The 72089-nt window shown below is 34.1% G+C and overlaps 1 protein-coding gene across 3 annotated transcripts; it reads right to left on the bottom strand.

Annotated features, from left to right (window-relative positions):
* Positions 1–58793: 58793 nt before the first annotated feature.
* LOC147653854 (uncharacterized) lies at positions 58794–66498 on the bottom strand. 3 transcript variants are annotated; one of them, XM_086879457.1, is made up of 4 exons: positions 64603–66498; positions 63113–64078; positions 62718–62878; positions 58794–59353 (listed from the first exon to the last, which is right to left on the bottom strand). In XM_086879457.1, exons 2-3 carry the CDS (start codon positions 63279–63281, stop codon positions 62745–62747), a joined length of 303 nt encoding a protein of 100 aa, XP_086735583.1. In that variant the 5' UTR covers positions 63282–64078; positions 64603–66498; the 3' UTR covers positions 58794–59353; positions 62718–62744. The 3 variants fall into 3 exon arrangements, with proteins under 3 accessions (XP_086735583.1, XP_086735581.1, XP_086735582.1); XM_086879456.1 differs by lacking the exon at positions 58794–59353 and adding an exon at positions 60903–61137; XM_086879455.1 differs by lacking the exon at positions 58794–59353 and having other exon boundaries at positions 59987–62878.
* Positions 66499–72089: the final 5591 nt, after the last annotated feature.

Below are 72089 nucleotides of genomic sequence, written 5' to 3'. Positions count from 1 at the left end.
AATATCTGTTATGCATTGTGTCTGTGTGTACAAATATAAAAAATCAATATTATAGAAGTAGATATTAAAAACATGTAAAACAAGGGTTTAATTTTTTTTTATTTGGTTAGAGGCTTAGAGGCAGGGCTTTTAAATGATTAATATAGAAATGAAAATATACACATCTATAATAAAGAAACGTATATAGGGTGATGGAGAGATATATTGATAGGGAGATACATAGATAGATAGATAGATAGATAGATAGATAGATAGATAGATAGATAGATAGATAGATAGACAGAGAGATAGAGTGATAGAGAGATAGAGAGATATAGCCATAAATAAGAAATAAACACAAATTATCCATATCTAGACAAGCTGGTTAATATTCAATATGAAAAATATACGGATAGATGGTAATGTATTTTAATATCTGTTGTGCATTATATCTCTGTGTGTATAAATAAAGAAAATCAATATTATAGAAATAGATATTATAAATCTTTCAATCAAGGGAATTACTGTTTTTTATTTGGTTACAGGCATGGCATTTAAATGAATAATATAGAAATGAAAATATACACATCTATAATAAAGAAATAAATATAGGGAGATATATAGATAGATAGATAGATAGATAGAGCCATAAAAGAAGAAATGAATACCAGTAATCCAAATCTGGACAAGTAAATTAATGATCTGTATGAAAACTATAGGGATAGATGGTGATGTACTTTAATATCTGTTATGCATTGTGTCTGTGTGTACAAATATAAAAGATCAATATTATAGAAATAGATATTAAAAACATGTAAAACAAGGGTTTAATTGTTTTTTATTTGGTTAGAGGCTTAGAGGCAGGGCTTTTAAATGATTAATATAGAAATGAAAATATACACCTCTATAATAAAGAAATGTATATAGGGTGATAGATAGGGAGATATATAGATAGGGAGATATAGAGATAGGGAGATAGATAGGGGGATAAATAGATAGATAGATAGATAGATAGATAGATAGATAGATAGATAGATAGATAGATAGATAGATAGAGCCATAAAAGAAGAAATGAATACCAGTAATCCAAATCTGGACAAGTTAATTAATGATCAGTATGAAAACTATATAGATAGATGGTAATGTGCTTTAATATCTGTTATGCATTATATCTGTGTGTATAAATATAGAAGGTCAATATTATAGGAAAATATATTAATTTTTTTATACAAGGGGCTTTTCTTTTTTTATTTAATTAAAGGCATGGCATTTAAATGAATAATATAGAAATGAAAATATACACATCTATAAGAAAGAAATATATGTAGTGATATAGATAGATAGATAGATAGATAGATAGAGCCATAAAAGAAGAAATAAATACCAGTAATCCCAGTAATCCAAATCTGGACAAGTAAATTAATGATCAGTATGAAAACTATAGGGATAGATGGTGATCTACTTTAATATCTGTTATGCATTGTGTCTGTGTGTACAAATATAAAAAATCAATATTATAGAAATAGATATTAAAAACATGTAAAACAAGGGTTTAATTTTTTTTTATTTGGTTAGAGGCTTAGAGGCAGGGCTTTTAAATGATTAATATAGAAATGAAAATATACACATCTATAATAAAGAAACGTATATAGGGTGATGGAGAGATATATTGATAGGGAGATACATAGATAGATAGATAGATAGATAGATAGATAGATAGATAGATAGATAGATAGACAGAGAGATAGAGTGATAGAGAGATAGAGAGATATAGCCATAAATAAGAAATAAACACAAATTATCCATATCTAGACAAGCTGGTTAATATTCAATATGAAAAATATACGGATAGATGGTAATGTATTTTAATATCTGTTGTGCATTATATCTCTGTGTGTATAAATAAAGAAAATCAATATTATAGAAATAGATATTATAAATCTTTCAATCAAGGGAATTACTGTTTTTTATTTGGTTACAGGCATGGCATTTAAATGAATAATATAGAAATGAAAATATACACATCTATAATAAAGAAATAAATATAGGGAGATATATAGATAGATAGATAGATAGATAGAGCCATAAAAGAAGAAATGAATACCAGTAATCCAAATCTGGACAAGTAAATTAATGATCTGTATGAAAACTATAGGGATAGATGGTGATGTACTTTAATATCTGTTATGCATTGTGTCTGTGTGTACAAATATAAAAGATCAATATTATAGAAATAGATATTAAAAACATGTAAAACAAGGGTTTAATTGTTTTTTATTTGGTTAGAGGCTTAGAGGCAGGGCTTTTAAATGATTCATATAGAAATGAAAATATACACATCTATAATAAAGAAATGTATATAGGGTGATAGATAGGGAGATATATAGATAGGGAGATATAGAGATAGGGAGATAGATAGGGGGATAAATAGATAGATAGATAGATAGATAGATAGATAGATAGATAGATAGATAGATAGATAGATAGATAGAGCCATAAAAGAAGAAATGAATACCAGTAATCCAAATCTGGACAAGTTAATTAATGATCAGTATGAAAACTATATAGATAGATGGTAATGTGCTTTAATATCTGTTATGCATTATATCTGTGTGTATAAATATAGAAGGTCAATATTATAGGAAAATATATTAATTTTTTTATACAAGGGGCTTATCTTTTTTTATTTAATTAAAGGCATGGCATTTAAATGAATAATATAGAAATGAAAATATACACATCTATAAGAAAGAAATATATGTAGTGATATAGATAGATAGATAGATAGATAGATAGATAGAGCCATAAAAGAAGAAATAAATACCAGTAATCCCAGTAATCCAAATCTGGACAAGTAAATTAATGATCAGTATGAAAACTATAGGGATAGATGGTGATCTACTTTAATATCTGTTATGCATTGTGTCTGTGTGTACAAATATAAAAAATCAATATTATAGAAATAGATATTAAAAACATGTAAAACAAGGGTTTAATTTTTTTTTATTTGGTTAGAGGCTTAGAGGCAGGGCTTTTAAATGATTAATATAGAAATGAAAATATACACATCTATAATAAAGAAACGTATATAGGGTGATGGAGAGATATATTGATAGGGAGATACATAGATAGATAGATAGATAGATAGATAGATAGATAGATAGATAGATAGATAGATAGACAGAGAGATAGAGTGATAGAGAGATAGAGAGATATAGCCATAAATAAGAAATAAACACAAATTATCCATATCTAGACAAGCTGGTTAATATTCAATATGAAAAATATACGGATAGATGGTAATGTATTTTAATATCTGTTGTGCATTATATCTCTGTGTGTATAAATAAAGAAAATCAATATTATAGAAATAGATATTATAAATCTTTCAATCAAGGGAATTACTGTTTTTTATTTGGTTACAGGCATGGCATTTAAATGAATAATATAGAAATGAAAATATACACATCTATAATAAAGAAATAAATATAGGGAGATATATAGATAGATAGATAGATAGATAGAGCCATAAAAGAAGAAATGAATACCAGTAATCCAAATCTGGACAAGTAAATTAATGATCTGTATGAAAACTATAGGGATAGATGGTGATGTACTTTAATATCTGTTATGCATTGTGTCTGTGTGTACAAATATAAAAGATCAATATTATAGAAATAGATATTAAAAACATGTAAAACAAGGGTTTAATTGTTTTTTATTTGGTTAGAGGCTTAGAGGCAGGGCTTTTAAATGATTAATATAGAAATGAAAATATACACATCTATAATAAAGAAATGTATATAGGGTGATAGATAGGGAGATATATAGATAGGGAGATATAGAGATAGGGAGATAGATAGGGGGATAAATAGATAGATAGATAGATAGATAGATAGATAGATAGATAGATAGATAGATAGATAGATAGAGCCATAAAAGAAGAAATGAATACCAGTAATCCAAATCTGGACAAGTTAATTAATGATCAGTATGAAAACTATATAGATAGATGGTAATGTGCTTTAATATCTGTTATGCATTATATCTGTGTGTATAAATATAGAAGGTCAATATTATAGGAAAATATATTAATTTTTTTATACAAGGGGCTTTTCTTTTTTTATTTAATTAAAGGCATGGCATTTAAATGAATAATATAGAAATGAAAATATACACATCTATAAGAAAGAAATGTATGTAGTGATATAGATAGATAGATAGATAGATAGATAGATAGAGCCATAAAAGAAGAAATGAATTCCAGTAATCCAAATCTGGACAAGTAAATTAATGATCAGTATGAAAACTATAGGGATAGATGGTGATGTACTTTAATATCTGTTATGCATTGTGTCTGTGTGTACAAATATAAAAGATCAATATTATAGAAATAGATATTAAAAACATGTAAAACAAGGGTTTAATTGTTTTTTATTTGGTTAGAGGCTTAGAGGCAGGGCTTTTAAATGATTCATATAGAAATGAAAATATACACATCTATAATAAAGAAATGTATATAGGGTGATAGATAGGGAGATACATAGATAGGGAGATATATAGATAGGGAGATAGATAGGGGGATAAATAGATAGATAGATAGATAGATAGATAGATAGATAGATAGATAGATAGATAGATAGATAGATAGATAGATAGATAGAGCCATAAAAGAAGAAATGAATTCCAGTAATCCAAATCTGGACAAGTAAATTAATTATCAGTATGAAAACTATATAGATAGATGGTAATGTACTTTAATATCTGTTATGCATTATATCTGTGTGTATAAATATAGAAGATCAATATTATAGGAAAATATATTAATTTTTTTATACAAGGGGCTTTTCTTTTTTTATTTAATTAAAGGCAAGGCATTTAAATGAATAATATAGAAATGAAAATATACACATCTATAAGAAAGAAATGTATGTAGTGATATAGATAGATAGATAGATAGATAGATAGATAGAGCCATAAAAGAAGAAATAAATACCAGTAATCCAAATCTGGACAAGTAAATTAATGATCAGTATGAAAACTATAGGGATAGATGGTGATGTACTTTAATATCTGTTATGCATTGTGTCTGTGTGTACAAATATAAAAGATCAATATTATAGAAATAGATATTAAAAACATTTAAAACAAGGGTTTAATTGTTTTTTATTTGGTTAGAGGCTTAGAGGCAGGGCTTTTAAACGAGTAATATAGAAATGAAAATATACACATCTATAATAAAGAAATAAATAAAGGGAGATATATCTATGTATAAATTGAAATAAAAACCAAAAAAAACCCCAAGTTATCTAAAACTAGACAAGTAGATTAATATTCAATTTGAAAAATATATGGATAGACGTTCATATATTTTTATATTGATTATGCATTTTATCTATGTGTATAAATATAGCTCAATATGATAGAAATAAATATTAATTACATTTAAGTGAAGGTGTATTTTGTTTTTTATTTGGTTAGAGGCAGGGCTTGCTAAGTTTCGATGGGGGGTGGGTTTTGGGACGTACCTCGGAGAAGAATTTTTGGAAGGGGGTTGCACACGTGGTTTCTTGCCTCGCTTCTCTGCACGTGCAGGGGCGCCCCCCCGCCCGCCCCGGGCTGAGCTCTGCGGCAGTGCTGCCGCCTTGTGGGCAAAGAGCGGTACTGCAGCTGTGCGCCGAGCCGGGCGGGGCGGGGCCGAGCGGGGGCCGAGGAGGTTCGAGCCGAGCCGAAGCGGGCGATGCCGAACCGAGCCGAAGCGGGACGGAAAGAGCCGAGCCGAAACGGGCCGGAAAGAGCCGAACCGAGCCGAGCCGCGACGGCCCCCCCCCCCCTCCGGAGCCGGCCGGGAGGACCCCGGCAGAGGCGTTGACTCCAATGCCTGCCGCCGCAGGCGCGGCCGCCGCCCAGCTACGGAGCCGCTGAGCCCCGCCGCCATCGTCCTCGCCCCGGGAAAGGCGGCGGACAATCGGGCGGAGTGCTCGGAGTCGGTCAGCGTCGGCAGGTTTTTCGTTCAGGCAAGTAAGTTAGACAGACGCGCTGAGAGCAGCGGGGGCCTAAATTGTGCCACAACAAAGATGGCCGCTCTGCCGGAAGTGGCTTCAGCCACAACAAAGATGGCGGCGAGGAAGGGCGGAAGTGACGTCACGCCACGCACAACATGGCTGCCCGGTCGTGTCCGGCTTGACCTCCCAAGGATGGCGGCCAAAAAGGCGGGAAAATGGAAGGACCCCGGGCGGTGGGTGCGTGCGATTGACTGCCTGACAAACACTCCGGCGCCGACGCCGCTCCGGCGCAATTTTCCGCGGCTTTTCCGGCCGTGCGGACACGGGCTGTGCGCTCGGCGGCGCCGGGGCCGGGCGCCAGCAGGTCGGGCGCCGACAGGCAGCGGTGAAGACGCCTCACTCTGCCGGGGTCCTTACCGCGGCCGCGTTCTGGGGCTTCTGGCACTCGCGACGACCCGTACCTCGCCGCGGCTCCTTTCACTGGGCGCCCCTATTTACTTAAATGCTTGACATTTAAATCAATAACATAGAAATGGAAATATACACATCTACAATAAAGAAATGAATATAGGGAGATAGATAGATAGATAGATAGATAGATAGATAGATAGATAGATAGATAGAAAGATAGAGCCATAAAAGAAGAAATGAATTCCAGTAATCCAAATCTGGACAAGTAAATTAATGATCAGTATGAAAACTATAGGGATAGATGGTGATGTACTTAAATATCTGTTATGCATTGTGTCTGTGTGTACAAATATAAAAGATCAATATTATAGAAATAGATATTAAAAACATGTAAAACAAGGGTTTAATTGTTTTTTATTTGGTTAGTGGCTTAGAGGCAGGGCTTTTAAATGATTAATATAGAAATGAAAATATACACATCTATAATAAAGAAATGTATATAGGGTGATAGATAGGGAGATATAGAGATAGGGAGATATAGAGATAGGGAGATAGATAGGGGGATAAATAGATAGATAGATAGATAGATAGATAGATAGATAGATAGATAGATAGATAGAGCCATAAAAGAAGAAATGAATACCAGTAATCCAAATCTGGACAAGTAAATTAATTATCAGTATGAAAACTATATAGATAGATGGTAATGTACTTTAATATCTGTTATGCATTATATCTGTGTGTATAAATATAGAAGATCAATATTATAGGAAAATATATTAATTTTTTTATACAAGGGGCTTTTCTTTTTTTATTTAATTAAAGGCATGGCATTTAAATGAATAATATAGAAATGAAAATATACACATCTATAAGAAAGAAATGTATGTAGTGATATAGATAGATAGATAGATAGATAGATAGAGCCATAAAAGAAGAAATAAATACCAGTAATCCCAGTAATCCAAATCTGGACAAGTAAATTAATGATCAGTATGAAAACTATAGGGATAGATGGTGATGTACTTTAATATCTGTTATGCATTGTGTCTGTGTGTACAAATATAAAAGATCAATATTATAGAAATAGATATTAAAAACATTTAAAACAAGGGTTTAATTGTTTTTTATTTGGTTAGAGGCTTAGAGGCAGGGCTTTTAAATGATTAATATAGGAATGAAAATATACACATCTATAATAAAGAAACGTATATAGGGTGATAGATAGGGAGATATATAGATAGGGAGATACATAGATAGATAGATAGATAGATAGATAGATAGAGTGATAGAGAGATAGAGAGATATAGCCATAAATAAGAAATAAACACAAATTATCTATATCTAGACAAGCTGGTTAATATTCAATATGAAAAATATACGGATAGATGGTAATGTATTTTAATATCTGTTGTGCATTATATCTCTGTGTGTATAAATAAAGAAAATCAATATTCTAGAAATAGATATTATAAATCTTTCAATCAAGGGAATTACTGGTTTTTATTTGGTTACAGGCATGGCATTTAAATGAATAATATAGAAATGAAAATATACACATCTATAATAAAGAAATAAATATAGGGAGATATATAGATAGATAGATAGATAGATAGATAGATAGATAGATAGATAGATAGATAGAGCCATAAAAGAAATAATGAATACCAGTAATCCAAATCTGGACAAGTTAATTAATGATCAGTATGAAAACTATATTGATAGATGGTGATCTACTTTAATATCTGTTATGCATTCTGTCAGTGTGTACAAATATAGAAGATTAATATTATAGAAGTAGATATTAAAAACATGTAAAACAAGGGTTTAATTGTTTTTTATTTGGTTAGAGGCTTAGAGGCAGGGCTTTTAAATGATTAATATAGAAATGAAAATATACACATCTATAATAAAGAAATGTATATAGGGTGATAGATAGGGAGATATATAGATAGGGAGATATAGAGATAGGGAGATAGATAGGAGGATAAATAGATAGATAGATAGATAGATAGATAGATAGATAGATAGATAGATAGATAGATAGATAGATAGATAGAGCCATAAAAGAAGAAATGAATACCAGTAATCCAAATCTGGACAAGTTAATTAATGATCAGTATGAAAACTATATAGATAGATGGTAATGTGCTTTAATATCTGTTATGCATTATATCTGTGTGTATAAAGATAGAAGGTCAATATTATAGGAAAATATATTAATTTTTTTATACAAGGGGCTTTTCTCTTTTTATTTAATTAAAGGCATGGCATTTAAATGAATAATATAGAAATGAAAATATACACATCTATAAGAAAGAACTATATGTAGTGAGATAGATAGATAGATAGATAGATAGATAGATAGAGCCGTAAAAGAAGAAATAAATACCAGTAATCCAAATCTGGACAAGTAAATTAATGATCAGTATGAAAACTATAGGGATAGATGGTGATGTACTTTAATATCTGTTATGCATTGTGTCTGTGTGTACAAGTATAAAAGATCAATATTATAGAAATAGATATTAAAAACATTTAAAACAAGGGTTTAATTGTTTTTTATTTGGTTAGAGGCTTAGAGGCAGGGCTTTTAAATGATTAATATAGAAATGAAAATATACACTTCTATAATAAAGAAACGTATATAGGGTGATAGAGAGATATATAGATAGGGAGATACATAGATAGATAGATAGATAGATAGATAGATAGATAGATAGAGAGATAGATAGATAGATAGATAGATAGATAGATAGATAGATAGATAGATAGATAGATAGAGCCATAAAAGAAGAAATGAATTCCAGTAATCCAAATCTGGACAAGTAAATTAATGATCAGTATGAAAACTATAGGGATAGATGGTGATGTACTTTAATATCTGTTATGCATTGTGTCTGTGTGTACAAATATAAAAGATCAATATTATAGAAATAGATATTAAAAACATGTAAAACAAGGGTTTAATTGTTTTTTATTTGGTTAGAGGCTTAGAGGCAGGGCTTTTAAATGATTAATATAGAAATGAAAATATACACATCTATAATAAAGAAACGTATATAGGGTGATAGAGAGATATATAGATAGGGAGATACATAGATAGATAGATAGATAGATAGATAGATAGATAGATAGATAGATGATAGATAGATAGAGAGATAGAGAGATAGAGAGATAGAGAGATAGATAGATAGATAGATAGATAGATAGATAGATAGATAGATAGATAGATAGATAGATAAAGCCATAAAAGAAGAAATAAATACCAGTAATCCAAATCTGGACAAGTAAATTAATGATCAGTTTGAAAACTATAGGGATAGATGGTGATGTACTTTAATATCTGTTATGCATTGTATCTGTGTGTACAAATATAAAAGATCAATTTTATAGAAATAGATATTGAAAACATTTTAAACAAGGGTTTAATTGTTTTTTATTTGGTTAGAGGCTTAGAGGCAGGGCTTTTAAACGATTAATATAGAAATGAAAATATACACATCTATAATAAAGAAATAAATAAAGGGAGATATATCTATGTATAAATTGAAATAAAAACCAAAAAAAAACCCAAGTTATCTAAAACTAGACAAGTAGATTAATATTCAATTTGAAAAATATATGGATAGACGTTCATATATTTTTATATTGATTATGCATTTTATCTATGTGTATAAATATAGCTCAATATGATAGAAATAAATATTAATTACATTTAAGTGAAGGTGTATTTTGTTTTTTATTTGGTTAGAGGCAGGGCTTGCTAAGTTTCGATGGGGGGTGGGTTTTGGGACGTACCTCGGAGAAGAATTTTTGGAAGGGGGTTGCACACGTGGTTTCTTGCCTCGCTTCTCTGCACGTGCAGGGGCGCCCCCCCGCCCGCCCCGGGCTGAGCTCTGCGGCAGTGCTGCCGCCTTGTGGACACAGAGCGGTACTGCAGCTGTGATATATAGAATAATATAGAAATGAAAATATACACATCTATAAGAAAGAAATGTATATAGATAGATAGATAGATAGATAGATAGATAGATAGATAGATAGATAGATAGATAGATAGATAGATAGATAGATAGATAGATAGATAGATAGATAGATAGATAGATAGATAGATAGATAGATAGATAGAGAGACAGACAGACAGATAGATGGATAGATAGATAGATGGATAGATAGATAGATGGAGCCATAAAAGAAGAAATGAATTCCAGTAATCCAAATCTGGACAAGTTAATTAATGATCCGTATGAAAACTATAGGGATAGATGGTGATGTACTTTAATATCTGTTATGCATTGTGTCTGTGTGTACAAATATAAAAAATCAATATTATAGAAGTAGATATTAAAAACATGTAAAACAAGGGTTTAATTTTTTTTTATTTGGTTAGAGGCTTAGAGGCAGGGCTTTTAAATGATTAATATAGAAATGAAAATATACACATCTATAATAAAGAAACGTATATAGGGTGATGGAGAGATATATTGATAGGGAGATACATAGATAGATAGATAGATAGATAGATAGATAGATAGATAGATAGACAGAGAGATAGAGTGATAGAGAGATAGAGAGATATAGCCATAAATAAGAAATAAACACAAATTATCCATATCTAGACAAGCTGGTTAATATTCAATATGAAAAATATACGGATAGATGGTAATGTATTTTAATATCTGTTGTGCATTATATCTCTGTGTGTATAAATAAAGAAAATCAATATTATAGAAATAGATATTATAAATCTTTCAATCAAGGGAATTACTGTTTTTTATTTGGTTACAGGCATGGCATTTAAATGAATAATATAGAAATGAAAATATACACATCTATAATAAAGAAATAAATATAGGGAGATATATAGATAGATAGATAGATAGATAGAGCCATAAAAGAAGAAATGAATACCAGTAATCCAAATCTGGACAAGTAAATTAATGATCTGTATGAAAACTATAGGGATAGATGGTGATGTACTTTAATATCTGTTATGCATTGTGTCTGTGTGTACAAATATAAAAGATCAATATTATAGAAATAGATATTAAAAACATGTAAAACAAGGGTTTAATTGTTTTTTATTTGGTTAGAGGCTTAGAGGCAGGGCTTTTAAATGATTAATATAGAAATGAAAATATACACATCTATAATAAAGAAATGTATATAGGGTGATAGATAGGGAGATATATAGATAGGGAGATATAGAGATAGGGAGATAGATAGGAGGATAAATAGATAGATAGATAGATAGATAGATAGATAGATAGATAGATAGATAGATAGATAGATAGATAGATAGATAGAGCCATAAAAGAAGAAATGAATACCAGTAATCCAAATCTGGACAAGTTAATTAATGATCAGTATGAAAACTATATAGATAGATGGTAATGTGCTTTAATATCTGTTATGCATTATATCTGTGTGTATAAAGATAGAAGGTCAATATTATAGGAAAATATATTAATTTTTTTATACAAGGGGCTTTTCTTTTTTTATTTAATTAAAGGCATGGCATTTAAATGAATAATATAGAAATGAAAATATACACATCTATAAGAAAGAAATATATGTAGTGATATAGATAGATAGATAGATAGATAGATAGAGCCATAAAAGAAGAAATAAATACCAGTAATCCCAGTAATCCAAATCTGGACAAGTAAATTAATGATCAGTATGAAAACTATAGGGATAGATGGTGATCTACTTTAATATCTGTTATGCATTGTGTCTGTGTGTACAAATATAAAAAATCAATATTATAGAAATAGATATTAAAAACATGTAAAACAAGGGTTTAATTTTTTTTTATTTGGTTAGAGGCTTAGAGGCAGGGCTTTTAAATGATTAATATAGAAATGAAAATATACACATCTATAATAAAGAAACGTATATAGGGTGATAGAGAGATATATTGATAGGGAGATACATAGATAGATAGATAGATAGATAGATAGATAGATAGATAGATAGACAGAGAGATAGAGTGATAGAGAGATAGAGAGATATAGCCATAAATAAGAAATAAACACAAATTATCCATATCTAGACAAGCTGGTTAATATTCAATATGAAAAATATACGGATAGATGGTAATGTATTTTAATATCTGTTGTGCATTATATCTCTGTGTGTATAAATAAAGAAAATCAATATTATAGAAATAGATATTATAAATCTTTCAATCAAGGGAATTACTGTTTTTTATTTGGTTACAGGCATGGCATTTAAATGAATAATATAGAAATGAAAATATACACATCTATAATAAAGAAATAAATATAGGGAGATATATAGATAGATAGATAGATAGATAGATAGAGCCATAAAAGAAGAAATGAATACCAGTAATCCAAATCTGGACAAGTAAATTAATGATCTGTATGAAAACTATAGGGATAGATGGTGATGTACTTTAATATCTGTTATGCATTGTGTCTGTGTGTACAAATATAAAAGATCAATATTATAGAAATAGATATTAAAAACATGTAAAACAAGGGTTTAATTGTTTTTTATTTGGTTAGAGGCTTAGAGGCAGGGCTTTTAAATGATTAATATAGAAATGAAAATATACACATCTATAATAAAGAAATGTATATAGGGTGATAGATAGGGAGATATATAGATAGGGAGATATAGAGATAGGGAGATAGATAGGGGGATAAATAGATAGATAGATAGATAGATAGATAGATAGATAGATAGATAGATAGATAGATAGATAGATAGATAGATAGATAGATAGATAGAGCCATAAAAGAAGAAATGAATACCAGTAATCCAAATCTGGACAAGTTAATTAATGATCAGTATGAAAACTATATAGATAGATGGTAATGTGCTTTAATATCTGTTATGCATTATATCTGTGTGTATAAAGATAGAAGGTCAATATTATAGGAAAATATATTAATTTTTTTATACAAGGGGCTTTTCTTTTTTTATTTAATTAAAGGCATGGCATTTAAATGAATAATATAGAAATGAAAATATACACATCTATAAGAAAGAAATATATGTAGTGAGATAGATAGATAGATAGATAGATAGATAGATAGATAGATAGAGCCATAAAAGAAGAAATGAATACCAGTAATCCATATCTGGACAAGTAAATTAATTATCAGTATGAAAACTATATAGATAGATGGTAATGTACTTTAATATCTGTTATGCATTATATCTGTGTGTATAAATATAGAAGATCAATATTATAGAAAAATATATTAATTTTTTTATACAAGGGGCTTTTCTTTTTTTATTTAATTAAAGGCAAGGCATTTAAATGAATAATATAGAAATGAAAATATACACATCTATAAGAAAGAAATGTATGTAGTGATATAGATAGATAGATAGATAGATAGATAGATAGAGCCATAAAAGAAGAAATAAATACCAGTAATCCCAGTAATCCAAATCTGGACATGTAAATTAATGATCAGTATGAAAACTATAGGGATAGATGGTGATCTACTTTAATATCTGTTATGCATTGTGTCTGTGTGTACAAATATAAAAAATCAATATTATAGAAATAGATATTAAAAACATGTAAAACAAGGGTTTAATTTTTTTTTATTTGGTTAGAGGCTTAGAGGCAGGGCTTTTAAATGATTAATATAGAAATGAAAATATACACATCTATAATAAAGAAATGTATATAGGGTGATAGATAGGGAGATATATAGATAGGGAGATATAGAGATAGGGAGATAGATAGGGGGATAAATAGATAGATAGATAGATAGATAGATAGATAGATAGATAGATAGATAGAGAGATAGACAGAGAGATAGAGAGATAGAGAGATAGAGGGATATAGCCATAAATAAGAAATAAACACAAATTATCTATATCTAGACAAGCTGGTTAATATTCAATATGAAAAATATACAGATAGATGGTAATGTATTTTAATATCTGTTGTGCATTATATCTCTGTGTGTATAAATAAAGAAAATCAATATTATAGAAATAGATATTATAAATCTTTCAATCAAGGGAATTACTGGTTTTTATTTGCTTACAGGCATGGCATTTAAATGAATAATATAGAAATGAAAATATAAACATCTATAATAAAGAAATAAATATAGGGAGATAGAGAGATAGAGAGATAGAGAGATAGATAGATAGATAGATAGATAGATAGATAGATAGATAGAGCCATAAAAGAAGAAATGAATTCCAGTAATCCAAATCTGGACAAGTAAATTAATGATCAGTATGAAAACTATAGGGATAGATGGTGATGTACTTTAATATCTGTTATGCATTGTGTCTGTGTGTACAAATATAAAAGATCAATATTATAGAAATAGATATTAAAAACATGTAAAACAAGGGTTTAATTGTTTTTTATTTGGTTAGAGGCTTAGAGGCAGGGCTTTTAAATGATTCATATAGAAATGAAAATATACACATCTATAATAAAGAAATGTATATAGGGTGATAGATAGGGAGATACATAGATAGGGAGATATATAGATAGGGAGATAGATAGGGGGATAAATAGATAGATAGATAGATAGATAGATAGATAGATAGATAGATAGATAGATAGATAGATAGATAGATAGATAGAGCCATAAAAGAAGAAATGAATTCCAGTAATCCAAATCTGGACAAGTAAATTAATTATCAGTATGAAAACTATATAGATAGATGGTAATGTACTTTAATATCTGTTATGCATTATATCTGTGTGTATAAATATAGAAGATCAATATTATAGGAAAATATATTAATTTTTTTATACAAGGGGCTTTTCTTTTTTTATTTAATTAAAGGCAAGGCATTTAAATGAATAATATAGAAATGAAAATATACACATCTATAAGAAAGAAATGTATGTAGTGATATAGATAGATAGATAGATAGATAGATAGATAGAGCCATAAAAGAAGAAATAAATACCAGTAATCCAAATCTGGACAAGTAAATTAATGATCAGTATGAAAACTATAGGGATAGATGGTGATGTACTTTAATATCTGTTATGCATTGTGTCTGTGTGTACAAATATAAAAGATCAATATTATAGAAATAGATATTAAAAACATTTAAAACAAGGGTTTAATTGTTTTTTATTTGGTTAGAGGCTTAGAGGCAGGGCTTTTAAACGAGTAATATAGAAATGAAAATATACACATCTATAATAAAGAAATAAATAAAGGGAGATATATCTATGTATAAATTGAAATAAAAACCAAAAAAAACCCCAAGTTATCTAAAACTAGACAAGTAGATTAATATTCAATTTGAAAAATATATGGATAGACGTTCATATATTTTTATATTGATTATGCATTTTATCTATGTGTATAAATATAGCTCAATATGATAGAAATAAATATTAATTACATTTAAGTGAAGGTGTATTTTGTTTTTTATTTGGTTAGAGGCAGGGCTTGCTAAGTTTCGATGGGGGGTGGGTTTTGGGACGTACCTCGGAGAAGAATTTTTGGAAGGGGGTTGCACACGTGGTTTCTTGCCTCGCTTCTCTGCACGTGCAGGGGCGCCCCCCCGCCCGCCCCGGGCTGAGCTCTGCGGCAGTGCTGCCGCCTTGTGGGCAAAGAGCGGTACTGCAGCTGTGCGCCGAGCCGGGCGGGGCGGGGCCGAGCGGGGGCCGAGGAGGTTCGAGCCGAGCCGAAGCGGGCGATGCCGAACCGAGCCGAAGCGGGACGGAAAGAGCCGAGCCGAAACGGGCCGGAAAGAGCCGAACCGAGCCGAGCCGCGACGGCCCCCCCCCCCCTCCGGAGCCGGCCGGGAGGACCCCGGCAGAGGCGTTGACTCCAATGCCTGCCGCCGCAGGCGCGGCCGCCGCCCAGCTACGGAGCCGCTGAGCCCCGCCGCCATCGTCCTCGCCCCGGGAAAGGCGGCGGACAATCGGGCGGAGTGCTCGGAGTCGGTCAGCGTCGGCAGGTTTTTCGTTCAGGCAAGTAAGTTAGACAGACGCGCTGAGAGCAGCGGGGGCCTAAATTGTGCCACAACAAAGATGGCCGCTCTGCCGGAAGTGGCTTCAGCCACAACAAAGATGGCGGCGAGGAAGGGCGGAAGTGACGTCACGCCACGCACAACATGGCTGCCCGGTCGTGCCCGGCTTGACCTCCCAAGGATGGCGGCCAAAAAGGCGGGAAAATGGAAGGACCCCGGGCGGTGGGTGCGTGCGATTGACTGCCTGACAAACACTCCGGCGCCGACGCCGCTCCGGCGCAATTTTCCGCGGCTTTTCCGGCCGTGCGGACACGGGCTGTGCGCTCGGCGGCGCCGGGGCCGGGCGCCAGCAGGTCGGGCGCCGACAGGCAGCGGTGAAGACGCCTCACTCTGCCGGGGTCCTTACCGCGGCCGCGTTCTGGGGCTTCTGGCACTCGCGACGACCCGTACCTCGCCGCGGCTCCTTTCACTGGGCGCCCCTATTTACTTAAATGCTTGACATTTAAATCAATAACATAGAAATGGAAATATACACATCTACAATAAAGAAATGAATATAGGGAGATAGATAGATAGATAGATAGATAGATAGATAGATAGATAGACAGATAGATAGATAGATAGATAGATAGATAGATAGATAGATAGATAGATAGAAAGATAGAGCCATAAAAGAAGAAATGAATTCCAGTAATCCAAATCTGGACAAGTAAATTAATGATCAGTATGAAAACTATAGGGATAGATGGTGATGTACTTAAATATCTGTTATGCATTGTGTCTGTGTGTACAAATATAAAAGATCAATATTATAGAAATAGATATTAAAAACATGTAAAACAAGGGTTTAATTGTTTTTTATTTGGTTAGTGGCTTAGAGGCAGGGCTTTTAAATGATTAATATAGAAATGAAAATATACACATCTATAATAAAGAAATGTATATAGGGTGATAGATAGGGAGATATAGAGATAGGGAGATATAGAGATAGGGAGATAGATAGGGGGATAAATAGATAGATAGATAGATAGATAGATAGATAGATAGATAGATAGATAGATAGATAGAGCCATAAAAGAAGAAATGAATACCAGTAATCCAAATCTGGACAAGTAAATTAATTATCAGTATGAAAACTATATAGATAGATGGTAATGTACTTTAATATCTGTTATGCATTATATCTGTGTGTATAAATATAGAAGATCAATATTATAGGAAAATATATTAATTTTTTTATACAAGGGGCTTTTCTTTTTTTATTTAATTAAAGGCATGGCATTTAAATGAATAATATAGAAATGAAAATATACACATCTATAAGAAAGAAATGTATGTAGTGATATAGATAGATAGATAGATAGATAGATAGAGCCATAAAAGAAGAAATAAATACCAGTAATCCCAGTAATCCAAATCTGGACAAGTAAATTAATGATCAGTATGAAAACTATAGGGATAGATGGTGATGTACTTTAATATCTGTTATGCATTGTGTCTGTGTGTACAAATATAAAAGATCAATATTATAGAAATAGATATTAAAAACATTTAAAACAAGGGTTTAATTGTTTTTTATTTGGTTAGAGGCTTAGAGGCAGGGCTTTTAAATGATTAATATAGGAATGAAAATATACACATCTATAATAAAGAAACGTATATAGGGTGATAGATAGGGAGATATATAGATAGGGAGATACATAGATAGATAGATAGATAGATAGATAGATAGATAGATAGAGTGATAGAGAGATAGAGAGATATAGCCATAAATAAGAAATAAACACAAATTATCTATATCTAGACAAGCTGGTTAATATTCAATATGAAAAATATACGGATAGATGGTAATGTATTTTAATATCTGTTGTGCATTATATCTCTGTGTGTATAAATAAAGAAAATCAATATTCTAGAAATAGATATTATAAATCTTTCAATCAAGGGAATTACTGGTTTTTATTTGGTTACAGGCATGGCATTTAAATGAATAATATAGAAATGAAAATATACACATCTATAATAAAGAAATAAATATAGGGAGATATATAGATAGATAGATAGATAGATAGATAGATAGATAGATAGATAGATAGAGCCATAAAAGAAATAATGAATACCAGTAATCCAAATCTGGACAAGTTAATTAATGATCAGTATGAAAACTATATTGATAGATGGTGATCTACTTTAATATCTGTTATGCATTCTGTCAGTGTGTACAAATATAGAAGATTAATATTATAGAAGTAGATATTAAAAACATGTAAAACAAGGGTTTAATTGTTTTTTATTTGGTTAGAGGCTTAGAGGCAGGGCTTTTAAATGATTAATATAGAAATGAAAATATACACATCTATAATAAAGAAATGTATATAGGGTGATAGATAGGGAGATATATAGATAGGGAGATATAGAGATAGGGAGATAGATAGGGGGATAAATAGATAGATAGATAGATAGATAGATAGATAGATAGATAGATAGATAGATAGATAGATAGAGCCATAAAAGAAGAAATGAATACCAGTAATCCAAATCTGGACAAGTAAATTAATTCTCAGTATGAAAACTATATAGATAGATGGTAATGTGCTTTAATATCTGTTATGCATTATATCTGTGTGTATAAATATAAAAGATCAATATTATAGGAAAATATATTAATTTTTTTATACAAGGGGCTTTTCTATTTTTATTTAATTAAAGGCATGGCATTTAAATGAATAATATAGAAATGAAAATATACACATCTATACGAAAGAAATATATGTAGTGAGATAGATAGATAGATAGATAGATAGATAGATAGATAGAGCCATAAAAGAAGAAATGAATTCCAGTAATCCAAATCTGGACAAGTAAATTAATGATCAGTATGAAAACTATAGGGATAGATGGTGATCTAATTTAATATCTGTTATGCATTGTGTCTGTGTGTACAAATATAAAAAATCAATATTATAGAAATAGATATTAAAAACATGTAAAACAAGGGTTTAATTTTTTTTTATTTGGTTAGAGGCTTAGAGGCAGGGCTTTTAAATGATTAATATAGAAATGAAAATATACACATCTATAATAAAGAAACGTATATAGGGTGATAGAGAGATATATTGATAGGGAGATACATAGATAGATAGATAGATAGATAGATAGATAGATAGATAGACAGAGAGATAGAGAGATAGAGAGATATAGCCATAAATAAGAAATAAACACAAATTATCCATATCTAGACAAGCTGGTTAATATTCAATATGAAAAATATACGGATAGATGGTAATGTATTTTAATATCTGTTGTGCATTATATCTCTGTGTGTATAAATAAAGAAAATCAATATTATAGAAATAGATATTATAAATCTTTCAATCAAGGGAATTACTGTTTTTTATTTGGTTACAGGCATGGCATTTAAATGAATAATATAGAAATGAAAATATACACATCTATAATAAAGAAATAAATATAGGGAGATAGAGAGATAGATAGATAGATAGATAGAGCCATAAAAGAAGAAATGAATACCAGTAATCCAAATCTGGACAAGTTAATTAATGATCAGTATGAAAACTATATAGATAGATGGTAATGTGCTTTAATATCTGTTATGCATTATATCTGTGTGTATAAAGATAGAAGGTCAATATTATAGGAAAATATATTAATTTTTTTATACAAGGGGCTTTTCTCTTTTTATTTAATTAAAGGCATGGCATTTAAATGAATAATATAGAAATGAAAATATACACATCTATAAGAAAGAAATATATGTAGTGAGATAGATAGATAGATAGATAGATAGATAGAGCCATAAAAGAAGAAATAAATACCAGTAATCCAAATCTGGACAAGTAAATTAATGATCAGTATGAAAACTATAGGGATAGATGGTGATGTACTTTAATATCTGTTATGCATTGTGTCTGTGTGTACAAGTATAAAAGATCAATATTATAGAAATAGATATTAAAAACATTTAAAACAAGGGTTTAATTGTTTTTTATTTGGTTAGAGGCTTAGAGGCAGGGCTTTTAAATGATTAATATAGAAATGAAAATATACACATCTATAATAAAGAAACGTATATAGGGTGATAGAGAGATATATAGATAGGGAGATACATAGATAGATAGATAGATAGATAGATAGATAGATAGATAGATAGATGATAGATAGATAGAGAGATAGAGAGATAGAGAGATAGATAGATAGATAGATAGATAGATAGATAGATAGATAGATAGATAGATAGATAGATAAAGCCATAAAAGAAGAAATAAATACCAGTAATCCAAATCTGGACAAGTAAATTAATGATCAGTTTGAAAACTATAGGGATAGATGGTGATGTACTTTAATATCTGTTATGCATTGTATCTGTGTGTACAAATATAAAAGATCAATTTTATAGAAATAGATATTGAAAACATTTTAAACAAGGGTTTAATTGTTTTTTATTTGGTTAGAGGCTTAGAGGCAGGGCTTTTAAACGATTAATATAGAAATGAAAATATACACATCTATAATAAAGAAATAAATAAAGGGAGATATATCTATGTATAAATTGAAATAAAAACCAAAAAAAAACCCAAGTTATCTAAAACTAGACAAGTAGATTAATATTCAATTTGAAAAATATATGGATAGACGTTCATATATTTTTATATTGATTATGCATTTTGTCTATGTGTATAAATATAGCTCAATATGATAGAAATAAATATTAATTACATTTAAGTGAAGGTGTATTTTGTTTTTTATTTGGTTAGAGGCAGGGCTTGCTAAGTTTCGATGGGGGGTGGGTTTTGGGACGTACCTCGGAGAAGAATTTTTGGAAGGGGGTTGCACACGTGGTTTCTTGCCTCGCTTCTCTGCACGTGCAGGGGCGCCCCCCCGCCCGACCCGGGCTGAGCTCTGCGGCAGTGCTGCCGCCTTGTGGGCAAAGAGCGGTACTGCAGCTGTGATATATAGAATAATATAGAAATGAAAATATACACATCTATAAGAAAGAAATGTATATAGATAGATAGATAGATAGATAGATAGATAGATAGATAGATAGATAGATAGATAGATAGATAGATAGATAGATAGATAGATAGATAGATAGATAGATAGATAGATAGATAGATAGATAGATAGATAGATAGATAGATAGAGAGACAGACAGACAGATAGATGGATAGATAGATAGATGGATAGATAGATGGATAGATAGATAGATGGAGCCATAAAAGAAGAAATGAATTCCAGTAATCCAAATCTGGACAAGTTAATTAATGATCCGTATGAAAACTATAGGGATAGATGGTGATGTACTTTAATATCTGTTATGCATTGTGTCTGTGTGTACAAATATAAAAGATCAATATTATAGAAGTAGATATTAAAAACATTTAAAACAAGGGTTTAATTGTTTTTTATTTGGTTAGAGGCTTAGAGGCAGGGCTTTTAAATGATTAATATAGAAATGAAAATATACACATCTATAATAAAGAAACGTATATAGGGTGATAGAGAGATATATTGATAGGGAGATACATAGATAGATAGATAGATAGATAGATAGATAGATAGATAGATAGACAGATAGATAGATAGATAGACAGAGAGATAGAGTGATAGAGAGATAGAGAGATATAGCCATAAATAAGAAATAAACACAAATTATCCATATCTAGACAAGCTGGTTAATATTCAATATGAAAAATATACGGATAGATGGTAATGTATTTTAATATCTGTTGTGCATTATATCTCTGTGTGTATAAATAAAGAAAATCAATATTATAGAAATAGATATTATAAATCTTTCAATCAAGGGAATTACTGTTTTTTATTTGGTTACAGGCATGGCATTTAAATGAATAATATAGAAATGAAAATATACACATCTATAATAAAGAAATAAATATAGGGAGATATATAGATAGATAGATAGATAGATAGATAGAGCCATAAAAGAAGAAATGAATACCAGTAATCCAAATCTGGACAAGTAAATTAATGATCTGTATGAAAACTATAGGGATAGATGGTGATGTACTTTAATATCTGTTATGCATTGTGTCTGTGTGTACAAATATAAAAGATCAATATTATAGAAATAGATATTAAAAACATGTAAAACAAGGGTTTAATTGTTTTTTATTTGGTTAGAGGCTTAGAGGCAGGGCTTTTAAATGATTCATATAGAAATGAAAATATACACATCTATAATAAAGAAATGTATATAGGGTGATAGATAGGGAGATATATAGATAGGGAGATATAGAGATAGGGAGATAGATAGGGGGATAAATAGATAGATAGATAGATAGATAGATAGATAGATAGATAGATAGATAGATAGATAGAGCCATAAAAGAAGAAATGAATACCAGTAATCCAAATCTGGACAAGTTAATTAATGATCAGTATGAAAACTATATAGATAGATGGTAATGTGCTTTAATATCTGTTATGCATTATATCTGTGTGTATAAATATAGAAGGTCAATATTATAGGAAAATATATTAATTTTTTTATACAAGGGGCTTTTCTTTTTTTATTTAATTAAAGGCATGGCATTTAAATGAATAATATAGAAATGAAAATATACACATCTATAAGAAAGAAATATATGTAGTGATATAGATAGATAGATAGATAGATAGATAGAGCCATAAAAGAAGAAATAAATACCAGTAATCCCAGTAATCCAAATCTGGACAAGTAAATTAATGATCAGTATGAAAACTATAGGGATAGATGGTGATCTACTTTAATATCTGTTATGCATTGTGTCTGTGTGTACAAATATAAAAAATCAATATTATAGAAATAGATATTAAAAACATGTAAAACAAGGGTTTAATTTTTTTTTATTTGGTTAGAGGCTTAGAGGCAGGGCTTTTAAATGATTAATATAGAAATGAAAATATACACATCTATAATAAAGAAACGTATATAGGGTGATGGAGAGATATATTGATAGGGAGATACATAGATAGATAGATAGATAGATAGATAGATAGATAGATAGATAGATAGACAGAGAGATAGAGTGATAGAGAGATAGAGAGATATAGCCATAAATAAGAAATAAACACAAATTATCCATATCTAGACAAGCTGGTTAATATTCAATATGAAAAATATACGGATAGATGGTAATGTATTTTAATATCTGTTGTGCATTATATCTCTGTGTGTATAAATAAAGAAAATCAATATTATAGAAATAGATATTATAAATCTTTCAATCAAGGGAATTACTGTTTTTTATTTGGTTACAGGCATGGCATTTAAATGAATAATATAGAAATGAAAATATACACATCTATAATAAAGAAATAAATATAGGGAGATATATAGATAGATAGATAGATAGATAGAGCCATAAAAGAAGAAATGAATACCAGTAATCCAAATCTGGACAAGTAAATTAATGATCTGTATGAAAACTATAGGGATAGATGGTGATGTACTTTAATATCTGTTATGCATTGTGTCTGTGTGTACAAATATAAAAGATCAATATTATAGAAATAGATATTAAAAACATGTAAAACAAGGGTTTAATTGTTTTTTATTTGGTTAGAGGCTTAGAGGCAGGGCTTTTAAATGATTAATATAGAAATGAAAATATACACATCTATAATAAAGAAATGTATATAGGGTGATAGATAGGGAGATATATAGATAGGGAGATATAGAGATAGGGAGATAGATAGGGGGATAAATAGATAGATAGATAGATAGATAGATAGATAGATAGATAGATAGATAGATAGATAGATAGAGCCATAAAAGAAGAAATGAATACCAGTAATCCAAATCTGGACAAGTTAATTAATGATCAGTATGAAAACTATATAGATAGATGGTAATGTGCTTTAATATCTGTTATGCATTATATCTGTGTGTATAAAGATAGAAGGTCAATATTATAGGAAAATATATTAATTTTTTTATACAAGGGGCTTTTCTTTTTTTATTTAATTAAAGGCATGGCATTTAAATGAATAATATAGAAATGAAAATATACACATCTATAAGAAAGAAATATATGTAGTGATATAGATAGATAGATAGATAGATAGATAGATAGAGCCATAAAAGAAGAAATAAATACCAGTAATCCCAGTAATCCAAATCTGGACAAGTAAATTAATGATCAGTATGAAAACTATAGGGATAGATGGTGATCTACTTTAATATCTGTTATGCATTGTGTCTGTGTGTACAAATATAAAAAATCAATATTATAGAAATAGATATTAAAAACATGTAAAACAAGGGTTTAATTTTTTTTTATTTGGTTAGAGGCTTAGAGGCAGGGCTTTTAAATGATTAATATAGAAATGAAAATATACACATCTATAATAAAGAAACGTATATAGGGTGATAGAGAGATATATTGATAGGGAGATACATAGATAGATAGATAGATAGATAGATAGATAGATAGATAGATAGATAGATAGACAGAGAGATAGAGTGATAGAGAGATAGAGAGATATAGCCATAAATAAGAAATAAACACAAATTATCCATATCTAGACAAGCTGGTTAATATTCAATATGAAAAATATACGGATAGATGGTAATGTATTTTAATATCTGTTGTGCATTATATCTCTGTGTGTATAAATAAAGAAAATCAATATTATAGAAATAGATATTATAAATCTTTCAATCAAGGGAATTACTGTTTTTTATTTGGTTACAGGCATGGCATTTAAATGAATAATATAGAAATGAAAATATACACATCTATAATAAAGAAATAAATATAGGGAGATATATAGATAGATAGATAGATAGATAGATAGATAGATAGAGCCATAAAAGAAGAAATGAATACCAGTAATCCAAATCTGGACAAGTAAATTAATGATCTGTATGAAAACTATAGGGATAGATGGTGATGTACTTTAATATCTGTTATGCATTGTGTCTGTGTGTACAAATATAAAAGATCAATATTATAGAAATAGATATTAAAAACATGTAAAACAAGGGTTTAATTGTTTTTTATTTGGTTAGAGGCTTAGAGGCAGGGCTTTTAAATGATTAATATAGAAATGAAAATATACACATCTATAATAAAGAAATGTATATAGGGTGATAGATAGGGAGATATATAGATAGGGAGATATAGAGATAGGGAGATAGATAGGGGGATAAATAGATAGATAGATAGATAGATAGATAGATAGATAGATAGATAGATAGATAGATAGATAGAGCCATAAAAGAAGAAATGAATACCAGTAATCCAAATCTGGACAAGTTAATTAATGATCAGTATAAAAACTATATAGATAGATGGTAATGTGCTTTAATATCTGTTATGCATTATATCTGTGTGTATAAAGATAGAAGGTCAATATTATAGGAAAATATATTAATTTTTTTATACAAGGGGCTTTTCTTTTTTTATTTAATTAAAGGCATGGCATTTAAATGAATAATATAGAAATGAAAATATACACATCTATAAGAAAGAAATATATGTAGTGAGATAGATAGATAGATAGATAGATAGATAGATAGATAGATAGAGCCATAAAAGAAGAAATGAATACCAGTAATCCATATCTGGACAAGTAAATTAATTATCAGTATGAAAACTATATAGATAGATGGTAATGTACTTTAATATCTGTTATGCATTATATCTGTGTGTATAAATATAGAAGATCAATATTATAGAAAAATATATTAATTTTTTTATACAAGGGGCTTTTCTTTTTTTATTTAATTAAAGGCAAGGCATTTAAATGAATAATATAGAAATGAAAATATACACATCTATAAGAAAGAAATGTATGTAGTGATATAGATAGATAGATAGATAGATAGATAGATAGAGCCATAAAAGAAGAAATAAATACCAGTAATCCCAGTAATCCAAATCTGGACATGTAAATTAATGATCAGTATGAAAACTATAGGGATAGATGGTGATCTACTTTAATATCTGTTATGCATTGTGTCTGTGTGTACAAATATAAAAAATCAATATTATAGAAATAGATATTAAAAACATGTAAAACAAGGGTTTAATTTTTTTTTATTTGGTTAGAGGCTTAGAGGCAGGGCTTTTAAATGATTAATATAGAAATGAAAATATACACATCTATAATAAAGAAATGTATATAGGGTGATAGATAGGGAGATATATAGATAGGGAGATATAGAGATAGGGAGATAGATAGGGGGATAAATAGATAGATAGATAGATAGATAGATAGATAGATAGATAGATAGATAGAGAGATAGACAGAGAGATAGAGAGATAGAGAGATAGAGAGATATAGCCATAAATAAGAAATAAACACAAATTATCTATATCTAGACAAGCTGGTTAATATTCAATATGAAAAATATACAGATAGATGGTAATGTATTTTAATATCTGTTGTGCATTATATCTCTGTGTGTATAAATAAAGAAAATCAATATTATAGAAATAGATATTATAAATCTTTCAATCAAGGGAATTACTGGTTTTTATTTGCTTACAGGCATGGCATTTAAATGAATAATATAGAAATGAAAATATAAACATCTATAATAAAGAAATAAATATAGGGAGATAGAGAGATAGAGAGATAGATAGATAGATAGATAGATAGATAGATAGATAGATAGATAGAGCCATAAAAGAAGAAATGAATTCCAGTAATCCAAATCTGGACAAGTAAATTAATGATCAGTATGAAAACTATAGGGATAGATGGTGATGTACTTTAATATCTGTTATGCATTGTGTCTGTGTGTACAAATATAAAAGATCAATATTATAGAAATAGATATTAAAAACATGTAAAACAAGGGTTTAATTGTTTTTTATTTGGTTAGAGGCTTAGAGGCAGGGCTTTTAAATGATTCATATAGAAATGAAAATATACACATCTATAATAAAGAAATGTATATAGGGTGATAGATAGGGAGATACATAGATAGGGAGATATATAGATAGGGAGATAGATAGGGGGATAAATAGATAGATAGATAGATAGATAGATAGATAGATAGATAGATAGATAGATAGATAGATAGATAGATAGATAGAGCCATAAAAGAAGAAATGAATTCCAGTAATCCAAATCTGGACAAGTAAATTAATTATCAGTATGAAAACTATATAGATAGATGGTAATGTACTTTAATATCTGTTATGCATTATATCTGTGTGTATAAATATAGAAGATCAATATTATAGGAAAATATATTAATTTTTTTATACAAGGGGCTTTTCTTTTTTTATTTAATTAAAGGCAAGGCATTTAAATGAATAATATAGAAATGAAAATATACACATCTATAAGAAAGAAATGTATGTAGTGATATAGATAGATAGATAGGTAGATAGATAGATAGAGCCATAAAAGAAGAAATAAATACCAGTAATCCAAATCTGGACAAGTAAATTAATGATCAGTATGAAAACTATAGGGATAGATGGTGATGTACTTTAATATCTGTTATGCATTGTGTCTGTGTGTACAAATATAAAAGATCAATATTATAGAAATAGATATTAAAAACATTTAAAACAAGGGTTTAATTGTTTTTTATTTGGTTAGAGGCTTAGAGGCAGGGCTTTTAAACGAGTAATATAGAAATGAAAATATACACATCTATAATAAAGAAATAAATAAAGGGAGATATATCTATGTATAAATTGAAATAAAAACCAAAAAAAACCCCAAGTTATCTAAAACTAGACAAGTAGATTAATATTCAATTTGAAAAATATATGGATAGACGTTCATATATTTTTATATTGATTATGCATTTTATCTATGTGTATAAATATAGCTCAATATGATAGAAATAAATATTAATTACATTTAAGTGAAGGTGTATTTTGTTTTTTATTTGGTTAGAGGCAGGGCTTGCTAAGTTTCGATGGGGGGTGGGTTTTGGGACGTACCTCGGAGAAGAATTTTTGGAAGGGGGTTGCACACGTGGTTTCTTGCCTCGCTTCTCTGCACGTGCAGGGGCGCCCCCCCGCCCGCCCCGGGCTGAGCTCTGCGGCAGTGCTGCCGCCTTGTGGGCAAAGAGCGGTACTGCAGCTGTGCGCCGAGCCGGGCGGGGCGGGGCCGAGCGGGGGCCGAGGAGGTTCGAGCCGAGCCGAAGCGGGCGATGCCGAACCGAGCCGAAGCGGGACGGAAAGAGCCGAGCCGAAACGGGCCGGAAAGAGCCGAACCGAGCCGAGCCGCGACGGCCCCCCCCCCTCCGGAGCCGGCCGGGAGGACCCCGGCAGAGGCGTTGACTCCAATGCCTGCCGCCGCAGGCGCGGCCGCCGCCCAGCTACGGAGCCGCTGAGCCCCGCCGCCATCGTCCTCGCCCCGGGAAAGGCGGCGGACAATCGGGCGGAGTGCTCGGAGTCGGTCAGCGTCGGCAGGTTTTTCGTTCAGGCAAGTAAGTTAGACAGACGCGCTGAGAGCAGCGGGGGCCTAAATTGTGCCACAACAAAGATGGCCGCTCTGCCGGAAGTGGCTTCAGCCACAACAAAGATGGCGGCGAGGAAGGGCGGAAGTGACGTCACGCCACGCACAACATGGCTGCCCGGTCGTGCCCGGCTTGACCTCCCAAGGATGGCGGCCAAAAAGGCGGGAAAATGGAAGGACCCCGGGCGGTGGGTGCGTGCGATTGACTGCCTGACAAACACTCCGGCGCCGACGCCGCTCCGGCGCAATTTTCCGCGGCTTTTCCGGCCGTGCGGACACGGGCTGTGCGCTCGGCGGCGCCGGGGCCGGGCGCCAGCAGGTCGGGCGCCGACAGGCAGCGGTGAAGACGCCTCACTCTGCCGGGGTCCTTACCGCGGCCGCGTTCTGGGGCTTCTGGCACTCGCGACGACCCGTACCTCGCCGCGGCTCCTTTCACTGGGCGCCCCTATTTACTTAAATGCTTGACATTTAAATCAATAACATAGAAATGGAAATATACACATCTACAATAAAGAAATGAATATAGGGAGATAGATAGATAGATAGATAGATAGATAGATAGATAGATAGATAGATAGATAGAGCCATAAAAGAAGAAATGAATTCCAGTAATCCAAATCTGGACAAGTAAATTAATGATCTGTATGAAAACTATAGGGATAGATGGTGATGTACTTTAATATCTGTTATGCATTGTGTCTGTGTGTACAAATATAAAAGATCAATATTATAGAAATAGATATTAAAAACATGTAAAACAAGGGTTTAATTGTTTTTTATTTGGTTAGAGGCTTAGAGGCAGGGCTTTTAAATGATTAATATAGAAATGAAAATATACACATCTATAATAAAGAAATGTATATAGGCTGATAGATAGGGAGATATATAGATAGGGAGATACATAGATAGATAGATTGATAGATAGATAGATAGATAGATAGAGTGATAGAGAGATAGAGAGATATAGCCATAAATAAGAAATAAACACAAATTATCTATATCTAGACAAGCTGGTTAATATTCAATATGAAAAATATACGGATAGATGGTAATGTATTTTAATATCTGTTGTGCATTATATCTCTGTGTATATAAATAAAGAAAATCAATATTATAGAAATAGATATTATAAATCTTTCAATCAAGGGAATTACTGGTTTTTATTTGGTTACAGGCATGGCATTTAAATGAATAATATAGAAATGAAAATATACACATCTATAATAAAATAAATATAGGGAGATATATAGATAGATAGATAGATAGATAGATAGATAGATAGATAGATAGATAGAGCCATAAAAGAAGAAATGAATACCAGTAATCCAAATCTGGACAAGTTAATTAATGATCAGTATGAAAACTATATAGATAGATGGTAATGTGCTTTAATATCTGTTATGCATTATATCTGTGTGTATAAATATAGAAGGTCAATATTATAGGAAAATATATTAATTTTTTTATACAAGGGGCTTTTCTTTTTTTATTTAATTAAAGGCATGGCATTTAAATGAATAATATAGAAATGAAAATATACACATCTATAAGAAAGAAATGTATGTAGTGATATAGATAGATAGATAGATAGATAGATAGATAGAGCCATAAAAGAAGAAATAAATACCAGTAATCCCAGTAATCCAAATCTGGACAAGTAAATTAATGATCAGTATGAAAACTATAGGGATAGATGGTGATGTATTTTAATATCTGTTATGCATTGTGTCTGTGTGTACAAATATAAAAGATCAATATTATAGAAATAGATATTAAAAACATTTAAAACAAGGGTTTAATTGTTTTTTATTTGGTTAGAGGCTTAGAGGCAGGGCTTTTAAATGATTAATATAGGAATGAAAATATACACATCTATAATAAAGAAACGTATATAGGGTGATAGATAGGGAGATATATAGATAGGGAGATACATAGATAGATAGATAGATAGATAGATAGATAGATAGAGTGATAGAGAGATAGAGAGATATAGCCATAAATAAGAAATAAACACAAATTATCTATATCTAGACAAGCTGGTTAATATTCAATATGAAAAATATACGGATAGATGGTAATGTATTTTAATATCTGTTGTGCATTATATCTCTGTGTGTATAAATAAAGAAAATCAATATTATAGAAATAGATATTATAAATCTTTCAATCAAGGGAATTACTGGTTTTTATTTGGTTACAGGCATGGCATTTAAATGAATAATATAGAAATGAAAATATAAACATCTATAATAAAGAAATAAATATAGGGAGATAGATAGATAGATAGATAGGGGGATAGATAGATAGATAGAGCCATAAAAGAAGAAATGAATTCCAGTAATCCAAATCTGGACAAGTAAATTAATGATCAGTATGAAAACTATATTGATAGATGGTGATCTACTTTAATATCTGTTATGCATTGTGTCTGTGTGTACAAATATAAAAGATCAATATTATAGAAATAGATATTAAAAACATGTAAAACAAGGGTTTAATTGTTTTTTATTTGGTTAGAGGCTTAGAGGCAGGGCTTTTAAATGATTAATATAGAAATGAAAATATACACATCTATAATAAAGAAATGTATATAGGGTGATAGATAGGGAGATATATAGATAGGGAGATATATAGATAGGGAGATAGATAGGGGGATAAATAGATAGATAGATAGATAGATAGATAGATAGATAGATAGATAGATAGATAGATAGATAGATAGAAAGATAGAGCCATAAAAGAAAAAATGAATACCAGTAATCCAAATCTGGACAAGTTAATTAATGATCAGTATGAAAACTATATAGATAGATGGTAATGTGCTTTAATATCTGTCATGCATTATATCTGTGTGTATAAATATAGAAGGTCAATATTATAGGAAAATATATTAATTTTTTTATACAAGGGGCTTTTCTTTTTTTATTTAATTAAAGGCATGGCATTTAAATGAATAATATAGAAATGAAAATATACACATCTATAAGAAAGAAATATATGTAGTGAGATAGATAGATAGATAGATAGATAGATAGATAGAGCCATAAAAGAAGAAATAAATACCAGTAATCCCAGTAATCCAAATCTGGACAAGTAAATTAATGATCAGTATGAAAACTATATAGATAGATGGTAATGTACTTTAATATCTGTTATGCATTATATCTGTGTGTATAAATATAGAAGATCAATATTATAGAAAAATATATTAATTTTTTTATACAAGGGGCTTTTCTCTTTTTATTTAATTAAAGGCATGGCATTTAAATGAATAATATAGAAATGAAAATATACACATCTATAAGAAAGAAATGTATGTAGTGATATAGATAGATAGATAGATAGAGCCATAAAAGAAGAAATAAATACCAGTAATCCCAGTAATCCAAATCTGGACAAGTAAATTAATGATCAGTATGAAAACTATAGGGATAGATGGTGATCTACTTTAATATCTGTTATGCATTGTGTCTGTGTGTACAAATATAAAAAATCAATATTATAGAAATAGATATTAAAAACATGTAAAACAAGGGTTTAATTGTTTTTTATTTGGTTAGAGGCTTAGAGGCAGGGCTTTTAAATGATTAATATAGAAATGAAAATATACACATCTATAATAAAGAAACGTATATAGGGTGATAGAGAGATATATTGATAGGGAGATACATAGATAGATAGATAGATAGATAGATAGATAGATAGATAGATAGACAGAGAGATAGAGAGATAGAGAGATATAGCCATAAATAAGAAATAAACACAAATTATCCATATCTAGACAAGCTGGTTAATATTCAATATGAAAAATATACGGATAGATGGTAATGTATTTTAATATCTGTTGTGCATTATATCTCTGTGTGTATAAATAAAGAAAATCAATATTATAGAAATAGATATTATAAATCTTTCAATCAAGGGAATTACTGTTTTTTATTTGGTTACAGGCATGGCATTTAAATGAATAATATAGAAATGAAAATATACACATCTATAATAAAGAAATAAATATAGGGAGATATATAGATAGATAGATAGATAGATAGATAGAGCCATAAAAGAAGAAATGAATACCAGTAATCCAAATCTGGACAAGTAAATTAATGATCTGTATGAAAACTATAGGGATAGATGGTGATGTACTTTAATATCTGTTATGCATTGTGTCTGTGTGTACAAATATAAAAGATCAATATTATAGAAATAGATATTAAAAACATGTAAAAAAAGGGTTTAATTGTTTTTTATTTGGTTAGAGGCTTAGAGGCAGGGCTTTTAAATGATTAATATAGAAATGAAAATATACACATCTATAATAAAGAAATGTATATAGGGTGATAGATAGGGAGATATATAGATAGGGAGATATAGAGATAGGGAGATAGATAGGGGGATAAATAGATAGATAGATAGATAGATAGATAGATAGATAGATAGATAGATAGATAGATAGATAGATAGATAGATAGATAGAGCCATAAAAGAAGAAATGAATACCAGTAATCCAAATCTGGACAAGTTAATTAATGATCAGTATGAAAACTATATAGATAGATGGTAATGTGCTTTAATATCTGTTATGCATTATATCTGTGTGTATAAAGATAGAAGGTCAATATTATAGGAAAATATATTAATTTTTTTATACAAGGGGCTTTTCTTTTTTTATTTAATTAAAGGCATGGCATTTAAATGAATAATATAGAAATGAAAATATACACATCTATAAGAAAGAAATATATGTAGTGATATAGATAGATAGATAGATAGATAGATAGAGCCATAAAAGAAGAAATAAATACCAGTAATCCCAGTAATCCAAATCTGGACAAGTAAATTAATGATCAGTATGAAAACTATAGGGATAGATGGTGATCTACTTTAATATCTGTTATGCATTGTGTCTGTGTGTACAAATATAAAAAATCAATATTATAGAAATAGATATTAAAAACATGTAAAACAAGGGTTTAATTTTTTTTTATTTGGTTAGAGGCTTAGAGGCAGGGCTTTTAAATGATTAATATAGAAATGAAAATATACACATCTATAATAAAGAAACGTATATAGGGTGATAGAGAGATATATTGATAGGGAGATACATAGATAGATAGATAGATAGATAGATAGATAGATAGATAGACAGAGAGATAGAGTGATAGAGAGATAGAGAGATATAGCCATAAATAAGAAATAAACACAAATTATCCATATCTAGACAAGCTGGTTAATATTCAATATGAAAAATATACGGATAGATGGTAATGTATTTTAATATCTGTTGTGCATTATATCTCTGTGTGTATAAATAAAGAAAATCAATATTATAGAAATAGATATTATAAATCTTTCAATCAAGGGAATTACTGTTTTTTATTTGGTTACAGGCATGGCATTTAAATGAATAATATAGAAATGAAAATATACACATCTATAATAAAGAAATAAATATAGGGAGATATATAGATAGATAGATAGATAGATAGATAGAGCCATAAAAGAAGAAATGAATACCAGTAATCCAAATCTGGACAAGTAAATTAATGATCTGTATGAAAACTATAGGGATAGATGGTGATGTACTTTAATATCTGTTATGCATTGTGTCTGTGTGTACAAATATAAAAGATCAATATTATAGAAATAGATATTAAAAACATGTAAAACAAGGGTTTAATTGTTTTTTATTTGGTTAGAGGCTTAGAGGCAGGGCTTTTAAATGATTAATATAGAAATGAAAATATACACATCTATAATAAAGAAATGTATATAGGGTGATAGATAGGGAGATATATAGATAGGGAGATATAGAGATAGGGAGATAGATAGGGGGATAAATAGATAGATAGATAGATAGATAGATAGATAGATAGATAGATAGATAGATAGATAGATAGATAGATAGATAGATAGATAGAGCCATAAAAGAAGAAATGAATACCAGTAATCCAAATCTGGACAAGTAAATTAATGATCAGTATGAAAACTATATAGATAGATGGTAATGTACTTTAATATCTGTTATGCATTATATCTGTGTGTATAAATATAGAAGGTCAATATTATAGGAAAATATATTAATTTTTTTATACAAGGGGCTTTTCTTTTTTTATTTAATTAAAGGCATGGCATTTAAATGAATAATATAGAAATGAAAATATACACATCTATAAGAAAGAAATATATGTAGTGAGATAGATAGATAGATAGATAGATAGATAGATAGAGCCATAAAAGAAGAAATGAATACCAGTAATCCATATCTGGACAAGTAAATTAATTATCAGTATGAAAACTATATAGATAGATGGTAATGTACTTTAATATCTGTTATGCATTATATCTGTGTGTATAAATATAGAAGATCAATATTATAGGAAAATATATTAATTTTTTTATACAAGGGGCTTTTCTTTTTTTATTTAATTAAAGGCAAGGCATTTAAATGAATAATATAGAAATGAAAATATACACATCTATAAGAAAGAAATGTATGTAGTGATATAGATAGATAGATAGATAGATAGATAGATAGAGCCATAAAAGAAGAAATAAATACCAGTAATCCCAGTAATCCAAATCTGGACAAGTAAATTAATGATCAGTATGAAAACTATAGGGATAGATGGTGATGTACTTTAATATCTGTTATGCATTGTGTCTGTGTGTACAAATATAAAAGATCAATATTATAGAAATAGATATTAAAAACATTTAAAACAAGGGTTTAATTGTTTTTTATTTGGTTAGAGGCTTAGAGGCAGGGCTTTTAAATGATTAATATAGAAATGAAAATATACACATCTATAATAAAGAAACGTATATAGGGTGATAGATAGGGAGATATATAGATAGGGAGATATAGAGATAGGGAGATAGATAGGGGGATAAATAGATAGATAGATAGATAGATAGATAGATAGATAGATAGATAGATAGATAGATAGACAGAGAGATAGAGAGATAGAGAGATAGAGAGATATAGCCATAAATAAGAAATAAACACAAATTATCTATATCTAGACAAGCTGATTAATATTCAATATGAAAAATATACGGATAGATGGTAATGTATTTTAATATCTGTTGTGCATTATATCTCTGTGTGTATAAATAAAGAAAATCAATATTATAGAAATAGATATTATAAATCTTTCAATCAAGGGAATTACTGGTTTTTATTTGGTTACAGGCATGGCATTTAAATGAATAATATAGAAATGAAAATATAAACATCTATAATAAAGAAATAAATATAGGGAGATAGATAGATAGAGAGATAGATAGATAGATAGATAGATAGATAGATAGATAGATAGAGCCATAAAAGAAGAAATGAATTCCAGTAATCCAAATCTGGACAAGTAAATTAATGATCAGTATGAAAACTATATTGATAGATGGTGATCTACTTTAATATCTGTTATGCATTGTGTCTGTGTGTACAAATATAGAAGATTAATATTATAGAAATTGATATTAAAAACATGTAAAACAAGGGTTTAATTGTTTTTTATTTGGTTAGAGGCTTAGAGGCAGGGCTTTTAAATGATTAATATAGAAATGAAAATATACACATCTATAATAAAGAAATGTATATAGGGTGATAGATAGGGAGATATATAGATAGGGAGATACATAGATAGATAGATAGATAGATAGATAGATAGATAGATAGATAGAGTGATAGAGAGATAGAGAGATATAGCCATAAATAAGAAATAAACACAAATTATCTATATCTAGACAAGCTGGTTAATATTCAATATGAAAAATATACGGATAGATGGTAATGTATTTTAATATCTGTTGTGCATTATATCTCTGTGTGTATAAATAAAGAAAATCAATATTATAGAAATAGATATTATAAATCTTTCAATCAAGGGAATTACTGGTTTTTATTTGGTTACAGGCATGGCATTTAAATGAATAATATAGAAATGAAAATATACACATCTATAATAAAGAAATAAATATAGGGAGATAGAGAGATAGATAGATAGATAGATAGAGCCATAAAAGAAGAAATGAATACCAGTAATCCAAATCTGGACAAGTTAATTAATGATCAGTATGAAAACTATATAGATAGATGGTAATGTGCTTTAATATCTGTTATGCATTATATCTGTGTGTATAAAGATAGAAGGTCAATATTATAGGAAAATATATTAATTTTTTTATACAAGGGGCTTTTCTCTTTTTATTTAATTAAAGGCATGGCATTTAAATGAATAATATAGAAATGAAAATATACACATCTATAAGAAAGAAATATATGTAGTGAGATAGATAGATAGATAGATAGATAGATAGATAGATAGATAGATAGATAGAGCCATAAAAGAAGAAATAAATACCAGTAATCCAAATCTGGACAAGTAAATTAATGATCAGTATGAAAACTATAGGGATAGATGGTGATGTACTTTAATATCTGTTATGCATTGTGTCTGTGTGTACAAGTATAAAAGATCAATATTATAGAAATAGATATTAAAAACATTTAAAACAAGGGTTTAATTGTTTTTTATTTGGTTAGAGGCTTAGAGGCAGGGCTTTTAAATGATTAATATAGAAATGAAAATATACACATCTATAATAAAGAAATAAATAAAGGGAGATATATCTATGTATAAATTGAAATAAAAACCAAAAAAAAACCCAAGTTATCTAAAACTAGACAAGTAGATTAATATTCAATTTGAAAAATATATGGATCGACGTTCATATATTTTTATATTGATTATGCATTTTATCGATGTGTATAAATATAGCTCAATATGATAGAAATAAATATTAATTACATTTAAGTGAAGGTGTATTTTGTTTTTTATTTGGTTAGAGGCAGGGCTTGCTAAGTTTCGATGGGGGGTGGGTTTTGGGACGTACCTCGGAGAAGAATTTTTGGAAGGGGGTTGCACACGTGGTTTCTTGCCTCGCTTCTCTGCACGTGCAGGGGCGCCCCCCCGCCCGCCCCGGGCTGAGCTCTGCGGCAGTGCTGCCGCCTTGTGGGCAAAGAGCGGTACTGCAGCTGTGCGCCGAGCCGGGCGGGGCGGGGCCGAGCGGGGGCCGAGGAGGTTCGAGCCGAGCCGAAGCGGGCGATGCCGAACCGAGCCGAAGCGGGACGGAAAGAGCCGAGCCGAAACGGGCCGGAAAGAGCCGAACCGAGCCGAGCCGCGACGGCCCCCCCCCGTCCTCCGGAGCCGGCCGGGAGGACCCCGGCAGAGGCGTTGACTCCAATGCCTGCCGCCGCAGGCGCGGCCGCCGCCCAGCTACGGAGCCGCTGAGCCCCGCCGCCATCGTCCTCGCCCCGGGAAAGGCGGCGGACAATCGGGCGGAGTGCTCGGAGTCGGTCAGCGTCGGCAGGTTTTTCGTTCAGGCAAGTAAGTTAGACAGACGCGCTGAGAGCAGCGGGGGCCTAAATTGTGCCACAACAAAGATGGCCGCTCTGCCGGAAGTGGCTTCAGCCACAACAAAGATGGCGGCGAGGAAGGGCGGAAGTGACGTCACGCCACGCACAACATGGCTGCCCGGTCGTGCCCGGCTTGACCTCCCAAGGATGGCGGCCAAAAAGGCGGGAAAATGGAAGGACCCCGGGCGGTGGGTGCGTGCGATTGACTGCCTGACAAACACTCCGGCGCCGACGCCGCTCCGGCGCAATTTTCCGCGGCTTTTCCGGCCGTGCGGACACGGGCTGTGCGCTCGGCGGCGCCGGGGCCGGGCGCCAGCAGGTCGGGCGCCGACAGGCAGCGGTGAAGACGCCTCACTCTGCCGGGGTCCTTACCGCGGCCGCGTTCTGGGGCTTCTGGCACTCGCGACGACCCGTACCTCGCCGCGGCTCCTTTCACTGGGCGCCCCTATTTACTTAAATGCTTGACATTTAAATCAATAACATAGAAATGGAAATATACACATCTACAATAAAGAAATGAATATAGGGAGATAGATAGATAGATAGATAGATAGATAGATAGATAGATAGATAGATAGATAGATAGATAGATAGATAGATAGATAGATAGATAGATAGATAGATAGATAGATAGATAGATAGAGCCATAAAAGAAGAAATGAATTCCAGTAATCCAAATCTGGACAAGTAAATTAATGATCTGTATGAAAACTATAGGGATAGATGGTGATGTACTTTAATATCTGTTATGCATTGTGTCTGTGTGTACAAATATAAAAGATCAATATTATAGAAATAGATATTAAAAACATGTAAAACAAGGGTTTAATTGTTTTTTATTTGGTTAGAGGCTTAGAGGCAGGGCTTTTAAATGATTAATATAGAAATGAAAATATACACATCTATAATAAAGAAATGTATATAGGCTGATAGATAGGGAGATATATAGATAGGGAGATATAGAGATAGGGAGATAGATAGGGGGATAAATAGATAGGTAGATAGATAGATAGATAGATAGATAGATAGGTAGATAGATAGATAGATAGATAGATAGATAGATAGATAGATAGATAGATAGATAGATAGATAGATAGAGAGAGCCATAAAAGAAGAAATGAATACCAGTAATCCAAATCTGGACAAGTTAATTAATGATCAGTATGAAAACTATATAGATAGATGGTTATGTGCTTTAATATCTGTTATGCATTATATCTGTGTGTATAAATATAGAAGGTCAATATTATAGGAAAATATATTAATTTTTTTATACAAGGGGCTTTTCTTTTTTTATTTAATTAAAGGCATGGCATTTAAATGAATAATATAGAAATGAAAATATACACATCTATAAGAAAGAAATATATGTAGTGAGATAGATAGATAGATAGATAGATAGATAGAGCCATAAAAGAAGAAATGAATTCCAGTAATCCAAATCTGGACAAGTAAATTAATGATCAGTATGAAAACTATATTGATAGATGGTGATCTACTTTAATATCTGTTATGCATTGTGTCTGTGTGTACAAATATAGAAGATTAATATTATAGAAATAGATATTAAAAACATTTAAAACAAGGGTTTAATTGTTTTTTATTTGGTTAGAGGCTTAGAGGCAGGGTTTTTAAATGATTAATATAGAAATGAAAATATACACATCTCTAATAAAGAAACGTATATAGGGTGATAGAGAGATATATTGATAGGGAGATACATAGATAGAGAGATAGATAGACAGACAGATAGATAGATAGATAGATAGATAGATAGACAGAGAGATAGAGAGATAGAGAGAGATATAGCCATAAATAAGAAATAAACACAAATTATCTATATCTAGACAAGCTGGTTAATATTCAATATGAAAAATATACGGATAGATGGTAATGTATTTTAATATCTGTTGTGCATTATATCTCTGTGTGTATAAATAAAGAAAATCAATATTATAGAAATAGATATTATAAATCTTTCAATCAAGGGAATTACTGGTTTTTTATTTGGTTACAGGCATGGCATTTAAATGAATAATATAGAAATGAAAATATAAACATCTATAATAAAGAAATAAATATAGGGAGATAGATAGATAGATAGATAGATAGATAGATAGATAGATAGATAGAGCCATAAAAGAAGAAATGAATTCCAGTAATCCAAATCTGGACAAGTAAATTAATGATCAGTATGAAAACTATATAGATAGATGGTAATGTGCTTTAATATCTGTTATGCATTATATCTGTGTGTATAAATATAGAAGGTCAATATTATAGGAAAATATATTAATTTTTTTATACAAGGGCCTTTTCTTTTTTTATTTAATTAAAGGCATGGCATTTAAATGAATAATATATGTCGTTCCGATTGGGAACGGCTTGAAGGAACGACCATGGACTCTCAAGGGAGTCACGACAGGAGAATTCCTAGTTTATTGCTTCAGCCCTGTCTTATAGACAGATACGTGGAAAAGTACAGAAAGGAAACTCTTATTGGTTAACAAAGTACTACATCACTATCATTGGTCAGGGGCACTCTGCCCCCCTTGACTGTCTCTTGCAAGGAGAAACAACAGGTTGCAAAACAACACCTGCAAGGCTGTTTAGTATTTCTGAGAATTGTTTTAATTCCTTCTCATGAATTTCCCAGGCTAGCTTCAGTCAGGCCTGAGAGCTATGTGGCCTGCAATAACTACAGGCACTCTGGCTCAGATTTAGCATCCACAATTCACCTTTTTCGCTTAGGAAAAAAAAATAAAAATGTACTCTGTTTGTAATTTTCTGTTGGGCCCTTCAGAAAAGGAACAAACACAGCACAAGAGGTTTCTTTTACTAGAAATTGGAATGGATGCTGATTTAGAATTAATTTAGAATTTTGGTTTATGTTTTGGTATTTAGGATTTGTTCTCCTTGCAAGGATTTGATGGTTGAGTCTAATTTTTCTAATTCAGTGAATTAATACACACACTATACAAAACTATATACAACATTGTTAGTCTGTTCGAATTGACAGTCTAACATGTCAATAGAGTAGTTTGAAAGAACACCAAAGTGATAAAAACAATGCACAATGCAATTTATATGCAATTTGATCCCCTCTTCTTATCCCGCTTTTTTTTTTCTTTCTTTTTTTTTTTTTTTTTCACATACAATTGAAGGATTTTTGAGGGATTTATAAAGTTTTCATGGTTGCTGTTATTGTTCATCGGGTTTGAACAGTAGTTCATGAATTTCAGGAAGGTTTAGGGAATTTGAAGTTACCATCTCTTCACGGCTGTTTGTCAGTTCTGTAAACACAAAATTTAAAAGATACAAAGTGAGTTAGTTTTGGGTCCTGCTAGGACTGCAGGACTTTGGCACGGCTCAGGCCGCTGGAGTTGACAGACTTCGTCGAGGTATTTTTTTGGGTTGGTGCAGCAGGTCCCGGTGGAGGGCCTGCCGCTGTCTTTCTCTCCCCCCGCCACCTTTATGGGTGCGGGGGGGCTGCTGCTAGAGTTCAGATCGGGAGCGGAGCACGGCAAGCGCTCTCTTTCCCTCCCGCACCTCCCTGCTGGAGCGCGGGGGGAGCGAAGTGGGCGCAGGGCTAGCGCCTCCCGTGCACGCGCGGGGCGAGCGAGGTCGCCGGCCCCCCCCGCCTGCGCTTTCTCGCCGGTGCTTCGGATGCGCGGGGGGGGCGATGCTTGCCACGGGCCTGGCCCCGGCCCCAGATTTGGGTTTGAGTTCGGGTTTTTCGGGGTTTTCGCGGCCGGCGGCGGCGGGCAGGCACAGGGGGAAAGCAAAGCTGCTGCTTTTCTTCTCCCCGCCGCTCCTCCGCCCGCGGTCGGCCGGTGGCCGGCCGGACTCCGGCTGGTGGCGGCGGGCAGGCGCAGGGGGAACGCGGTTGCTGTTTCCCCTCCCCCCGCCGCTTCTCTGCCGGGGGGAGCCGCGTGCCCCGCCGCGTTGGTACACGGGGGGTTTGCTTGGGCGGGCCCGCCCCCTCCCTCGGTGGCGGCGGCCCGCCGTGTTTCGGAGCTGCGCTCGGACTCCTCGGTGGCGGTGGCCCGCGCGCCGGGCGCGGGGGAGCCGAGCGCCGACTCTCTCCCCTTCCCCCGCCGCGCTGACGGGCTGCAGCGGGGATGTCTGCGCTTTTGTTCGCGGCACAGAAGGAAGAAGCTGGGACAGCTCGGAGGCGCTGGAGAAAGCAGGTTCTGCGGCGGCCGGCGGTGGCGCTTTTGGCGCCGGCGGAGGCTCTGCGGGTGGCACAGGCGCAGGCGGGCAGTCTCCCGCTGGCAAAGCCCGCGCGCCCAGCTCCGCAGATGGCGGCCGCTCAAACCTCTCTGGAGAGGGAGATCTCTGGGCTGCGGGTTGCTCTCGCTCGCCGCTAAAGTCCTCCGAGGGTCTGGGCAGAGCTAAAAGAGCACTATGCAGCTCATCCACGGTTTCACCTCCCGGTCCCTTATCTTGTACAAAGGAGGCACTCCCGGCATCTAAGTTTTTCCTCCCGGTTTCACTGTCCTCAGACTGGCTCCGTTTCAGCGCTTTAAAAAGCACTCCCCAGGTGGCTGCTAGGCTACACACGCTGATATCTCCGTTAGTCAATTCTGACCATAAATAGTCTCCTATCGACAACCAAGTCTTGAGATCAAAGGCATTGTCCATAGTTATAACAAAACCTTGCTCTTTCACCCACTGAAATAAAGCATGCATGGCATCTTCAGAAACACTGAGTCCCATGCGGGGCAGGGCATCCTGCCATGCAAGGTAGGCCAGCTGTTCATCAGCTGAAGTACAGTTCCCCATTATGAGGACCTTATCTTGGCGGCTCCGCGAATGTAATCACACACACGCTAACGGCTCGGACCCGGGGATTTTGAGCTCTGCTTCGCCAAGACGACCGTTCCAAACCTACTCACCGGCAGGCTCCACTATCCCGTTGGTTTCCAGAACCAGCTTCCTCTTGGAAAGCCCGGGAGAATTCCACTTACCCCTCTAGGGGGAAGGGCTGGCTTTTTCCCCCGCTCGCTGCTTACCCTCAGGGGATTAGCAGATCACGTCGGTTGCTTTCTGACCTCAGGGGTCGGCTGCAGTTTATCTTGGGTTACCGGACCTCAGGGGTCGGTTCACATCACGTCGGGCGGTCACCAGATGTCGCTCCGATTGGGAACGGCGATAAAGAACGACAATGGACTCTCAAGGGAGTCACGACAGGAGAATTCCTAGTTTATTGCTTCAGCCCTGTCTTATAGACAGATACGTGGAAAAGTACAGAAAGGAAACTCTTATTGGTTAACAAAGTACTACATCACTATCATTGGTCAGGGGCACTCTGCCCCCCTTGACTGTCTCTTGCAAGGAGAAACAACAGGTTGCAAAACAACACCTGCAAGGCTGTTTAGTATTTCTGAGAATTGTTTTAATTCCTTCTCATGAATTTCCCAGGCTAGCTTCAGTCAGGCCTGAGAGCTATGTGGCCTGCAATAACTACAGGCACTCTGGCTCAGATTTAGCATCCACAAATATAGAAATGAAAATATGCACATCTATAAGAAAGAAATATAGATAGATAGATAGATAGATAGATAGATAGATAGATAGATAGATAGATAGATAGAGCCATAAAAGAAGAAATGAATTCCAGTAATCCAAATCTGGACAAGTAAATTTATGATCAGTATGAAAACTATAGGGATAGATGGTGATGTACTTTAATATCTGTTATGCATTGTGTCTGTGTGTACAAATATAGAAGATTAATATTATAGAAATAGATATTAAAAACTTGTAAAACAAGGGTTTAATTGTTTTTTATTTGGTTAGAGGCTTAGAGGCAGGGCTTTTAAATGATTAATATAGAAATGAAAATATAGACATCTATAATAAAGAAACGTATATAGGGTGATAGAGAGATATATTGATAGGGAGATACATAGATAGATAGATAGATAGACAGACAGATAGATAGGTAGATAGATAGATTGATAGATAGATAGACAGAGAGATAGAGAGATAGAGAGAGATATAGCCATAAATAAGAAATAAACACAAATTATCTATACCTAGACAAGCTGGTTAATATTCAATTTGAAAAATATACGGATAGATGGTAATGTATTTTAATATCTGTTGTGCATTATATCTCTGTGTGTATAAATAAAGAAAATCAATATTATAGAAATAGATATTATAAATCTTTCAATCAAGGGAATTACTGGTTTTTATTTGGTTACAGGCATGGCATTTAAATGAATAATATAGAAATGAAAATATAAACATCTATAATAAAGAAATAAATATAGGGAGATAGATAGATAGATAGATAGATAGATAGATAGATAGATAGATAGATAGAGCCATAAAAGAAGAAATGAATTCCAGTAATCCAAATCTGGACAAGTTAATTAATGATCAGTATGAAAACTATATAGATAGATGGTAATGTGCTTTAATATCTGTTATGCATTATATCTGTGTGTATAAATATAGAAGGTCAATATTATAGGAAAATATATTAATTTTTTTATACAAGGGGCTTTTCTTTTTTTATTTAATTAAAGGCATGGCATTTAAATGAATAATATAGAAATGAAAATATACACATCTATAAGAAAGAAATTTATGTAGTGAGATAGATAGATAGATAGATAGATAGATAGATAGATAGAGCCATAAAAGAAGAAATGAATTCCAGTAATCCAAATCTGGACAAGTAAATTAATGATCAGTATGAAAACTATAGGGATAGATGGTGATGTACTTTAATATCTGTTATGCATTGTGTCTGTGTGTACAAATATAAAAGATCAATATTATAGAAGTAGATATTAAAAACATTTAAAACAAGGGTTTAATTGTTTTTTATTTGGTTAGAGGTTTAGAGGCAGGGCTTTTAAATGATTAATATAGAAATGAAAATATACACATCTATACTAAAGAAACGTATATAGGGTGATAGGGAGATATATAGATAGGGACATGGATAGATAGATAGATAGATAGATAGATAGATAGATAGATAGATAGATAGAGATAGAGAGATAGAGAGAGAGATAGAGAGAGAGATAGAGAGATATAGCCATAAATAAGAAATAAACACAAATTATCTATATCTAGACAAGCTGGTTAATATTCAATATGAAAAATATACGGATAGATGGTAATGTATTTTAATATCTGTTGTGCATTATATCTCTGTGTGTATAAATAAAGAAAATCAATATTATAGAAATAGATATTATAAATCTTTCAATCAAGGGAATTACTGGTTTTTATTTGGTTACAGGCATGGCATTTAAATGAATAATATAGAAATGAAAATATACACATCTATAATAGAGAAATAAATATAGGGAGATATATAGATAGATAGATAGATAGATAGATAGATAGATAGATAGATAGATAGATAGATAGATAGAGCCATAAAAGAAGAAATGAATACCAGTAATCCAAATCTGGACAAGTAAATTAATGATCAGTATGAAAACTATATAGATAGATGGTAATGTGCTTTAATATCTGTTATGCATTATATCTGTGTGTATAAATATAGAAGGTCAATATTATAGGAAAATATATTAATTTTTTTATACAAGGGGCTTTTCTTTTTTTATTTAATTAAAGGCATGGCATTCAAATGAATAATATAGAAATGAAAATATACACATCTATAAGAAAGAAATATATGTAGTGAGATAGATAGATAGATAGATAGATAGATAGATAGATAGAGCCATAAAAGAAGAAATGAATTCCAGTAATCCAAATCTGGACAAGTAAATTAATGATCAGTATGAAAACTATAGGGATAGATGGTGATGTACTTTAATATCTGTTATGCATTGTGTCTGTGTGTACAAATATAAAAGATCAATATTATAGAAATAGATATTAAAAACATTTAAAACAAGGGTTTAATTGTTTTTTATTTGGTTAGAGGCTTAGAGGCAGGGCTTTTAAATGATTAATATAGAAATGAAAATATACACATCTATAATAAAGAAACGTATATAGGGTGATAGAGAGATATATTGATAGGGAGATACATAGATAGATAGATAGATAGATAGATAGATAGATAGATAGATAGACAGAGAGATAGAGAGATAGAGAGATAGAGAGATATAGCCATAAATAAGAAATAAACACAAATTATCTATATCTAGACAAGCTGGTTAATATTCAATATGAAAAATATACGGATAGATGGTAATGTATTTTAATATCTGTTGTGCATTATATCCCTGTGTGTATAAATAAAGAAAATCAATATTATAGAAATAGATATTATAAATCTTTCAATCAAGGGAATTACTGGTTTTTATTTGGTTACAGGCATGGCATTTAAATGAATAATATAGAAATGAAAATATACACATCTATAATAAAGAAATAAATATAGGGAGATAGATAGATAGATAGATAGATAGATAGATAGATAGATAGATAGATAGATAGATAGATAGAGCCATAAAAGAAGAAATGAATACCAGTAATCCAAATCTGGACAAGTTAATTAATGATCAGTATGAAAACTATATAGATAGATGGTAATGTGCTTTAATATCTGTAATGCATTATATCTGTGTGTATAAATATAGAAGGTCAATATTATAGGAAAATATATTAATTTTTTTATACAAGGGGCTTTTCTTTTTTTATTTAATTAAAGGCATGGCATTTGAATGAATCATATAGAAATGAAAATATACACATCTATAAGAAAGAAATATATGTAGTGAGATAGATAGATAGATAGATAGATAGATAGATAGATAGAGCCATAAAAGAAGAAATGAATTCCAGTAATCCAAATCTGGACAAGTAAATTAATGATCAGTATGAAAACTATAGGGATAGATGGTGATGTACTTTAATATCTGTTATGCATTGTGTCTGTGTGTACAAATATAAAAGATCAATATTATAGAAATAGATATTAAAAACATTTAAAACAAGGGTTTAATTGTTTTTTATTTGGTTAGAGGCTTAGAGGCAGGGCTTTTAAATGATTAATATAGAAATGAAAATATACACATCTATAATAAAGAAACGTATATAGGGTGATAGAGAGATATATTGATAGGGAGATACATAGATAGATAGATAGATAGATAGATAGATAGATAGATAGATAGATAGATAGACAGAGAGATAGAGAGATAGAGAGATAGAGAGATATAGCCATAAATAAGAAATAAACACAAATTATCTATATCTAGACAAGCTGGTTAATATTCAATATGAAAAATATACGGATAGATGGTAATGTATTTTAATATCTGTTGTGCATTATATCCCTGTGTGTATAAATAAAGAAAATCAATATTATAGAAATAGATATTATAAATCTTTCAATCAAGGGAATTACTGGTTTTTATTTGGTTACAGGCATGGCATTTAAATGAATAATATAGAAATGAAAATATACACATCTATAATAAAGAAATAAATATAGGGAGATAGATAGATAGATAGATAGATAGATAGATAGATAGATAGATAGATAGATAGAGCCATAAAAGAAGAAATGAATACCAGTAATCCAAATCTGGACAAGTTAATTAATGATCAGTATGAAAACTATATAGATAGATGGTAATGTGCTTTAATATCTGTTATGCATTATATCTGTGTGTATAAATATAGAAGGTCAATATTATAGGAAAATATATTAATTTTTTTATACAAGGGGCTTTTCTTTTTTTATTTAATTAAAGGCATGGCATTTGAATGAATCATATAGAAATGAAAATATACACATCTATAAGAAAGAAATATATGTAGTGAGATAGATAGATAGATAGATAGATAGATAGATAATTAGATAGATGGATAGAGCCATAAAAGAAGAAATAAATACCAGTAATCTAAATCTGGACAAGTAAATTAATGATCAGTATGAAAACTATAGGGATAGATGGTGATGTACTTTAATATCTGTTATGCATTGTGTCTGTGTGTACAAATATAAAAGATCAATATTATAGAAATAGATATTAAAAACATTTAAAACAAGGGTTTAATTGTTTTTTATTTGGTTAGAGGCTTAGAGGCAGGGCTTTTAAATGATTAATATAGAAATGAAAATATACACATCTATAATAAAGAAACGTATATAGGGTGATAGAGAGATATATTGATAGGGAGATACATAGATAGATAGATAGATAGATAGATAGATAGATAGATAGATAGATAGACAGAGAGATAGAGAGATAGAGAGATAGAGAGATATAGCCATAAATAAGAAATAAACACAAATTATCTATATCTAGACAAGCTGGTTAATATTCAATATGAAAAATATACGGATAGATGGTAATGTATTTTAATATCTGTTGTGCATTATATCCCTGTGTGTATAAATAAAGAAAATCAATATTATAGAAATAGATATTATAAATCTTTCAATCAAGGGAATTACTGGTTTTTATTTGGTTACAGGCATGGCATTTAAATGAATAATATAGAAATGAAAATATACACATCTATAATAAAGAAATAAATATAGGGAGATAGATAGATAGATAGATAGATAGATAGATAGATAGATAGATAGATAGATAGATAGAGCCATAAAAGAAGAAATGAATACCAGTAATCCAAATCTGGACAAGTTAATTAATGATCAGTATGAAAACTATATAGATAGATGGTAATGTGCTTTAATATCTGTTATGCATTATATCTGTGTGTATAAATATAGAAGGTCAATATTATAGGAAAATATATTAATTTTTTTATACAAGGGGCTTTTCTTTTTTTATTTAATTAAAGGCATGGCATTTGAATGAATCATATAGAAATGAAAATATACACATCTATAAGAAAGAAATATATGTAGTGAGATAGATAGATAGATAGATAGATAGATAGATAGATAGATAGATGGATAGAGCCATAAAAGAAGAAATAAATACCAGTAATCTAAATCTGGACAAGTAAATTAATGATCAGTATGAAAACTATAGGGATAGATGGTGATGTACTTTAATATCTGTTATGCATTGTGTCTGTGTGTACAAATATAAAAGATCAATATTATAGAAATAGATATTAAAAACATTTAAAACAAGGGTTTAATTGTTTTTTATTTGGTTAGAGGCTTAGAGGCAGGGCTTTTAAATGATTAATATAGAAATGAAAATATACACATCTATAATAAAGAAACGTATATAGGGTGATAGAGAGATATATTGATAGGGAGATACATAGATAGATAGATAGATAGATAGATAGATAGATAGATAGATAGATAGATAGATAGATAGAGATAGAGAGATAGAGATAGAGAGATAGAGAGAGAGATAGAGAGATATAGCCATAAATAAGAAATAAACACAAATTATCTATACCTAGACAAGCTGGTTAATATTCAATATGAAAAATATACGGATAGATGGTAATGTATTTTAATATCTGTTGTGCATTATATCTCTGTGTGTATAAATAAAGAAAATCAATATTATAGAAATAGATATTATAAATCTTTCAATCAAGGGAATTACTGGTTTTTATTTGGTTACAGGCATGGCATTTAAATGAATAATATAGAAATGAAAATATACACATCTATAATAAAGAAATAAATATAGGGAGATATATAGATAGATAGATAGATAGATAGATAGATAGATAGATAGATAGATGGATAGATAAAGCCATAAAAGAAGAAATAAATACCAGTAATCTAAATCTGGACAAGTAAAATAATGATCAGTATGAAAACTATAGGGATAGATGGTGATGTACTTTAATATCTGTTATGCATTGTGTCTGTGTGTACAAATATAAAAGATCAATATTATAGAAGTAGATATTAAAAACGTTTAAAACAAGGGTTTAATTGTTTTTTATTTGGTTAGAGGCTTAGAGGCAGGGCTTTTAAATGATTAATATAGAAATGAAAATATACACATCTATACTAAAGAAACGTATATAGGGTGATAGGGAGATATATAGATAGGGACATGGATAGATAGATAGATAGATAGATAGATAGATAGATAGATAGATAGATAGATAGAGATAGAGAGATAGAGAGAGAGATAGAGAGAGAGATAGAGAGATATAGCCATAAATAAGAAATAAACACAAATTATCTATACCTAGACAAGCTGGTTAATATTCAATATGAAAAATATACGGATAGATGGTAATGTATTTTAATATCTGTTGTGCATTATATCTCTGTGTGTATAAATAAAGAAAATCAATATTATAGAAATAGATATTATAAATCTTTCAATCAAGGGAATTACTGGTTTTTATTTGGTTACAGGCATGGCATTTAAATGAATAATATAGAAATGAAAATATACACATCTATAATAGAGAAATAAATATAGGGAGATATATAGATAGATAGATAGATAGATAGATAGATAGATAGATAGATAGATAGATAGATAGAGCCATAAAAGAAGAAATGAATACCAGTAATCCAAATCTGGACAAGTAAATTAATGATCAGTATGAAAACTATATAGATAGATGGTAATGTGCTTTAATATCTGTTATGCATTATATCTGTGTGTATAAATATAGAAGGTCAATATTATAGGAAAATATATTAATTTTTTTATACAAGGGGCTTTTCTTTTTTTATTTAATTAAAGGCATGGCATTCAAATGAATAATATAGAAATGAAAATATACACATCTATAAGAAAGAAATATATGTAGTGAGATAGATAGATAGATAGATAGATAGATAGATAGATAGATAGAGCCATAAAAGAAGAAATGAATTCCAGTAATCCAAATCTGGACAAGTAAATTAATGATCAGTATGAAAACTATAGGGATAGATGGTGATGTACTTTAATATCTGTTATGCATTGTGTCTGTGTGTACAAATATAAAAGATTAATATTATAGAAATAGATATTAAAAACATGTAAAACAAGGGTTTAATTGTTTTTTATTTGGTTAGTGGCTTAGAGGCAGGGCTTTTAAATTATTAATATAGAAATGAAAATATACACATCTATAATAAAGAAACGTATATAGGGTGATAGAGAGATATATAGATAGGGCGCTACATAGATAGATAGATAGATAGATAGATAGATAGATAGATAGATAGATAGATAGACAGAGAGATAGAGTGATAGAGAGATAGAGAGATATAGCCATAAATAAGAAATAAACACAAATTATCTATATCTAGACAAGCTGGTTAATATTCAATATGAAAAATATACGGATAGATGGTAATGTATTTTAATATCTGTTGTGCATTATATCTCTGTGTGTATAAATAAAGAAAATCAATATTATAGAAATAGATATTATAAATCTTTCAATCAAGGGAATTACTGGTTATTATTTGGTTACAGGCATGGCATTTAAATGAATAATATAGAAATGAAAATATACACATCTATAAGAAAGAAATGTATATAGGGTGATAGATAGGGAGATATATAGATAGGGAGATATAGAGATAGGGAGATAGATAGGGGGATAGATAGATAGATAGATAGATAGATAGATAGATAGATAGATAGATAGATAGATAGATAGATAGATAGATAGAGCCATAAAAGAAGAAATGAATTCCAGTAATCCAAATCTGGACAAGTAAATTAATGATCAGCATGAAAACTATAGGAATAGATGGTGATGTACTTTAATATCTGTTATGCATTGTGTCTGTGTGTACAAATATAAAAGATCAATATTATAGAAATAGATATTAAAAACATGTAAAACAAGGGTTTAATTGTTTTTTATTTGGTTAGAGGCTTAGAGGCAGGGCTTTTAAATGATTAATATAGAAATGAAAATATACACATCTATAATAAAGAAATGTATATAGGGTGATAGGGAGATATATAGATAGGGAGATATATAGATAGGGAGATAGATAGGGGGATAAATAGATAGATAGATAGATAGATAGATAGATAGATAGATAGATAGATAAATAAATAGATAGATAGATAGATAGATAGATAGATAGATAGATAGATAGATAGATAGATAGATAGAGCCATAAAAGAAGAAATGAATTCCAGTAATCCAAATCTGGACAAGTAAATTAATGATCAGTATGAAAACTATATAGATAGATGGTAATGTGCTTTAATATCTGTTATGCATTATATCTGTGTGTATAAATATAGAAGGTCAATATTATAGGAAAATATATTAATTTTTTTATACTAGGGGCTTTTCTTTTTTTATTTAATTAAAGGCATGGCATTTGAATGAATAATATAGAAATGAAAATATACACATCTATAAGAAAGAAATGTATGTAGTGAGATAGATAGATAGATAGATAGATAGATAGATAGATAGATAGAGCCATAAAAGAAGAAATGAATTCCAGTAATCCAAATCTGGACAAGTAAATTAATGATCAGTATGAAAACTATAGGGATAGATGGTGATGTACTTTAATATCTGTTATGCATTGTGTCTGTGTGTACAAATATAAAAGATCAATATTATAGAAATAGATATTAAAAACATTTAAAACAAGGGTTTAATTGTTTTTTATTTGGTTAGAGGCTTAGAGGCAGGGCTTTTAAATGATTAATATAGAAATGAAAATATACACATCTATAATAAAGAAACGTATATAGGGTGATAGAGAGATATATTGATAGGGAGATACATAGATAGATAGATAGATAGATAGATAGATAGATAGATAGATAGATAGATAGACAGAGAGATAGAGAGATAGAGAGATAGAGAGATATAGCCATAAATAAGAAATAAACACAAATTATCTATATCTAGACAAGCTGATTAATATTCAATATGAAAAATATACGGATAGATGGTAATGTATTTTAATATCTGTTGTGCATTATATCTCTGTGTGTATAAATAAAGAAAATCAATATTATAGAAATAGATATTATAAATCTTTCAATCAAGGGAATTACTGGTTTTTATTTGGTTACAGGCATGGCATTTAAATGAATAATATAGAAATGAAAATATAAACATCTATAATAAAGAAATAAATATAGGGAGATAGAGAGATAGATAGATAGATAGATAGATAGATAGATAGATAGATAGATAGATAGATAGATAGAGCCATAAAAGAAGAAATGAATTCCAGTAATCCAAATCTGGACAAGTAAATTAATGATCAGTATGAAAACTATATAGATAGATGGTAATGTGCTTTAATATCTGTTATGCATTATATCTGTGTGTATAAATATAGAAGGTCAATATTATAGGAAAATATATTAATTTTTTTATACAAGGGGCTTTTCTTTTTTTATTTAATTAAAGGCATGGCATTTAAATGAATAATATAGAAATGAAAATATACACATCTATAAGAAAGAAATATATGTAGTGAGATAGATAGATAGATAGATAGATAGATAGATAGATAGAGCCATAAAAGAAGAAATGAATTCCAGTAATCCAAATCTGGACAAGTAAATTAATGATCAGTATGAAAACTATAGGGATAGATGGTGATGTACTTTAATATCTGTTATGCATTGTGTCTGTGTGTACAAATATAAAAGATCAATATTATAGAAATAGATATTAAAAACATTTAAAACAAGGGTTTAATTGTTTTTTATTTGGTTAGAGGCTTAGAGGCAGGGCTTTTAAATGATTAATATAGAAATGAAAATATACACATCTATAATAAAGAAACGTATATAGGGTGATAGAGAGATATATTGATAGGGAGATACATAGATAGATAGATAGATAGATAGATAGATAGATAGATAGATAGACAGAGAGATAGAGAGATAGAGAGATAGAGAGATATAGCCATAAATAAGAAATAAACACAAATTATCTATATCTAGACAAGCTGGTTAATATTCAATATGAAAAATATACGGATAGATGGTAATGTATTTTAATATCTGTTGTGCATTATATCCCTGTGTGTATAAATAAAGAAAATCAATATTATAGAAATAGATATTATAAATCTTTCAATCAAGGGAATTACTGGTTTTTATTTGGTTACAGGCATGGCATTTAAATGAATAATATAGAAATGAAAATATACACATCTATAAGAAAGAAATGTATATAGGGTGATAGATAGGGAGATATATAGATAGGGAGATATAGAGATAGGGAGATAGATAGGGGGATAGATAGATAGATAGATAGATAGATAGATAGATAGATAGATAGATAGATAGATAGATAGAGCCATAAAAGAAGAAATGAATTCCAGTAATCCAAATCTGGACAAGTAAATTAATGATCAGCATGAAAACTATAGGAATAGATGGTGATGTACTTTAATATCTGTTATGCATTGTGTCTGTGTGTACAAATATAAAAGATCAATATTATAGAAATAGATATTAAAAACATGTAAAACAAGGGTTTAATTGTTTTTTATTTGGTTAGAGGCTTAGAGGCAGGGCTTTTAAATGATTAATATAGAAATGAAAATATACACATCTATAATAAAGAAATGTATATAGGGTGATAGGGAGATATATAGATAGGGAGATATATAGATAGGGAGATAGATAGGGGGATAAATAGATAGATAGATAGATAGATAGATAGATAGATAGATAGATAAATAGATAGATAGATAGATAGATAGATAGATAGATAGATAGATAGATAGATAGATAGATAGATAGAGCCATAAAAGAAGAAATGAATTCCAGTAATCCAAATCTGGACAAGTAAATTAATGATCAGTATGAAAACTATATAGATAGATGGTAATGTGCTTTAATATCTGTTATGCATTATATCTGTGTGTATAAATATAGAAGGTCAATATTATAGGAAAATATATTAATTTTTTTATACTAGGGGCTTTTCTTTTTTTATTTAATTAAAGGCATGGCATTTGAATGAATAATATAGAAATGAAAATATACACATCTATAAGAAAGAAATGTATGTAGTGAGATAGATAGATAGATAGATAGATAGATAGATAGATAGATAGAGCCATAAAAGAAGAAATGAATTCCAGTAATCCAAATCTGGACAAGTAAATTAATGATCAGTATGAAAACTATAGGGATAGATGGTGATGTACTTTAATATCTGTTATGCATTGTGTCTGTGTGTACAAATATAAAAGATCAATATTATAGAAATAGATATTAAAAACATTTAAAACAAGGGTTTAATTGTTTTTTATTTGGTTAGAGGCTTAGAGGCAGGGCTTTTAAATGATTAATATAGAAATGAAAATATACACATCTATAATAAAGAAACGTATATAGGGTGATAGAGAGATATATTGATAGGGAGATACATAGATAGATAGATAGATAGATAGATAGATAGATAGATAGATAGATAGATAGATAGACAGAGAGATAGAGAGATAGAGAGATAGAGAGATATAGCCATAAATAAGAAATAAACACAAATTATCTATATCTAGACAAGCTGATTAATATTCAATATGAAAAATATACGGATAGATGGTAATGTATTTTAATATCTGTTGTGCATTATATCTCTGTGTGTATAAATAAAGAAAATCAATATTATAGAAATAGATATTATAAATCTTTCAATCAAGGGAATTACTGGTTTTTATTTGGTTACAGGCATGGCATTTAAATGAATAATATAGAAATGAAAATATAAACATCTATAATAAAGAAATAAATATAGGGAGATAGAGAGATAGATAGATAGATAGATAGATAGATAGATAGATAGATAGATAGATAGAGCCATAAAAGAAGAAATGAATACCAGTAATCCAAATCTGGACAAGTTAATTAATGATCAGTATGAAAACTATATAGAGAGATGGTAATGTGCTTTAATATCTGTTATGCATTATATCTGTGTGTATAAATATAGAAGGTCAATATTATAGAAAAATATATTAATTTTTTTATACAAGGGGCTTTTCTTTTTTTATTTAATTAAAGGCATGGCATTTAAATGAATCATATAGAAATGAAAATATACACATCTATAAGAAAGAAATATATGTAGTGAGATAGATAGATAGATAGATAGATAGATAGATAGATAGATGGATAGATGAAGCCATAAAAGAAGAAATAAATACCAGTAATCTAAATCTGGACAAGTAAATTAATGATCAGTATGAAAACTATAGGGATAGATGGTGATGTACTTTAATATCTGTTATGCATTGTGTCTGTGTGTACAAATATAAAAGATCAATATTATAGAAGTAGATATTAAAAACATTTAAAACAAGGGTTTAATTGTTTTTTATTTGGTTAGAGGCTTAGAGGCAGGGCTTTTAAATGATTAATATAGAAATGAAAATATACACATCTATACTAAAGAAACGTATATAGGGTGATAGGGAGATATATAGATAGGGACATGGATAGATAGATAGATAGATAGATAGATAGATAGATAGATAGATAGAGATAGAGAGATAGAGAGAGAGATAGAGAGAGAGATAGAGAGATATAGCCATAAATAAGAAATAAACACAAATTATCTATACCTAGACAAGCTGGTTAATATTCAATATGAAAAATATACGGATAGATGGTAATGTATTTTAATATCTGTTGTGCATTATATCTCTGTGTGTATAAATAAAGAAAATCAATATTATAGAAATAGATATTATAAATCTTTCAATCAAGGGAATTACTGGTTTTTATTTGGTTACAGGCATGGCATTTAAATGAATAATATAGAAATGAAAATATACACATCTATAATAGAGAAATAAATATAGGGAGATATATAGATAGATAGATAGATAGATAGATAGATAGATAGATAGATAGAGCCATAAAAGAAGAAATGAATACCAGTAATCCAAATCTGGACAAGTAAATTAATGATCAGTATGAAAACTATATTGATAGATGGTAATGTGCTTTAATATCTGTTATGCATTATATCTGTGTGTATAAATATAGAAGGTCAATATTATAGGAAAATATATTAATTTTTTTATACAAGGGGCTTTTCTTTTTTTATTTAATTAAAGGCATGGCATTCAAATGAATAATATAGAAATGAAAATATACACATCTATAAGAAAGAAATATATGTAGTGAGATAGATAGATAGATAGATAGATAGATAGATAGATAGATAGATAGAGCCATAAAAGAAGAAATGAATTCCAGTAATCCAAATCTGGACAAGTAAATTAATGATCAGTATGAAAACTATAGGGATAGATGGTGATGTACTTTAATATCTGTTATGCATTGTGTCTGTGTGTACAAATATAAAAGATCAATATTATAGAAATAGATATTAAAAACATGTAAAACAAGGGTTTAATTGTTTTTTATTTGGTTAGTGGCTTAGAGGCAGGGCTTTTAAATGATTAATATAGAAATGAAAATATACACATCTATAATAAAGAAATGTATATAGGGTGATAGATAGGGAGATATATAGATAGGGAGATATAGAGATAGGGAGATAGATAGGGGGATAGATAGATAGATAGATAGATAGATAGATAGATAGATAGATAGATAGATAGATAGATAGATAGATAGATGGAGCCATAAAAGAAGATATAAATACCAGTAATCCAAATCTGGACAAGTAAATTAATGATTAGTTTGAAAACTATAGGCATAGATGGTGATGTACTTTAATATCTGTTATGCATTGTATCTGTGTGTACAAATATAAAAGATCAATATTATAGAAATAGATATTAAAAACATTTAAAACAAGGGTTTAATTGTTTTTTATTTGGTTAGAGGCTGAGATGCAGGGCTTTTAAATGATTAATATAGAAATGAAAATATACACATCTATAAAAAAGAAAGAAATATAGGGAGCTATATATATATAAATTGAAATAAAAACAAATAAATACAAGTAATCTAAAACTAGACAAGTAGATTAATATTCAATATGAAAAATATGTGGATAGACGTTCATTTTATATTTATATATAAATATATATAAATATTTACATTATTTATATTTTAATTTTTATATTGATTATGCATTATGTCTATGTGTATAAATATAGATCAATATGATAGAAATAAATATTAAATACAATTAAATGAGGGGGTATTTTGTTTTTTATTTGGTTAGCGGCAGGGCTTGCTAAGTTTCGATGCGGGGGTTTTTGGGGGAGTTCCTTGGAGAGGAGTTTTTGGAAGGGGGTTGCACACGTGGTTTCTTGCCTCCCTTCTCTGCACGTGCTGGGGCGCCCCCCCGCCCACCCCAGGCTGAGCTGTGCGGCAGTGCTGTTGCCTTGTGGGCACAGAGCGGTACTGCAGCTGTGCTCCTAGCCAGGTGGGACCGGGCGGGGCCGAGCCCAGCCGAAGCGTGCGGGCCCGAACCGAGCCGAAGCGGGCTGGAAAGAGCCGAACTGAGCGGAGCTGCGTCGGGACCCCACCCCGCAGGAGCCGGCCGGGAGGACCCCAGCAGAGGCGTTGACTCCAATGCCTGCCGCCGCAGGCGGGGCCGCCACCCAGCTACGGAGCCACTGAGCCCCGCTGCCATCATCCTCGCCCCGGGAAAGGCGGCGGAAAATCGGGCGGAGTGCTCGGAATCGGTCGGCGTCGGCAGGTTTTTCGTTCACACAAGTTAGACGTGCTGAGAGCAGCGGGGGCCTTAATTGTGCCATAACAAAGCTGGCCGCTCAGCCGGAAGTGGCTTCAGCCACAACAAAGATGGTGGCGAGGAAGGGCGGAAGTGATGTCATGACACACACAGGATGGCTGCCCGGTCGTGGCTGGCTTGACCTTCCAAGGATGGCGGCCAAAAAGGCGGGAAAATGGAAGGACCCTGGGCAGTGGGTGCATGCTTTCGACTGCCTGACAAACACCCCGGCGCCGACGCCGCTCCGGTGCAATTTTCCATGGCTTTTCTGGCCGTGCGGACACGGGCTGTGCGCTCGGCAGTGCCCGGGCCAGGCGCGAGCCGGTCGGGCACCGACAGGCAGCGGTGAAGACGCCTCTCTCTGCCGGGGTCCTTGCCGCGGCCGTGTTCTGGGGCTTCTGGCACTCGTGACGACCCGTACGTTGCTGCCGCTCCTCTCGCTCCGTTCTCTCCCCCACGGCCCGGGGAAATGGCGGAAACCCCAATGGCATCGGGACCGAACGGTCGCTCCCCGGCCCTGGGACCGAAGCAGCCCGAGGAGGCGGCTGCTCTGTGTGCCGGAACAGTGAGAGCGGCGGGTGGGGCGGGGGCAGGTTAGCAACCGAGTATATACCTGTAAGTATAAAGATGATCACAATAGATATTAAAAAATATTGAAGATAAAGGGGCTGCTTGGTTTTTATTTAGTTAGAGGCAGGGCTTTTAAATAAATAAGAAAAATACAAATAAATAAAATATTTAAAGAATGAATATATAAAGGTATAGAGAAATATATATATATAGACATATATATATATATGTAGGTGTAAAAATAAGTAATAGCAATATATACATATATATTGATTTATAATCTATAATATGATTTCTGTACGTATAGATGGTAATATGATATCTTTTAGGATATGTTATGTGTTATGTATATCAACAAGGTATATAAATATGATAAAAATTATATATTAAAATATTTTTAAATACCGTTTAAGATAAAGGGACTGTTTGGTTTTTATTAGGTTAGCTTCGGGGCTTTTAAATAAATACAACAAAAATAAAAACATAGAAATGTATATTAAATATATAAAGATATAGACATACGTGCAACCAGAAAAGTAAAGATATATAAGTAATGCCAATATATACAAACAGATTTATATTTAATATATATTATTTATATTTATTTAATATATGTATTATATATATAATAAATATATATCATTAAAATGTATATAATATATTTAATATATAATAACATACGTATACATGTTAAAATAATATATTTTGATACTTTATATATTGCTTGTCATATATAAATGAATATAGTATATAAATTTAAACATGTGTGGTGGAAATAGATGTTAATTTGTTTTTTTTAAATTTTCATTGTTTTGATATGTTTCTCGGAGGCAATCCTCCCCTTGCAGCTGCTGACAGCACTGAAAACCTGTGTGCTTCGTGGTGTCTATTGCCCAGCTGTCTACAATTCCATTGTGTTTGGTGCATTAAGTCACACCCAGCTGTGTGGGATGGCAGGTGAGCACATTGCCCGACCCTTTTAGCTTTTCTGGCTCATGCACAACTTCCTTTCCTTTTGGATATGGAAAACAGGGAAGAGAGGGTAGTGTGACATTAGCACTAATTTCTAGCAGATTTTTAACTGCCCCTGATGCTCGTTCATCTTTGCAGTGTGGGTTTTCATGCTGACAAATCCTCTGCTTTGCCTTCTGCTCACAGTCAGCTGGGCCCTTTATTGAACAGATTTATCTGCTACAAGGCTACGCAGAAGGATGGAAAGGAGGAACACAGGGGGGAAAAAAAATAGATTCAAGGCCGTGCATTGATCATCTGATGTACTCTAGAGACAAACGTGGCTATCAGGGGTAAAATGGAGCAGCCCTTCTGGCCTTTTCAGTTGTATTCAGAGAGATGTTTGTCTTCTGTGAATATCTGGGTGCTTGGAGTTCACTCTGATTTCAACAAGCCCATCAATAATAAAACATTGTATTGATAGAACAAGATCTACTTCTGTGAAGTTGTGGCTCCACAGAAAAGCGGCATAAAGAAGGTAGCTGGTTTATTTGTATGATATGTAGCTTTTTTAGGATGTTTTGTTCTTTATATGGCGTTAATTCCAAATACAAGCCTGTGAACTTTGTGTTCCCCTTTAGGGGCTGGTTCTGGGGTAATGAGGAAACACAAGGCCTAAACACCTCTGGCTTGTCTGTCCAAGGATCTGCCTCAATTGTGGCTTCCATCCTTCTGAAGAACTCTTCAGCACAGTGAGTTACCTTCTATAACTATTCATTGTTGTATTGTTGTTGTGAGACCTCATTGCTGGGTGAGAGGACCAGGGGAAATGAAAGGCTGTATGCCACTGTTACTTCATCACTGAATTCTTGCACTCTGTTAAAATCAAAACAAAAGGGATTTACACTGTTAGAAACACTTAACTGTAAGTTAAGGTAAAGGTCACAGTGCTAAAATGTAAGAGCAGATAGCGTTGAGCTCTTTTCTATTCCCTCTCCGGCAGCTTTTGTGACTCCTGCCTCCAAGGTATCATCAGATATCCTCTAGATCTTGCAGTAGAAGAGATGCTGAACCATCAGCTGTTCCATATTCTACACCATGTGTCTTTTTACCATGCTCCTCTGAGAAGCATCTCTCCCTTCTCTGTTTCTTTGCAGACAAAAAGGGAGAAATTGGGATTGCCTTTGTTCTTTTGCCTGTTAATAAAATGGCCGCTTGTGGCTGTGTGCAGCGGCAACTGCATCACAGAATCTTAGAGGGGATTATTCACAGGTTAAGGAAATAATTCCTTTTTTTTGTCACTGCTGCACTGAATTTCATAGGCGTGTCTGTGGCTTGATGCCTAAGATATTTAGAGCAGGTTTTATTCTTACAGGGCTTTTGCACACTAAAGTGTGTGCCCAGGTTTTGTTTCCAAAAGTGAGGTATAGTGCTGGGTGTTTAATTTGGTATGTTACTTGTTCTGTTGTGTAAATAACTGCAGCTCCCTCCCTGTGCCTGTGTATTGCAGGGGCAGGTGAGCGCTGGTTCTAAAGGTGGTGATAATTAGGAATAAGCTGTTTAAGCTTGGATAAATGTTTAGAAATCATTGATTAGATATTGCTGTGTAAAATGCTCGCTTGCGGTGAGAGACTTCTCCAGGGTCAAGCTGTTCAGGTATAAGCAATTTATTATAAGGGTAAAGAGAGGGGACACCTCTGTCCACCACCAGCCTCGGCATCCACGTGGTCCAGGGGAGGGGGGAGAGCAGGGAGAGCAGGGGAGGAGAGGTTGGAAAAGGGGAGGGAGGGAGTAAGAGCAACAGAGGGAGAGCGGGGGAAACCAGGGAGGCTTAGGAGAGGGGGGAGACAAGAGAGGGGTAAGAGGGGAAAAACCAAGAGGGTAAGAGTAAGAGAGGGAAAGAGTGGAAGAGGTAAGAGAGGGGGAGAGGGGAGCTGAGAGAGGAGTAAAGGGGTAAGAGAGAAGAGCCAAGAGGTACGAGAGAGGTTAAGAGGTACGAGAGAGGTTAAGAGAGAGAGGTTTAAGAGTGAAAAGCTAAGAGAGCAAAGTTCTTGTCACAATCCAATGTATCTTTTTCTACAGTGAATATTCTAATTCCCAGTATCCAATCACTATGAGATACACCCACTAAAGACTTTACATACAGTGTTGCATTTGAGGCTCTACAAGCTTTACAAGTTCTTTCCTTGCTTCTTGGCCTTTGGGCTTTCTGTCAGCAGAAGGGCATTGTTTTATCAGCAGGGATTTTCCTTTAGCTGGCTTGGCTATTGTTCTCTGGTCATATAGTAACCAGTACTCTGTATCTTATGACTCAAAGCAGGCTTTCATTTCTACTTCGATTCTAGCCTTCTTTTTTCAGAATGTTCTGCCAAACAATCACATTCATAAGGTTTCTCTGTTTCACCCTCCTCAACAGGCAGCGAGTTGTGCTGCGCTCTGATAATTCCATACTCAACCTGTTCCTCATTTCTTAAAGGTTCACTTCAGCCTTGAATCAGCAGGTCCCTAGGTCCTGCTTCCACAGGATCATCTGGGCCCAGCACCAGAGAAAAGGACTCGTGCCACTCCCGGTCTTCGTTGGACACGATCTCCACCTTAAACATGATGTGGGCCACACCTGACAACAGTTCAGAGACACGGGGGTTACTGTGCAAGTCAGAGCCTCAGCCACCACGTCACCAGCTCGGCTCCCTTCGGCTCTGCTGGCACCAAGGGCAGAGTTTGCAGGGAGGGGAAGAAGCAAAGACGTGACTGAGAACATTCAGTCAGCATCTCAGTCCCCCCCTGCCCCGAGAGGAGGCAGATCCCTGTGAGCTCCCAAGGCCCTCTCCCATCCCTTCTCCTGCCTGACCTTCTTCCCTCCCTCCTGCACCACGAAGAGGGGGCTGGTGCCGTCGGAGACGGTGAGGGTGAAGCGGTCCCTGAGCGCGCTGCCGCCGCGGTGCCTGTAGCTGCCGCGCTTCTGGTAGATGTGAAGTCATCCATGGTGAAGGTGGTGGCCTGCAGAGGACGCTGCCCATGGCCGCTGCGTTCCATAAGCCCGTGCCGGGGCGGCTGCACCACCCCGAACGTCAGGGACTCCACCTGTGCCCGGACATGGAGGGGCAAAGCTGGGGACACGACCTCAGGACACTGCCCTTCCAGCTCAGGAGGCCCGGACAGGGATTCTGGCCAGGCCGCTCCCCTGCGTTGGTGTTCCCAACACAAGGGTTAGCACAGAACATTCCTGGTTCCCCCTAAGCCCCGCCCTGTCCTTGTCCCTCTCCCAAGGGATTTTGTTTTGTAGGTGTCTCCCTATAAAACAAGGCACATCCTACTGAATTCCTGCTTCAGCTGGTCTGAGACAGCTCCCACCCACCCCTGTGCCTGCTCCACGAACACAAGAGCAGCCCCCAGTCCTGCAGCCATTCTGGGCAGCGTGTCCCTTGCCACTTCTGCCAGGGCAAAAACCTTGGGGGCAGGATTTTGGCTCAGGCAGCCAGATCTCTTGCTGCAGGGGAAACAGCAGTGAGATAGAGCCAGTGTTAGACAGCTCAGCCTCTGGCCAGACCCAGGAAGAAGAGGAAGTGCCATTTCCATCCATGCTGAGCATAAATTCAGCGTTAAGTCTTTAAACACAAGCCCAGATGTGCAGCACAAGAGGGGAGCAAGGAGGCTGGGGGTGGTCCTGCCTTACCTCTGTGTCAGCATCTGTCGCTTTGAGCTCAAACTCCGTGATGGTTTTTCTCACCCCTTCCTGAACTGTCATCCCAAAGATTTGCACGATGGGCAAGGAGTCATCCACGGGGTTTATGGTGATGTCAAATGTCTGGCTCACCTCGGACAGGAAGAAAAGCTTCCCTTGCCGAATTCAGCCTTCCAAGAGTGTGACTTCATCGCAAGAGCACAGCGATCCCCAGTTTGGGTCTCTTCATTTCAGCCTTGTCTGAGCTGCTAAGCCCAGATCACTTCTTTATCCCTCCCCACTCATTAATTCTCCCTCTTTCTGTGATATTTACGGACATCCACTTTCCCTCCCTCTCTCACTCAGTTTTGCCCCTCTCCCTCTATGTGCAGCTAGACTTCTTCTCTTTCAGGAAGCAGGAAAAAGGCATTTCTCCAGGGGCTGGCTGTCGTCACTACGCTGTCAGTGCACTGGATCAAAGCCGAGCTCCAGCAACAGTTGGCAAGCAGCTGAAAACCAGGCACCCAGCTCTTGGTGAGCCCACAGGGCAGGTGGCTCCCTGTTCCCTGCACAGGCCTTCCTCCCTCCCTGACCTGAGCGATGTGGGAAATCCCACAGCAGGAGAAGGAGGAACAGCCACATCTGCCCACTCAGGCAAAAGTCAGGCTGGGACTGACCTCGTTTGTCCCATCAGACACAGAAAAGGTGAAGGCATCCGTGTGCTTTTCCTCCTCACTGGTGTGGACGTACTGGATGCTGCCAGAGGCCAAGTCTGCCTGGCTGAAGGAACTAATTCTTGTCCCTGGAAAATGAACAACAGGGAGGAAATGTGCAGCAGAAAGAGCAAGGCAGGGAAAAACTACAGGAAGCAGGACATATTTAGGCATGAAGACTCGGTTTTGGCTGGTTCTGATCCAAGGCAGGCTGCCCCGTGAACCCTCAGCTGAGCCAGGGATTTAGCTGGCACAGAGCCTCCTAAAATTTCCTTCTCAAAAAGAAGTCCAGGCTTCTTTTCATCTCCTCCTGTTGGGAGTGGGCCTCCTGGGGCAGAGAAGCTGGGAGAAAAACTGTCCATGTAACACTTGGATTGTCGCTGCTGGGCAGGACTAAGCCAACCGTGGCATCACTGGGGATGAACCGAAGGCCTCCTGGCCTCACAGCAGTTTTCCAAAATGCCTTCCAAGGATCTCTTCTCTCTGCCCTTCCTTATACCCCTGCATTTAGTACCCAGTCCCATTTTCAGCACTGATTTATAGTGACATCTTTACAGCCCATTAGGTGTGACACAGCCACAGAAAGGTACCTGACAAGCATTTTAAAAAACACTTGAGCATTTTTAAATCTCTTTGCTGCGTTCAACAGTTTTTACTGCTGCTGTCAACCAACATCCTGACAAGAAGTTTGACACCAATATATCACACTAAATGGCTGCTGACAAGTGCTGGCCACACTACAGAAGACACCAGGATCTGATTTAAATAAACGAGCCACAATGGAATGATCAGCTAATATTTCCTCCGAGCTCATCAGCTGGAAAGGTTTGGGTTCTCTTTTGAACACTTCAGTACTCTCTCCTTAGGCTTAGGTCATTTGAATCATTACAGCTACTTCTCAGTCTGTGACTCGGTAGCCTTATTGGTTCCTCACAGACATGAAAAAGCAGAGAAATCAGAATCATCATCAGATTTTAAATAACAGGAGGAATAAAGCCCTTAATTCAAGTCTCCAAAGTACAAGATTCGCTGGTTAGTTTGCAATTTAGACAAAGATACTGCAAGTTTTTAATTTACTCTCACAGCATGGAGTAGTTTGCTTATTATAACTCATTCACTATTCCTGCCCTTTCAACATGTTTTTGTGAGAAGATGAGGCAAACCACACACCCAAACTGAGCTGTACAGGGACCGTCTGCATCTTGAAAACACAGAGCAGATATTTCCGCTTTCATCTCACGTTAACGAGAAATCTAAAGCTAAGAAGAAATACAACCTTAGATGAATATAATAAAATCAGAAGAGCGTATTTTATGACACCGCAGATCAAGATTAATTCATCAGGGAGAGGCAGCACACTCACACAGTCAGCAGAATAACAGCAGGGTGGAGCTGCTCCCACTCCAAGGCAAGAGCCTGCAAGGCCCATCCTTTGGGGACTCGTCTTTTGTGTGAAGGCACATTGTCTAGCAGAGGAAGAGGTTGGTACCTGGTGGAGCAGGGCCAAGATTCCATTTTCCCCAGGCAGCTCCCTCCTCTGCCTGCTGTAGCGCTGGCCAGGGCTGGGAGAGGAGGGGGAGTGTGTTCAGCACTGCTGCTGGAACGGAGTGGCCCTCTCAGGAGGATCCCGGTTGCTTCAGGACCTTGCTTTTGCACTGGTTTGTGTCCACAAAGGAAAGGCATGCAGAAGGCAGCACCATCACCCCAGCCCTGCAGTCAGGAGTCCATCAGCTTTCCCCACAGTGAATGTGGTTAAGGTCTCCTTAACCAAAGGAAAACTCAGCACCACTACAGATGTACAGAACATGTTCTTGGTCAGGGTTCTAGATTATGGTTCTAGGTCAGGGTTCTAGGTCAGGGTTCTAGGTCAGGGTTCTAGATTATGGTTCTAGGTCAGGGTTCTAGGTCAGGGTTCTAGGTCATAGTTCTAGGTCAGGGTTCTAGGTCATGGTTCTAGATTATGGTTCTAGGTCAGGGGTCTAGGTTATGGTTCTAGGTCAGGGTTCTAGGTCAGGGTTCTAGGTCAGGGTTCTAGATTATGGTTCTAGGTCACGGTTCTAGGTCACGGTTCTAGATTATGGTTCTAGGTCATGGTTCTAGATTATGGTTCTAGGTCAGGGTTCTAGATTATGGTTCTAGGTCAGGGTTCTAGATTATGGTTCTAGGTTATGGTTCTAGGTCAGGGTTCTAGGTCATGTTCTAGGTCAGGGTTCTAGATTATGGTTCTAGGTCAGGGTTCTAGGTCAGGGTTCTAGGTTATGGTTCTAGGTCAGGGTTCTAGGTCATGTTCTAGGTCAGGGTTCTAGGTGGCCAATCACTGCCGCCCTTTGAATCCAGGAGCGGTCTCGCCAAGCTCAGCCTGCTGAGTCGTGGCCCGTTCCCGCTCCCCCGTTTTGCTGGGGTGCCGCTCCGGCCGCTGTCGCTTTGGGAGCCGGCAGAGCCGAGCTGCCGCAGCCCCGAGAGGTGCTGCTGGGTCCCGGGAAGGGTGGGCGGGGGCTCCCCGTTCAGGTCCCGGCCGTAACTTCGCCCAAAGAAACGGGGAGAAGGGGGGGAGCGGGCGGGATCGCGGGAGCGAGGCCTGAGGGGACAGCGGGGGGTCGCGGAGACGAGCGCGGCGGGAACGGGCGGGCTGGGATTGGCGGGCCCGGCGCTGCCTCGGGCTGTGATTGGCTGGGCTGGCCGGTGTGGGCTATAAATAGTGTGAGCTGGAGGGGTGCGGGCCTTAGTTCGGCGGCGAGCGGTGGAGAGGCGGGCGGTAGCGGGAGGTGCGCGGGCGCGATCCAGGGAGCGCCGGTGCGCCAGGACGGGAGCCCTGCGCTCGCTGATCCGGGGAGCGCCGGTGAGGTCGGGTGCCATGCCCGCGTCTGCTGGGGCCAGCATCTGGGGGCCGGCGGTGTCCTGGGGCGGCGGGGCTGGTCGTGGCCAATTCTTTCTGCCACGTCCTGGGCTTTTCGGGCGGCCGGAGGCGGGTGCGGGGTCTGGAGTGGCACAGGGAGATGAGCTGTTGTTTCTGCGGGACAGAGAGGATCTGTTTTGTAGTTTCTGGATCGAAGATAATGTTTAAAATATCGAGAATAAAGCTGGGTTTTTTAGTTTTTATTATTTTAGTTTGATTTTATTTAAAATAATAACGATTTTCTTTATTACGTTGCTTTGTTTTGCTTGTTTTATTAAAATAATAAAATTATTATTAATTATAATTACTTTTAACAAGATATATTGTTATCCTTATATGTATTAGTTTAACTAAGTATTAATAAATAATGATTAAATATTATCTACTATTATTAAATACTATTTGTTAATCATTATTTAATTCAATATTTATTATTTATTAGTTTGTTATTTACTAATTATTTAATACTATTAAATAATAAATATTTATTAATAATTATTTAATTAAATATTTATTATTTATTAGTTAGCTAATATTTATTAGTTATTATTTATTGATTATTAATTAAATATTAAATAAATATAAATTATTAATTAGTAAAATATTGATTATTTACTAGTTCATTATTATTTATGATTTAATTATTAATTAAATGTTATTTATTAATTAATTCTTAAAATTAATTACTTTAGGGGCTTTTTTGCTGGATAGCTGATGTTAATTCAGTAGAGATTGTGGGGCTGGGGCTGAAACACCCATTGTGGGACCAGTGGAGACATAAAGCCCCAGAGTGTGGAATAAAGACCTTGGCACTTGAATCATGCCTAAACCAATGTGGGGCAATGGAAATACTGAGGCTGGAGCTGGATAAATGCCATGGGGGAAGGGGATGGAGCTGCAGCTCAGGGCCTGCAGGAGGTGCCTGGGGGATTAGCAGCCCCTGTCTGCTGGTACCAAGGAGAGTCTGAGGGTCTGGGGGCTGGGAGGGCCCAAGGGCACCTTTTGGGATGGGGGAGCAGGGGCCCAATGGCTATTCCCAGCCCCTGGTAATGCCTGGGGGGGGTGAGGGGGGGCCTTTGGGCAAGTGCTGGGCTGAGACCCAGGGGGAGGGGGAAGGTACCTGTTGGGCTAGAGGCCTCAAGTGTCCCCAAAGTTGGGCTCCCATTAGGGTGGGTAGGACAGTATCTAGAGACATTGAAGTGATAGTAATAACTGACTTGTGGCCTGATCAACAGCCCTGGGTTGCAGTGAGAAGCGGGAGCAACTTTCAGCCACCAGAAGTGGGAAGCTGAGGAGCAGGAACTCAGGAAGCAGAGCTGGAGCAGACAGAAACATGGTAGGGTTTAGGGTAAAACTGTTGTGGGGCTGGGATAAGGAATATGGAGCTGGGATGCGAACTGCGTGGCTGGAGCTGAAATCAGTGTAAGGGCGGGGATAGGGCCTTGCAGAGCTGTTCCTCCAGTAAGGATGGTCAGGTTGGGGCTGGAATGTGGGTTCAAGAGCTAAGCTCAAACCACAGAGAGCTAGAGCTAAAACAGAGATCCTGCCTGGAGAGCCAGAAAGCAGCATGATGTGGCACTGCTGGGAAGATGAGGAGGCAGAAGGATAGCACAAGAGCTGGCAGTCAAATAAAGCTTGTGGGACTGAAGCTGAAGTCACTGGGGCTGGGATGGGGACTGCTGCAAACACTGTTCTGAGGGGATAGTGACTGTACATGTGGGAAGCAAGCATAGAATGGTACACAACGGGGCAGGCTGTAAATACAGTAAAGATTGCTTTGGGGTTGGGATGGGGTTGGAGTGGCATTTCTCGGCCTTAAGGTGAAACCTCAGAGCTGGAACCAAGAACAAAAATCCTTTGTCTCAACCTGGAGCAGCTTCACCTAGCAGAGCGGAGGGAAAAGGAAGTGGATGTGGAGCTGGAAGAAGAGAGCTTGCAGTGAAATAAAGCTCGTGGGCCAAGAGCTGAAATCACTGGGGCAGGGAAGGGATCACTAGGGCTGGAGCTATAATCACTGGGGCTGGGATAGAGACTGATAGTGGTATTGACACGGCTGGGTGAGATAACTGTGGTAGCATTCATATGCTGAAATCACTGTAGGTCAGTAATATTGATGTTGGGGCAGGGTCAAAGGGCTGAGGTCAAGTGCAAAAGGTCAGGGGTCAATGGTTAAATTGGAAAGTCAGGGATTCAAACTTCAAGGGTCACATGTGAATGGTCAGTGTTCAAAGATCAAGAGTAAAGGGTCCCAGGTGCAATGTTATGGGTTAATTTTCCAAGGTTATGTGGTTCAAGGTCAATTATCAGGGAATCAAACTTCAGAGAGCTAAAGTCAAGAGTCAAAGGTCAAAATTCAGAGGTTAAGAGTAAAAGGTCAATGGGAGGTTGCCAGGGATTTGCAGGGAAGAGGAGTATTTATAAACTTTATCCATATTTCCCTGTAATTCTGGGTGTTTGGATTTCATTTGTGCTCGTCAGGATAAGCCATAAACAAGCCCCTGAACTCTGCATCCATGCGTCAAGCACTTCCACAGAAAGGCAAATCAGCAGTGATTCTAGAGGAAAAATTAGAGGTGATGGCTTATGATCCATGGGGAATTACATTGGGAATTGTGAAACTCAAACACATGGACTTGTGGAGGTGGAATTCCATTTTCAGCCTTGGGCACCAGGAGGAGAAGTGTCCTGATCCATAGCAAGGAAAGCCTGGTGCCCCAGTGTGTCAGGTGCAGACAATGTCCTGTCCAGGGAATGAGCGACAAGTCCCTTCTGCCCCTCCCCTCACCCGTAGGATGGCAACAGCACAAACTGAACTGTGAGGTTGATGAGCTCTCAGAGCAGCCCCAGGTGTGAGCAGTTATGGTAAAGAATGGGTGGGTCCTGCCCGGGGCTATTTTAGGGGGAGGGTTTCTATCACTTCGCTTGAGCATGGAGTGTGGAGCAGTTGGAGCAGAGGGATTTTTGGTGAGCTCCTGGGGGGTATTTCATGGAATAATACTGGGAGTGTCTCATAGGATCTGGGAGAACAGCTGGATACACCTGGACATGGAGCATTGTTTAAAGCAGCATCTGAGCCAAGTAAGCCTGTGCGGGTTCGCAGGGATTTGCAAAAGGGATTTTCCCTTTTGATTTCATTTTGCCGTTTGCTCCCCAATTCCCCCCGGAAGAAATGGGTATTATGAGGACAAAAGGGGGGCATAAATTGAGGGAAGAAACTCCTGTTATTATCTATTTTTACACTGGGGGGGAGTCCACCTGTGAAAAATGAAGTTCACTCCTGTAAAATTTTAAAAATGTTTAATAAAGACAATAAGAGACATAAAGTAAAGCAAAGAGATACGGCCGGGTGCCTTGGCGCGCTGCCAAGAGCACACCTGGTATCTCAGGAGTGTCCTTTTTATCCCATCCTTGCTGCGAGAGGTTAATGCATATTCAAGCATGTCCCCTCCCTGGTTCCACCTTCTTGGATCATATTTTTTTTCAATTTTATTTTCTGTTGGTCAGCATAATTTTTGCTGGTCTAGCTGGTCAGCATTATTTCGGAGTTTTTGGTTTCCTTTCTGCTGCAGATGGTCACTTGTTGATAAGAGTCCAGGCCCCTTATACTTCCTCAGAGAGCAGATGGGCTTCATATCTTTCCCCCTTGCCAACGTCCTGGTACCGGCTTTTTGGTAACAGTTTGCTCTCCATTTCCTGCTGCTGATAACAGCCTGTTTTCCACAGCTTGATCCTCCCATTGTCTTGCCTGTTGGAGTTATCTTGCCTTCTCCAGATGAGACATATCCTTACCATTCAGAATTCCTATCTAAGCCTATAACTTGCTAAGAGAGAAAAGAATATAGTGAAAGCATATAATATATTTATCAGAATAATTGTGGAAAGCCAATATTTACAACATGAATTCACAACACACCTATGATTTAAAGGGTGCTGATTGGAGGAAAACCTGCCTTTTCCAGGGTGTTAGGGGTATCAGTGAACAGTGAATCCCCATGTTCCATTTTAAATGGAAGGGGGGAAATATTGTTGCTATTTTATGGGTTTGACTTGAGGGGAACCCCCCACTTTCCATCATCCTGAGGTTTAAATTGAGAAGGAAGCCTTATAGTCACTACTTTTTAAGGGTCTGATTGAGTGTTCCCCTTTTCCTATCATTTGAGAGATTTCAATCAAGGGAAAAACAACTTTTTACTTTTAGGGGATTAAATTGAAGGGGGGGAGCACTCATTTATTTGCTATCGTGTTGGTTTAAAAAGGCACGAACACCCCCCCCCCCCCCCCCCCCCCCGTTGCCTCAGTTTCCGGGGTTCAATTGACAGAAACACCGGCTTTTCCAGCAGGGGTCACATGGAGCCGTGGCGCTGCTTTTGAGAGCGATTCTGACCCCTTACAGCCCTGCACGGCAGCGCTTCTGGCATTCCCTGGGGAATTTGGCGGCTGGGCAGCCCCCGAGGAGTGACAGAGCCGTGCTGAGGCCGGGCGGGCAGGCGGGAGCCGCGGCGCGGAGCTGTGTCTGTCCCGGCTGCTCTGTCCGCTCCGGGCGCGGGGCTCGGGC

The sequence above is a fragment of the Cyanistes caeruleus genome, chromosome 3, assembly GCF_971803275.1.
Source record: "Cyanistes caeruleus chromosome 3, bCyaCae1.hap1.1, whole genome shotgun sequence".
NCBI lineage: Eukaryota > Metazoa > Chordata > Aves > Passeriformes > Paridae > Cyanistes > Cyanistes caeruleus.
The sequence above is the reverse complement of the archived record's forward strand: the minus strand, read 5'-3'. Positions and strand labels throughout refer to the sequence as shown.

What these genes read in the sequence shown, in the direction of transcription:
- LOC147653854 (XM_086879457.1), bottom strand. Translation starts at nt 63,281, where the DNA reads ATGGGCAGCGTCCTCTGCAGGCCACCACCTTCACCATGGATGACTTCA. An exon ending in TGCAGGAGGGAGGGAAGAAG is followed by an intron (nt 62,879 to 63,112) that starts GTCAGGCAGGAG and finishes AACTGTTGTCAG; the next exon opens with GTGTGGCCCACATCATGTTT.